The sequence below is a fragment of the Salvia splendens genome, chromosome 2 (genome assembly GCF_004379255.2).
Source record: "Salvia splendens isolate huo1 chromosome 2, SspV2, whole genome shotgun sequence".
NCBI lineage: Eukaryota > Viridiplantae > Streptophyta > Magnoliopsida > Lamiales > Lamiaceae > Salvia > Salvia splendens.
In genome coordinates this window covers 4,735,700-4,800,787 of record NC_056033.1, presented here as the reverse complement: position 1 = coordinate 4,800,787, position 65,088 = coordinate 4,735,700, and the positions used below count along the sequence as shown (strand labels likewise).

The window sequence follows — 65,088 nt, the reverse complement described above, 5'->3', positions numbered from 1 at the left end:
CTTTTCAATTTGATAATTAGGAGTGGTAAGAGTGAACTTTCCCTCTTTCTTGGAATGTTGTGTTGTGGCGGCTGGGGATGCTTATTCAGCAATTTGTACAAGTGATTTGAGTTTTTACTGATTAAGAGACTGACTGTTGTTTCTTTTGTTCTGCAGCTACCATTGGATAAAACGAAAAGGAAAGCCTGCTCCAAGGGAAGTTGCTCCTATTGTTGTGTCTAATCATGTATCATACATTGATCCAATATTCTTTTTCTATGAATTATTTCCCACCATAGTGTCTGCAGATTCACATGATTCCATGCCTTTTGTGGGGACCATCATTAGAGCAATGCAGGTATAATTGGATAAATCTGTTACTAAATTTTAACAATTTTATAATGATGCATGATGCACTGAATATGTTATCTGACCATGATGTCGTTTCTTGCATTAGGTTATTTATGTTGATAGATTTTCAAAGTCATCCAGGAAGCATGCTGTAAATGAAATAAAGGTAGGAAAATCTGGTATGCTCTGTCATTTTTTTCTGTCTTGAACTGAAACAAATATATGAGTATCTCTGGTATAATTGTTTATTGGTTAAAAATGTAATTATTTTCAATTTATCTATATATAAGCTATTTGATACAGAAATGTTCTTTCAAGGATCTTCAAACAGAGAAAAGCTTCTTGCAATCAGTTTCCCCGCGTGCTTTTATTTCCTGAGGGAACAACAAGCAATGGAAAAGTTCTTTTATCGTTTCAAATTGGCGCATTCATTCCTGGTTATCCTGTTCAGCCAGTTGTTGTTCGTTACCCCTATGTTCACTTTGACCAGTCCTGGTAATACTTTATTTGATTTTTGCCATTGGGTATGCATCCCCATTTCTTTTTTCACTCACTTCATGGTTGGGCCATCTCTTTCAGGGGAAATATCACACTTACAGTGTTGATGTTCAGAATGTTTACACAGTTCCACAATTTCATGGAGGTAAGTTGTAGGAGTATTTAATTTCATTCAATAGGCACCATCATGGTCAAGCTGCTGTTACATTTATCATTAATAAGAAACTCTAATTATCGCATGGAATAGAAAGGGAATGCCACAAAATTTTTATATGGTATTTTGTACATTTAACGTTTTTTGCTGTAATATAAGGAGCTTTCGTATCAACTTTGGAGTGATTTGTACAGTATATTTAGTGTCACTACAACATACTGATACTGTCAATTATTCTCTCGTCACTATTCACAGGTGGAATATCTTCCGCTTGTTTATCCTAATGAGTGTCAGAAGGAAAATGCAGTTCATTTTGCTCAGAGGGTGAGCTACATCTTAATTTTTCTATATGGATATGCTACTTCTCATTTATGTTAAGAAGCAGTAACATTGAATGCTTTCTTTTGCTCTAATTTCAATCATAACACACTCCAATGGCATGCAATAAACTATCAATTTGGCTTTTCCAATTCTCTGAAACCTTGTGGATGTTTAATGTATGTCTATTTACTAGAGCACACAGCATGAGCCCTATGTGCTTTTGACACAACGAAGGATAGATTAGTTGTAGTATTTAGTATGTAGCTAATCGATTTCAATTATTTTAGATTTTAGGCAAATTTACTTGTAGCTTCTTTATCTTTATTTTTCTCTAGGTATACAATTGTATAGCATGCATATCTGGTATTAATAGTTTTTTTGAATATGTTATTCTCAAGTGTGCTTGACCTAATGCAGACTGGTCGTGCCATTGCAAGTGCCCTCAATGTGGTACAGACAGCTTACTCATATGGAGACTTTATGATTTTTGCCAAGGCAGCTGAGTTAAAGCAGGTTGCATATAATTTTCAGTCGCTACTAAAATAGTTACAATTGTTATTTGTCTATGGCTTTCTCTATCACTATATTTCCCTTCATTTCTGCCTTATTATCATCTTATTTGTTAGATATGACTAGAAACAGTGTTAATCTGCTCTAGTGCTCATTGATCTAGTATACTATAAAACAAAGAACTTGTACCCATACCATGTATATAAAAGTTAGAAGCTCTTTTCTGGACCTTTTAATATTCCTAAAATATGTTTGCCTTCAATTTAAAAGAGAATATGTTAGAACTTGAATAAGATTGTGTCATGTGTGCCCTTTGTTTCTTGTAATTCAGGATTGCTTGTAGAACTTGTGGTGCCTTAAATAATAAATGTGTTTTAACTTTGAACTATCTTAAGTCTTGTAGAGCTGAGATTGTGAAAGAAAGGAAGTTGGCCTATAGCAGTAATATGTTGACCTGTGGTTTTGTTATATCTGGTTCAGGAGTCCAGGTTTCTGAATTCTTGTTTTGACCATTGATTTTTGGGCATTTGTGTTTATCAAATTTATTCTTCTGCCTTTACATTTATCATGTGTATTTATTAGTCAATACATTTGTTCTTTTTGTTCTCCATCTAATCTAATCGCGATTGATCAAATGGAATGCATTCCCATATGGATGTTTGCTCACTATATTCTATTTTCTTTTATCAGGAAAACCCGTCTCTGTACATGGTAGAACTGGGCTGGGTACAATCGGTAGGTTAAATTTGCTTTTACCAAAGTTTTAAAGAAATTTGAATATCCGTTAATGTCTCTTTTGGCTTGCTATAATTGTTTAGAACATTGAGTCCACTCTCAAAGTCATCCCATTAACACTTCTCACTATTAGTCAAATAGGTAATGATGTTTAGAGCTTATTTGATTTACTTAGAATCAAAGTTTTCATCATTGAATTTCTCTTGCTGTAATGCTGTTGTGTTTAAAGAAAGAATCTGGCATTTCACAATAATGGAGGCAATGTACCATTCCAATTATGCATTTGATGAATGACTACTATTACATAATCATTTCAATGATATTTTATAGAAGTTGCAGTATTTCCAAAACAGATGGAAACATTATCCTTATTCCTTATTAATTAGAAAAGAACAAGAAATGAAAGAGGAATATAATTTATATGCCATTTTAGTAGTTTGTTTTGAACTTTGATCAGCAAAGAATTGTCCGCAATTTGCAGAAATCTCGTAACAATGTGTACTTGCTGTAGTGGTGGTTCTACACACTCATCCTTTTGTTTTGCTAAATGGCTTTGGTAAAGCTTAGTAACCATAAAACAGATATATCTGAGTTACAAAGTAAATTTCTATTTACCTCAATATCTGGATCATGCAGAATCTTGTTAAGTAAATGTAATTCTTTTGATTTATCGTATCACTTAACTGCAGTCGTTGCGTCTGAGTGCTCTGGAAGCAGTTGAGGTTTTGGAGTTATTTCTGTCAATGAATCCAGATCCAAGGTATTCTGAAATTTTGTTCTGTTGCACTAAATATACCATGTTAGAATTGCTTCAGTAAGACAAGTGATTTCTGGGTATACCCTCTAACAAACCTTGTAATACACTAATCATGACTAAGAAACGATAAATCATTTTATTATTGTCCTTAGCTTTCAAATCTGGCATTTGATTTTGGGCTTGGTAAACTAAGTCTTATCTATGCTGTACTCAGAATTCAAATCATAGCTCACTGACTGGATAACTATCGAGTTTATAGCTTCTGTACTCACCTACTAAAGAAGAGGGAATGCTTTCTCATAAAGCTCAGCCATTTGCATGTTCTAGTGAAATTAAGATGACCATGCAACATTTTAAAACATGCTTCAGTTCTGATACAATTTCATTTATTACAGTGGACTTGTCGAATTCCATTATTTTCTCAGAGCTTTGAGACTGAAACCTTGTGGCCTTTCTGAGAAGGTTAGTTCTAATTGTTTCTGTGTTTCAATCTCCTTTATGAACTGTTTACCTCTCTCCATGGTGACTTGGTGTTTCTGAATGCATCCAAAATGATTGTGTCCGATGTCACAATTATGTATGCAATTGCAATTACAGCTTGGGTGATACCCTCTCCCGGAATTTCAGTTTTACCCAGATTCTCATGGATTTTACTGAATATTTTTCTTGTTATTCCGCAGATGTTTGAATTTATTGATGTGCAGAAGATGGGTAAAATAACATTTAAGCAGGTAAGTTTGTTATTCTGTATTAATATATTCGATATAGATATTTGCAACACAACCAGTACTAGAGGTTTTATCCAACCACATGTATCTCAAGACCTACTGGGGATTAATTCTGGATTGGAATATCATATGGTTAAATAATCCAAATATACTCATTTTGTAAAATCTTGTAGTATTATATTTTCCATCTCCTGATTTTCTTTTCCTTCCACTCGTATCTTTTGCGAGCCAATGCCTCCTTACTGACTCGGGCTTTCTAGTTGTACTGCTCAACAAGATGAAGTTAGGCCTTTTAACATTAGAAAGAAATAAGCATAATTCTGCTCTGTAGAACCTCAACCAGATGTGTGCTTTTTAAGGATGTTAATTAATATGATATATCCTGTTCAAGATGTTCCTCACAGTTGCAATGTTACGTCATTTCAGTTCTTGCTTGGTTCAGCCCACATTTTGAAGCAGCCACTATTTCGACGCACATGTGATGCAGCATTTGGTGAATGCGATATAAATGGGAAAGGTCACATTTCGAAGCAAGAGGTTTATAACTATATCTGGCTCTTGATGCTGATTCTGAATATTGGCCGTGACTGTTAGTCTAAGATTCACCCCACCCCCCTTTTTTTCTTTGACAGTTACAAGATGCAGTTTCACTGTCAATTCCAAGTTTAAATTCTGACGAGGTTAGTTCGCTGGTATCAACAGAATCTGCCACTTAATTTCTTACCTTATCTCTTAATCTGCCACTTAATTAACTTATCTTATCTGATAATTGAGTATTTTTAGTATGGACAATTATGCTGCTTAACTAGACACATTTCTTATAGTTTGTGGAATATGTTGGTGCTCGATTAATTATTTGCTCTCGTGGATTAAATTATTAGCTTGCAACGAATTCATGTACACATGTACATATGATATATTTTACATTAGATTTTAAAATTTTTGTGTGTGTACATAGGTATGTTTTCTGACTCGTGCATTCTGTATAGATGGATACGTGAAACGTTGTCATTAATGATCGTAGATGCTAATATCTGCTTCGAACATTCAGTTTCGGTTCCCTGTAATCTGTTAGGACCAAAGAATGCAGATGTATATTCCTTTCAAGCAAAGATCACATGTTTCATTTTCATATTTTCTCAGACTTGTTTCTTGTGGTGTATACAGATTCACGGGCTCTTTAGTTTGTTTGATGTGGATAATGACGGTATGATCTGCCTCGACGATTTCATCTCCTGCTTGAGACGGCACCCTTTGCTCGTAGCACTTTTTGCACCCATATTGCTGCACAGAGGTTCGTCCTTAGATGATCGAAATTTAGTAGAGGAAATCTTGTAATTCACCCCGACAGTAATGCTATTGTTTTATTAGAGTTTACCATCTACATAGAAGATTATTTTGCAGGAATACACACTCTTATAATTTTGTAACGTTTACTTGTGAAAAGCAATTTTGTTATTTAGTGGCATCATTGACAGTGTTTGTTTGTGAATTTGAATTTTGACATGTGCGCTGTGGAATTTTAAGTTGATTTTGGTAAATTTGTAGAAAAAGATGGTAGTACAATTTAGGCCTTGGATCATTCATTGCAACGAAATGCCATCAATTATGTTTTGTCCAAAATGGACCTACTTATTTATATACCAAACCTATTCAATTTTTATACTACTATTATTGGCTGCAAATTACAATAAATTTTACCAAGAGCTAAATATCTTTTAGCTGACTCAATAATGCTAAAGGGATTATTGAGTTATGTTTGTCGAAAATTGAAACGAGGATTGGTAAATTATTATGAAATTATATTTTATATATGACTTAAATAACTGGCTGTACTAAACGATGTCGATTAAGTACAACCGAAGAAGCATTGTCGTTTCATCGTAAAAAAGTTTTTGTTTTATCAATTCTAATTTCATAAATGATGCAAGTGACTTGTGAATTCAGTATAATATTTATAGATAAAAAAATGGCAACAATTGTTATATTTTCACACATACTTTTATTTGAACCTTATCATTTATATATTCTACTGTATTATCATAATCCCACTGAAATTGATTCCACTTAATTTTATCCTATGTGAAACTCATGATTATATTTATGACAAAAAAATTTCTTAGTGCACATCCAATTTAAAAAAGAAAAAGAAAAAAGGGATTGGGCACACTTGACTTATTGGGAATTACACACACTCACAACGTCCACGTAGTATGAAATAATTGCGGCACTTCTAAACAAGGAAATATATCTATGTAAGTTCGGTATGTACAAATCAAGGTTTCTACATTTGTTAATTCATCATCATAAACTTTACCAAAACGGTATGAAAATGATCTCCAATCAAAATCTCCAAATAGAAAATTCACAAAATATTGAATAATGATAGGTCAAGAGTCGATTCAAATTATATCGAAATATTAAAATTCTAGGAGTATTCAAGAAAATATAATACGTTGTTTAAGTGATTTGCTAGATCGACAAAATCCCAGATCTTGTGATGTTGCACAACAAACCCCATATTTAATAAGTATACAGAAAAACTTTTCAAAATATTCGTACATAATAGAGAAAAGAAAACTGTTTATACTAACGATAAAATTACAAGAAGTGTGTCAGAAAATTAACAAAAATATCATGTTGCTAGTTTTTATATGTTGATATTTTGCACTCCTCTATCTACCAAATATTACACAAGTTTTTATTTTTTTCTATCCACCAGGTTACTCTCATTTCTATTTATAAAACTCATTTACTAGTACTATTTTTTTTATCTCCTATTTGATCCATATTTACTCTTTTTCTCAGCTCATAGTTTAGTTTACCATTAAAATTTATGACATTCACAAATGAAACTACTAGTATTATTTTGTAAAAGTGTGGTACATATATGATATTGCAGGTATCTATAGTTGATGGTATTTTTATTAGTATTATTAATAATTTATAATATAAACTGCAATTTCCGACAAAACCTAGATTTGGAAAGTAAATAAGAGACGCATTTGCCACACCCTAAGAAGAGTGGTCCCCTCCCACGTAGAATGGCATACAGTTTCTTAATATTTGTACCCAAAATTCTTAAAAATACCAAAAAGAGTTCGAAGAAACCTATAAACATCACACCAACCCACTTGCCGACATGTGTCGGCACCACAACTTTTGGGTTTAGGGCATTTTAATATCATCTACTTTGATTATTATAACACTTTCTCCTTCCTAATTTTGGATTTTGAACTTAATTCTAGACTAGTTTCGAAGAATTGATTGAATGTGCATTAGTGAAGTAATTATGAGACTGAAAAAAGTTATTTGAATTCCATTTTTGTATTTTAGTTTTATAATGAGTTGTAAATAAAAGGAATTAATAAATTGTGAGGTCTATTTATCAAGAATAGTAAATATAGATTGTGACTAAGTTAAATGAACTAGAATAACAATTTAAGACTTTTAATTTGAGATGAGAGAGTAGTAACTTTTTTGGGGATTCCCATGTAAAATATTGTAATTACAATACTTATTGCAAATATCTCCACGAGAATCAACTCATCCACTTGTTCATGCCTTTGCCTCCACATTTCTTTCTCTCACCGGGACCATTTCCTATTTTGTGAACCCTAAATCAAAATTTCAATCTTTTTAGGTGGTGAGAAAGATTATATCCCATTAGTTAAGGTCCCTAAATCAAAATTATAAAGGTTTTAGTGGGATGCAGATGTCGATTAGTGTTTGATTTTGACTATTTATTAATCATATCGTTCAGGATTGGTGTAATGACACACATAACACTGGCGATATATGCATTTTATAATGTAAAAGTGTGACCACCATCTTGTGCGATCATCATAGCTATCTGCATACATGTCACAGTCAGAGTATTAATATCGGGTATGCCTTAGCATTATTAGTATGCATAAGGTACACATGAAGCATGGAATCCATCCTATCTTTAGTTTGCTCCGATTATAGATGGAATATCAAAGAAAATGTATTAAAGGTAATCATTGATCTTAATTTATTTTAAAGTTAGAAGACATTCTAGATTATTCATGTACTAATTATATATGGGATCTTTATTTACTATAAGTGGGAATAAATTACAAAGTCCACTTTTAGGAGGATGGAAATGTAGACACATCAAGTTAATTTATTTTATTTTATCATCATAGTGTATGTCAAATCATAGGGAAAAACTATTAAAGGGCTTAGGCGAACTTTAGTTGGACTTAAATAGAAAATGGAATGTCTAATATTAGAAAGTGGGAACATAAAAGAGGTAACAACTAACAAACAAAGTTAATTTTTTTTCTTTTATTCATCTTAAATAAAACGAGTGCCAGTGGGAGCATAAAAGGGGTAACAAAAAAAAGTTAATTACTTGTTTCTTTTATTTATCTTCAAAATAAAACGAGTGCGAGCATATCCGTTTGGTTTCTACCGCTACATGATGCAAAAATAATTGTTTTTTTTGTTGTTGTTTTGAATGTTGACTATTTTCCTCATTTTTATAAAATGAATTTTTTTCCCGAAAAGAATAAAGATTTATAACCATCTAGCTAAACAAAACCTTGGACTTTGCAAATTGCACAAATAGAGTTAATATATAGATATATAGGTCCGTCGATCTACTGGCGGATATTAATTAATAGAGACGATATACAACTATAGCTATTAATTGGACGTAGACTTGCCAACATTTTTGTTTAATTAGTTCGATATTTTTTTTTGTAGTGTAGTGATAATATACCATTGATAACTTTATCTTATGATGGAGCAATATATACTAACGGTATCACTAATTTTTCATCTAATTATATTCAATTGTCAATATTAATTAACATAAATATTTGGATAATACCCAAATCGATAGCATAAATTATTTTTGTATCACTACATATTGTTAGGCCATTTGCAACGCTGTCTCTTATCCGTCTCTTAACCGCCTCTTAAATTACTATTCATGGGCCCCACTGTACTTTTTTACTCCATCTCTTAACTAAGGGACAGAACCTGCAACCCTCCATCTCTTATCCGTCCCTTAACCATCTCTTAAATTACTATTCATTCAATTTTATTTTTTATTTTTATTTCCAACAAATTCAATTAATAAAAAACACACTTCATTAAATAAAATAAAAATACAACTTAAAATCCAAAAAAAAATACATAATTAAATTCGTGGCAAAATAAATAAAAAAAGACATAATTTAAAATATTAGATGGATGTAAGTCCGGGAGCGTCTTTGGGGCGGCGCGGCTTCCTCCGCCTCCCGGCGTCGATCTTCTTCAAGTGATTCTTCCATTTTTCTACGCATTTGCTCAAACGGACCCATTAGATGGATTAACTTTGAGAGAAGAATAAAAGAAATGATTTGAGATGAAAATTGGAATGGAAAGAGAGATGATTTGAGAGGATTAGATGTGTGTTTGTGTGTGAAATGAGGATGAAATAGGAGTATTTATAGAGTAAAAAATTAAAAATAAAAAATAAAAAAGGGAAAACGGTCGAAAACGGTAATATTACCGTTTTCAAATTTTATTTTTTTTATTAAATTTGGATTTTTTAAAAAAAAATAATTTATTGCGTCAGCGTGACGAAACCCACTCGTGGGCTGGCGAGTGGGCATCACGCATCGCCCCGGAGCGCGCCACGTCGCGCAAGTGCGTGGCGAGACAGCCCGCGCGCTGTCTCGGCCTGACGAGGGTCTCAGCGGGACGGTGACGGGATGAGACGCTGCAACGCGTCCCGCGCCCGTCTCGTCACGGAGGGACGGGACTCAAGCCACCCGCGTAACGCGTTACGGGTGGCCTTATGTTATTCCACTTAAAATTTGAATCTTTATGTTGAATAAACCATATCAATTAAAAAGTTGTTTAATTAAAGTGATAAGGAATTACTAATAAATTAGTTTAATTCAAACAAATATTTGGTTTGTATGATTCGAACCGTATGAATAATTCGACCCACACTCTAGTAATTCAATTGGACCCCAAAGTTAACTATTATATGTAGACTGTCTGATTTTATTTCTTAATAATATGAAATGCATTAATTTTATTTAAGGGTAACTCTAAGGTTTAGGTTTGTAAAAACAAACCTAACAAAAAGTCTTCTGAAAATGTAACACATGTTAAATGTATGATATTTAAGAAACAATGTTGCCTAATTGATAGATGTGGTTTGAGTAAATAAATCATATTATCAAGAATCCCACTATATTTGACGAAATATGAATCTATGATAGGACTAGGCCATCATCTAAATGAAAATAACCATTTTATGAAATACGTACTTGTTTGAATGATATATACGAAACATACGTGGGAAACTCGCAAATTGACTTATGGTACGTTATTGTCCAAGATACCATTTTAAAAGTAATTTTGTCGATTTATCAAACGAATATCACATTCCCTTTTATGTGTCATTCACTTAAAACTTATATTCTTGATTCATTGTTAATTGGGTAAAGAAACACCTGAAGACGCAATACAACCTAAAATAAAAAAGAATTCAAAGAAATTGGATTGAAACAAAAGAACTAGAAAACTATAAGAATCAAGCAATTCGAGGAAGACCTCTTCTTGAAATTGAGGCACAACTTGGTAATACTCTCGATTTGTGTATTGTCTCAAAAGATGAAACAATTTTTAATCTATGATGTAGCAGGACTGTAGACGGATAATCTCTAATGAACTGAATGAGGCATGGAATGAGTTATGCGGTATGTAAAATAGCTTTCGGCAATAGAAAACGATGCAAAGCTTTGTTATATAATGAGTTATGAATTGTGTGTCAAGAATGGTTTTGTTGTATAATGAGTTATGCAGTATGTAAAATGCATGGAATGACTACCCTAGTTATAGGCATATCCCATTGCAGGAAGAGTTTGCTGGAATCAATGTTGCATGATATTCAAATGCAGAAGGAGCTACACGTTAGAATGGTCAGCTCCTTCGTAGCACCTCATCATGGTTGTTGTAACAACCGGGACTTACAGAGGTGTATTGATCAGGAGACGCACCTGGAAGACCCTATATGCAGACATGAGTCCAATGCACAAATTGACCTGTGTCTAAATTGGTATGTTACTGTCACACGAGGCATGACGCTCGACACGTGTGGGTTGTGTGTGTGGGCACGACGCCCAACACTACAAATTGACTTGTGTCTAAAACCACACGAGGCATGACGAGACGTGTCGGACAATCACCATATCCGACTAACTTTGGCTAAATTCGGGTATTTCCACGAACTTAAAATTGGTCTAACTATCACAAACTTACATTCTGTTTGCTATTTCTCACGGCAGGTCAATCACCATACCCGACCAACATACATGACTTTTTTAATTCTTCTTAGCACTAATAAATCAACGTGGCTTTTATCGTACTTGTCGTGAACTTAAAAAGTTGTCTAAAATATCATGAACGTCTCATGATTGCTCATGAAGAATAACTTTTTGCCAAAAATATCTTATTAGATTGGGTTGGAAAATAACAAATAGTACAATGTAAAGTTTATGATATTTTAAAATCAAATTTAAAGCTCATGGAAATATTATTCAGCCAAAATTCATACTTATAGAGACCAATATCCATGTTTTTTAAGTCAACTATAGACATAGAAATAGAAACAGAAACAGAAACGCTCCAAAGAAAATTGTAGTACTACCAATTTATCATCTCATGTAGTAACGTAAGTTATTAGTAGAAAAAGACACGTGCAAGAAATACATACTCATATATTATACTCATTAGTGAAATGTTGTACATTTTGCTTTTTTTCTTTTTAGGTAAATGAACCTCAGTTTCCACTAACTCATTACCTTCACATTTATATATAAATATGAAACCCGCATTCCGCTAAATTTTTCCACCACTTTTCTTCACATTTTTAAAAACTCATGTCAAATCAAATGTGGACAATATTTCGCGGGCCGAGGGAGTAGTGGATGATAGTATTTGAAAATAAGTTAATGACAAATTAAGAAAGATTAGGCTAGAATAGAAAGGGCCCATTTTGTAGAGAGAGGGTCTCACACTGTCACTTAATTCCATAATAAAAGTTTTTGCGTTTTCAACCTGTGATTGGCTGCTTTGTCTACCCTCACACACAACACACACAACACACACATGTTGACGTTTTTCTTATTGTGTACGGACGCCTCCAATTTCCTCAGCAAATATATACAGAGATGACTCATTTTGCAATCTCTCTCTCTCTCTCTCTTCATTATTGGTTGTGTTTACTTTTGGTGTGGGGTATCCCAAAACTAGCAAGGATGAGGTTTTTGGTGATAAATTAGGATTCCCAGTTTCCTTTTCTTGCCTTGGTTTGAAGTGGAAAAAAGAAGGGACTATTTTCTTTACCGTGTGAAACTATTTTTTGCCATTTTAATTTCCCCAATTTCGATTGATACATTTTCCCATTCCCATAAAAGGGAAAAAAATATAATTAAGAACTGTGATTTCTAAATTTTATTCTAAAGTTATATTTTTGATGTTTTTGATAATTTATAAGGGCTTTTATATAATAATTTATATTAAATTTAAATAAATTTTAAAAATTTAGAAAAGAAAATAGTTTAAAAAATATTTTTATTTAAGGGCTTTAGCCCTACCCTATTTGTACATGGGTCCGCCCATGGCTGTGAATATTACTCCTAGTAGTAGTACTACTACTACTACTATCCTCTCTGTAAAACCATTATTTTCTATTTCTCTCTCTCTCATGAACATAAACACACCATATTTGTTTCTTCCCTTTTTTAGAACCTCAAACCAAAAGTCTCTCTAGGTGTTTGCCATATTTGTAAGCATTTCCTCCAAAAACCCACTTATTTTTGGAATTTTTTTACAAGACCTTTCTTTTTTGCAGAAGCGAGTAATCCAAATACTTTCTACATATTCACTCTCACACAGCAACATTCCTCTCAAAGATTTGATTTTTTTCCACTTGCTCTTCACAAGAATTTCTTTGTTTGACAAGGGCTTGAAGATGGTGAGAGGGAAGACTCAGATGCGGCGTATTGAGAACGCCACAAGCAGGCAAGTGACCTTCTCGAAGAGGAGAAATGGTCTGCTGAAGAAGGCCTTTGAGCTCTCAGTTCTCTGCGATGCTGAGGTGGCACTCATCATCTTCTCCCCTAGAGGCAAGCTCCATGAATTTGCAAGCTCAAGGTAATTCTTGATTTCACACGACTTGGGGTGGTGGGTTTTGTGGGATCATGGATTCTTCTTCTCCAAGTTTAGGTTTTTAGCTAGGCTTGCCCAGATCTTTCCATTTGTGGGAGGAATTGAAGGAGGGGTGATTTTGTCCGTACAGTCTGTTTCATGGACAAAAAAAATTTCTCTTTCATTAACTGCTACTGATTTGATTGCCCTTTAAGCGATGAATCCGTTTTTCAATTCTTTTGTTTATTGTGCATCAAATCTAGCGATTTTGTTCATTGTCCTAATTTTCTGCCTCCTGAAATTGAAATTGAAGCCACTTCTCATGTATGATGAATTGGGGTTTCAAAGATGGGATTTTTATCCTAGTATGTGTGAGTTTCTATGTGTATGTATGTATGTATGTGTACATGTGTCTATCATTTCATTTAATGCTGCCTGTTCTTGGTTGAGGAAGAGATGAACTATGATATCATATGTACGGAAAAAATTGGGAAAATATGTGAAATTTTCAATTGATATTTGGGGTTAATTTGTGTATCACTATATGTAAACGGATTCAATGATTACAATCATAACATTCTTCTTTTTTTCCTCTACGGAAAAGGTGTTTGATTTTTCGGTTGATTTGTGTTAGATAATTTCCTTAACTCTTCATCGAATTATAGTACATCATTTCTTGATTCAAAACAAACTAATGCTAGCAATCTTGTTTTTAGTTTCTTGATCGCATCAAATTTATTTAAAAGCAGTCGACTTTTTAGTTTTCTTGAATAATTACAAAGCCAAGTGTTATCATCTCATACAATTCTGAGCTTTAAATCTAGAGTAGCTAGCTAGAGTAGAGGGCTATAAAATGAGATGCAAATCTTGATATGCAAATGTGATACATCTGCAAGTAAAGCTTAGAGATTGATTTTATAGAAAAATGTGATGATGGAAAAGATAATAGAGTAGTACTAGATAAATTGGTGTTTAGTGGAGCAGGAGTGATGGAGAGTGGGTATATATACATTTAGTTTTTTGAAGGATAAATATGGCAAAGGCCAGTTGTCAAGATTGTAGTACACTTACATTGTTGCAAGAGCATCTATCTTGTCTTTGATGAAGAGGCCATGGTCTTGATATGTTTCCTTTGCATCACACTCATGGAATCCTTTATTGTGCACCAAATGCTTGTACGGACTTCCATATACAATGTTGCTGATACCAATAACACTTTGCACACATTTCTTTATTTGCCTATGCCTCATCTCTTACCTCCTTTTTATTACTTAAATCACATAGGAGTACTCCATATGCTTAAAGATTCTCTCTTTACTTGCTCAGAGCATGTATACATACATGCATATATACATGTGTGTATGTAATTGTGTTTGTGTAGTTTTATGCAGTCAGTCACACTCAAGTATCATCACATGTGTGTGTTGTATGTGTATTACAAGATTTTACAATTGAAGTATAGATAGATTAAACAAACAGATGTTGATATGATAAGATTAATTTTGTAATTGTTCAGAAAGAAGAGAAAACCCCTCTTTGGAGGTGAGTGAAATTGGTGATGAAATTGAAAGACATCTATTTATAAGAAATTAAGTCGAGAGAAAAAATGTGATTCCTTATTCACCTTGGTCATTGTTCCCTTGTGTTATGTCAATTAAACAAGAGTAATTGTACATGAAGAAAATTATTACCACAATCAATGCAGCCTTACATTTTTGAAACTACTCCACTAAAGTCTTTTGGTGAGTACTTGATTTTTAGTGGATAATTTATTGGCTACGAAATTAGATTTATATGATATTCAATTATAAGTTTGCCATGTACTATATGTGTATCAATTTTCATATCACCATATTTAGAGGTGTCATACTTAAAGATTTTGACTAATGCTTAACAGAAGTAAATGCATGGGACCTCATTTCTAATGGACTGTTTTTCACTAATACCTAGCCTTAACAAACTTGAAGATTTTGACATTGAAAATGCTTATGCATGATGATTTGTCATTGTCTCGAATATAAGTAGTTATCCAAAAGTTAGAAATTGCTCCAGTTAATCTTCAAAATATCATGTAACTAAAAATAGAACATTTTGTTGCACTCATGTTATGCAGGCACAAGATCAATTTATATTTATTGAAAATTGATTAATTTTTTTCCAACATCACTTAATTAAAAATAACTTAGTTAAGTCAATTGCAAGCAGGGAATCTCTCTAATCTCAAATTTTATGCTACCTATCTGAATTAACCTAATTTATTTGATTTGATGTGTAATCTTGTTAGCATGCACGAGACAATCGAGCGTTACCAGAAGTATACTAAAGATAGCCAAGCTAACAATCCACCTTCGGAGCATAATATGCAGGTTTTTCATCAAATGTTTCTTGATTGTCAAAAATATTGCAAATTTCATTAGCCTTGTATTTATTGACAAGTTTCTCATCAACCTGCAGCAATTGAAGCACGAAGCTGCAAGCATGATCAAGAAAATCGAGCAGCTGGAATCATCAAAGCGGTTTGAATTTCTTGATTCCAATATATATATATGTTGTTGTCTACAAATTCTTAGAAGAAATTTTGATATATAGTTCAATTTTCCCTATCTAGGAAGCTACTTGGTGAAGGTTTAGGGCCGTGCACCATCGAGGAGCTGCAGCAGCTCGAGCAGCAGCTGGAGCGCAGTGTCACCACCATTCGTGCACGAAAGGTATGATTTATACATCGATAGGGTTGCTTGCACAAGACTGGATTTTTTTTTAATTATTTTTTTTATGTATATAGATGCAAGTGTACAAGCAGCAGATCGAGCATTTGAAGGAAAAGGTAAATCAATTAATCCTTACAAAAAAATCATTTGATGTGCTTTTATTAATAAATTACTTGGTTTGAAAATTGCATAAAGAATTAATATATTTGTATGCATATTTTAAATATAGGAGAAAGCCCTAGCTGCTGAAAATGCAATGCTGTGTGAGAAGGTAATTTCATTTTTATTATTATTATTATTATTATTATTATTATTATTATTATTATTATTATTATTATTATTATTATTATTATTATTATTATTATGTGACACCCTCCAAATTGATATAATATGATCATGGACATAGTCCATTTCATACCCTATTGATGTAAAATATTTCTAGGGAACAATCAATTTCAAATTTGAGATGTTTTTGGAATTCTAAGACAAAATTGCAACTACTAATTATAAGGGGTTGCAGTTTGGACTTCAAGCACGAGGCGGAGGGGGAGGAGGAGGAGGATCGAACGAGGAGAGAGCAGTGGTGCCGTCTGCGGAGATCAGTGAGGTGTCTGATGTGGAGACGGAGTTGTTCATAGGGCTGCCTGAGACGAGGCATAAGCGCCCTTACCAGAAATAGTATGTGAATAAAATTAATTAAAGCTAGCCAACTTCCTAGCTTTAGTAACCTATGTCTGTTTATATGCATATTATTGCTTATTTTATTTTTTATGTTTGCACCTAGAAACTGCAAATAATTTGTGCCTACTGCATCTGTTAAACCACATTTGTTTCGTTTTGGCTGTGATGGAATGTGGTATTTTTCAGATCATGGTTCTGATGAATTATTTATTAATGACAACTTTTTTATGCATGACTCATTTTATATGTATATGTATAGATTTTTCGATTGTCACGTCTACTTGTAACTAAAGGTCATGTCTAAATTTATCTCTTGTTCGGTTTTTTTTTTCCTCACGAGCTCGGCATATATATATATATATATATATATATATATATATCAGTGTATCTTTTTCAGTTACGTACTAGAATGCCAAGTTCAAGGGCAAAGTTAAGTGGGGGAGTAGGTTCTCCACCAATTATAAAGAGTAAATATGGCGTAGTGGGTATGTTAGGGACGAAGTTCCTTAACGGTCGAAGTTCGCGTTGAATGTCGCGGGAGCTTTGCCCGTCGATCAATCCGGAATCGAATTCTAGGGTTTGTGCGTTGCGCACTTTTGGAAAAAGAAGATGAGTGAGAGAAAGTATTTTATTTCTTGATTGATCCAAATGAATAACAATGTCCACTATTTATAATAGTGGATACCCTAAGTTAAGGAACAAGAAAATATCCTAAACATATATGGAAAAGATATGACAAATCGCTAATTAACTAATTAATAAAGATATGGGGATCTTCATATAGATATGCACGTATCAACTCACCCGCGGTTAAAATCTACCTTGTCCTCAAGGTGGGAACGGTGGAAACCACGACACAACGAAGAGCGACGCGAACAGAAGCTTTGGCGACGAAGAGCGACGCGAACAGAAGCTTTGGCGACGAAGAGCGACGCGAACAGAAGCTTTGGCGAGTTCTCCCTCCTGGATCAAACGCACACCGAATGCTTAAGCGTCTCCCTTCACCATCTTCATCAATAACATCCTGGTATGCTTCACCAGCCTTAAGATTCCCGAGTCCTCCTGCAACAACTTCGGCAATCCATTTAATTTCAAACCTTGCCACAACCTTCGCATCCTTAGTATTTATTGCCAAGTTTGCAATAGTCTTTTGATCATCCAAACTCGATGGACTAAGCATCCTATGGTCTTGTTCCCTCAAATCATGCCCATCACCACCCAAAATGCTATCTGGATTGTCGTCAAGTGTTGGTGACTGTCTGTGGGTAAGATAATCTACATAGCGTCCATTCTCATTAGGATTCCTTTCTAAGGCAGTTGCATATCTCCTGGCAGCAAATGGAATAATCCTATGACGAGATCTACCTTCCTCATCAAGACTTGCGGTGCTATTAAACAACTCCACAGCAGCATTGTTCTGCTCGATATGCAGTGCTGAGTTTTGTTGGCTGTGAGGAGTACCAGACTCTCTGCCATCGTTGACACTCACATCTCCATTTTTCAATTCATTGAGCAGCTCTCTCATAGTAAATGCCCGATTCCCTTTCACCTTGGAATCGGTCTCCACGTCTTGGTCTGAGTACACCACGCGTGAATCCGCATCACTTAATTCGCTGGAGATTTCTTCTTTCAATGCAGAATTCGACACCTCGGGGTTCTCCGGCCCCAATTCCCTTGATCTCTCACCTCTCTCAGCATCAGGTGGCTGTCCATTAGTGTCGCTGGGGTTAGGCTTTAGGAGATCTGTCGAAGGTGGCTGATAGTGACCCATGTACGATATCGGGTAACACACAGGGGTGGGCAGTTCGTAGGTCGCAAATCCCGTGTTGATGAACGGCGGATAGCTGTATGTTGATGCCGGTTCCGGATCGGGTTGATATAACAAAGGCGGCTGGTAGTGGAAGTAGGGTTGTGACTGGTTGTCGAAGTAGGGATCAACCGTTGTTTGCCACGGCGTGACGTAGGCCGGCGCCGGATATTGTAGTGGCACATGGGCAGTTGGTGGTGGTGGCCAGCCGGTGTTGCTAACTCCGGAATTGAAGCTCGCATATGGCGGTTGTTCATATGCTGCTGTCAGTGGCTGATGGTGGCTGTAATGTTGATATCCGGGTTGCTCACGTTCGTCCATCGCGTCCAATCTCATGTTTAATCTATTGCAGAAAGCCGTTATCCGGTCACATAGGGAAACGATATCCTCGGTGGTGTAACAAGCCATGCGTACTCTCAATGAAAGCACCAATTGTTAAGGACGGAGTTCCTTAACGGTCGAAGTTCGCGTCGAACATCGCGGGAGCTTTGTCCATCGATCAATCCGGCGTCGAATTCTAGGGTTTGTGCGTTGCGCACTTTTGGAAAAAGAAGACGAGTGAGAGAAAGTATTTTATTTCTTGATTGATCCAAATGAATAACAATATCCACTATTTATAATAGTGGATACTCCAACTTAAGGAACAAGAAAATATCCTAAACATATATGGAAAAGATATGACAAATCGCTAATTAACTAATTAATAAAGATATGGGATCTTCATATAGATATGCACGTATCATGGTACCATGATACCTTATGAAGCCTAGCATGCTCTAGGTCATTACTTTGTCCAACACTCCTATTTTTATTTTCTCTCATTACTTATCTATCTAATGCAAACCCTACTACAATTATTTTCAGCTTCAACGACATAATATCTCATAATTATTAACTATAGTTTGGGCCCTCCAATTTTAAATTCCTGGCTTCACCTCCGGCCAAGATTAAATTGTGTTAGTATGCATTGAATCGGTATAGTTTGCCGCAAGTGGAACGGAGGTCTCGTGTTTCTGTTTTAGACCCTAATTGTTATATTGTGCTTAGCATGTCGTCTGTATGCCTATTTATATAGAAGTAGGCCGCATAGCTCTGTAATCTGAAAACAATCTGAATAGTGAATACAATCTGTTCTCCGTTTTCTGCCCGTGGACGTAGCCAACTCAACGTTGGTGAACCACGTAAATTCTGTGTCTCTTTACGTTTCTGTTTGTCTCGATTACACAATTGTTCTATTCTGTCACAACAAATTGTATCATGATTATTCATCTCATCCTCACTCTATGATTAATTTAGTCTTAGATAATCCTCTTTATAGCTTATCTCGTATTGTATCTCATCATTATCTTGTCTAGCATAAAAAATTATTTTGAGGCGTTGAATCTGAGTGGAACTAGCAGACAAGTAGTACAAGGAATAACTGAACTTGCGCAAGATATAAATGAGATTGACAAAAAAGAAAAGATGATGGTAGTTTGTACTCCAGTAGGCATGAGAGCTGGTATGACAGTGCTCATTCCTCAATATCCTGAGCACGTCGTTGCAGATGAAATAGCTCGCCCATGTGCGTGCATTAATTAGCACAATGACACAATCAACAGAGACAACCCACTCGTAGCATGCCATCCAGATGTTGTGAATTTTGATTTTCTTATTTGCTAGTAATAATTTTATATTTTTATCTATAATACTATTTTAATTTTATTCATCTTCCAAGTTTCTCTCTATATTTCTTTCTCTAAATTTATTGGATTTATTACATTAATAGTTTTTTTGCAACATGTAAATACGTCATAAAAATTCATTAATGTTTGAATTGAATTTTAGTAATCACATTCACATGTACGAATACAAACAAAATCAAGTAGTTTTAGCCAGGTAAGATTGTCAAGTGGGCCGGATCCCCGTTTCAACCCCAGCCGTGTGAGGCCCACACAACTTGAGGAATAGCTAGGTCCAGACTCATAATTAAAGTGGGCAAGGTTGGGCCTTATTTTAAAATCTGAGCCCAACTAGATTCATTTGGTAAATGCTGGATTGTGCACAAAATAATTTTGTTTCCTATATTTTTAAAATTTCTTATGTATATTTTGAAAAATAGTGACAATTTGAGGATTTCGTTTTATATAAATCTTTTATGAACATTAGTTCATACATAAAATTGTTGGATGGTTTCGTAAGCACGTGAAATAGTATAATTGTTTTAAATATGATTATTCAAGTTCACCTTATTGCAATTATTTGTTAGGAAATTAGTTGGAAGAAGAGGAAATTTAAAGTATAAATCGATAGAACTAAATAGAGTGGAAATAATTACTATTATGAGTCATAAACAAAAAGAAAAAGATTATGGCACAAAAGAATACTTTGGGTTACCTAGAAGTTAAATTTTTTTTTTATAAATAAAATGCTTGAACCGAAATGACGATGATACAGAGCAACATGAATGACTACAGTACTAGCCTAAGTGGGCCGAGGTTGCCTCAACTTATCATATTGGACATAGACATAATTTTCAATGGGCCCACGAATCTAATGTAGGCCCATAAATCTCACGATTCAATAAAAAGGTCTATTAATAGGATTTTAAGTTCCCAATTCAATTAAACTTATATAGAAATAAAGCAGACTTAGTTTGACAAATCAAAATTGGTGATATCATTCCTGACTACTTTAATGAAATGGATAAGAAGCATTGATTAGCATAAAAAAGATAATCAATTAGCAATAATTACTCACATAACGAAAAAGGTTATTGAGACAAGTACAAACCCAAACTTAATCACATTATATCTCCCAGTCTCACTTAGATTCATAAACATATCTCTCTCTCTCTCTCTCTAATATTAATTGCATGACAAAAGCACATAAAAATAATGTAACAACTAAACATTATATGGAAATGGAGATAGGAGTAGTGAGGAAGAAAGTCAAAGAGTCCATCCTTGGATGAAATTAGTGTCCACAGCAGCAGATGATCCTTCTCCAACATTATAGTGATTATACCTGCAATATTACCAATTTAATTATCTATATATATTTACTTAGCTAGAGTGTGTGTATGTGTGTGAATTATATATATACCCTATCTGTAAAATAGGTTCTGGTTCAACTTCTGGAGGTGTTGGGAGGAGGGGAAAGCCACCGGTTCCAGCTGACGTTGCGGCGGCACCACCTTCGTTCCATGGCAACGAAAGGGCTCCCGTACGTTGTTGGTCTTCTGCCTCTACCTGCATTATAGCAAAAATGTCGTCACTATTACAATTAAGCAATTTAAGCATTATAGTAACAATATTTATTATTATCATTATTATTATTATTATTATTATTATTATTATTATTATTATTTATAGTTTTTAAGAAATGGAGTAGTACTATATTAATTAATTTTAATTGTTTGGTTGTGCATTTTTGTTTAAATAAAAATAGCTTATTAATTGTTTGGGACAAATATAATAAATATACTTACCGAGGACATTTCAAGTGACACTCTAATCTTGAGCTGCTTGTTCATGTCTCCTATCTGCCTTTCCTGCCACCATATATTTAACCATCAAATTTCATCAACAAAATTAATCAATTTGACTTTTTTTAATTTTCATATCGATCTCATAATATTTTAGTCTTTTCCACCCCAGGGCATAATAATAAGTATGAGATTGGTCTAATTAATCTCCAAATGAATTTTAATGATTTACCTTTCTGCCTAGCTCTTCCATTTCTTCCATCAACATATGTTTCTGAAATAACACGAGGGAAAAAAAGGATTGAAGCATGTATGCAATGTGAAATATCCAGTATATATTTTGCGAAGATTAAGATTAAACTAAAAAAGTCAAGGAATAAACACTTCATTATATATTCCCACGAAACAAGTAAATTAAAAGACGTGGGAAAATTAAATTCTTAAAAGTATAAATTTGAAAAGCAATACCTTCCTTTGCCTGGCTTGGGCAAGAGCTCCTTCAAGTTGTTTTTCAAGATTTTGCAACTCCTTGGAGCTCAATGTTCCCAGATTTTCACCGAGCAGATGCCTTTATTATCAAATTATATACTAAGATCTTTACCAACTATTTATAGTATTATAATGTATAAACAAAAATAAAACATATTGAGACTGAATTGTGTGAATGACCTTTGAGTTCTTTGAAGAGATTCATACTTGGCCTTCAATTTTGAGAACTCCTGGTACCAACTCTATTTTGATATCACAAAAAAAACATATATTGTACACTCCACTAAATATATGTGATTATTGTCATACAAAATGAAAATATTACTAACTAATTAAACCTGTGTTTCTCCTTCCCCACTATTTTCTTGATGATTTAAAGAGCAACGATGGTAACGTTCAAGGGTCTCGGTCGTGCTGCAAAAATAAATACTCCTACTTTAAACTAATTGAATATACTACAATTCTAGTAGTAATAAGTAAAGGGAGGCTAAACCATGTCATCATTAAATAAAAAGGTGTCACGCAGAAGAAGAAAAAATACTATGGTCTCCCAATCAAATCCAAAAAGGTAAGATCTTAAGGGAAAAAGGGGAAATTTCAATAAATATTTACTCCCTTCGTCCCAGTATAAGAGTAAGATTTAGTTATAGCACGGGTTTTAAGAAATTTGTGGAGTGTGTAATAAATGAAATGAGGTAGTGGTTGTTGGAATATGTAATAATTGAAGTGAGGTAGTGAAAAGTGGGACCTTTTTGACTTTTTGTATGTTAAGAATTTTGTTTTGTTTTATTTTTATAAAAGTAATGGCATTTGAGTGTAAATTTGATGAATAATGAGGTTAAATTTTATGTTCAAATATGGTAGATTCTAAATGTGACTCTTAAATTGAGACGGACTTAAATGGCAAAATGTGACTCTTAAACTGAGACGGATGCAGTATTTCACAGTTAGTGCAATTTCACATGTACATAATTTCTAGCAGTAAACAGATCAGTGTGAACTAAAGTAAGGGAAATTAATTTTGTTTCTAATAAAAACAAGTATCATTAATAATTTGCCTCAGCTACCTAAAAATATTAATTATTCACTACTACAATATTTTAAAAACGAAATTGTTGACTGAAAGTGTGAGTGTTTGATCACTCAAGAACAAAAAAGTTTTCCCCAGAATATCCCACTGCCACATAGGCCTACAAAAAATTGGAGAGGCTGCTACTTGTATAGACTGCTATTTCACATAAAATAAATCAAGAGAGGGGGGGGGGGGGGGGTAAAAACCAGTGAAAAAAGAGACCAGAAGATCTAAGAATGTGATGATGATTAAAACAGACAAAAGTTGAAGCTTTTTATTCTCACGGTCTGTGTTGTGCGCAGTTGCGTCAATTTTTTTTTTGGTACCCCACTCAATATTATCAAGCAAATAAGAATATATATGTGCATGTACACTCACAAATATATGTACTACTATTATATACTCCACATAGAGAGAGAGAGAGAGGGTGGAAGAAGAAAAAAAGGAGAGAAAACCCTAGATCTTGCACAGAGGTCCAAGAAGGGTCAACAAACCTAGTCAGTAATTCTTTCTTCTTTGATGATTCTCTTACAAATTATGAAACGTGTCGGCCCCACGTCCGAAGCATCAATTCTTAATCCAAATACAAAAGCACCATTCTTGAACCAATACAAATTTGATAGAAAAATTTATTAATTCCAGCTTTCCAGTTTAGTATAGCTCAGCTAAAGACCAAAAAATAAACTAATTACAACTCAAATCTTAGAAAACACTTGCAGTGTATCCTTTCCTAAAGCATGCCTGTAATAATTGGCTGAATTTTGTAAGAGATTTCAGAATTCAAGGGATAAGAAATTCATAGGGTTTCATTTGTGAAAAGAAAAATTATACTCCATGGATAATTAATTAATTAAATAGTATTAGTACCTAGTAGTAGCAAACTCATAGAGCTTGCCTCTGCTGGAGAAGATGATGAGGGCAACCTCAGCTTCACAAAGCACAGAAAGCTCATAAGCTTTCTTGAGAAGCCCATTTCTTCTCTTTGAGAATGTCACCTGTCTGTTTATCTTGTTCTCAATTCTCTTCAATTCCACTCTCCCTCTCCCCATTCTTTTCTTATCTTATCTCTTGTTTTGAAGGTGTGTGTATGTGGAGTATATATCTATGAAAGAGAGGGAGAGAGAAGGGCGTGGTGCAAATGGATAATTTTGTTGGTGGGGGCGGTGATACTGCAATCATCCTTGCCTTTATGAATGCGTACAAAACTGATTAGTTAACAATGAAAACGGTGGTTTGATTTCTTTGCCTTTATTATTCTTATCTCTCATGTTTAATTTCTTACCATTTTCTTTCTGCTTTATTCGGCAACGTCTATGTGCCCTAATGTGGACTATTGTTTTTTTTTACGATGGAGCGCAACTCAATTCACTTTTCTCTTCATATCAGTTCGGAAGTTACCAAAAGATTCATTTAGGGTATAAAGAAATGTAAAGTATAAATAGAGATCAACTTAAATAAATCACTAATTATATTTGTTTTAAAACCTTATAACTAGGTTTGGTCAGAAAGAGGTGATATAAAAATTTACAACTATATATAGAATAGCTTTGTTAAGGCTATAAGCGAATCAGATTTCACATATGGACCATCGGTCCATTTGTATATAATTTTCTCTCTCCTCCTTTAAACAAATTGGTCCAATTCAATTATCAGTTAACTGCTAATCGACAAGCCGAATTATCATCCATGTTTTTGCAAAAGAATTGACGCATATTATTGTTCAGTTGTTTGAAATAAAACAAGGTTACTAGCTAATTAATTTCCAATAATTATGTAGAAACAGTTGTAGATCCATCAAATTAATGGATCGATGTCCCAACTCCAATTAATATCTTGCAAGTAAATGCAATAACCGGATAAAACATTTTTTTTTTCAAATAGAAGAACTTCTGTTAGCTACTGATAGAAACACAGGACAGTAAACGTTTACTATTCAACTGATTACATATACTTTATTTACTGAAAAATAGTTATAATACTATTATAAAGTCAACATTTGAATACATTTCAAGAACGTAATTACATAGAAAACCCTGGTGCGAAAGAAAACAAAATAAGTATGACTTCACGTCCTTGTAATTATAAATTATTGTCCTTAATCTTTTTATCCTTGAAATTGGGATTAATAATAATGGAAATAGCACTGTTAGGATTTTGGGGCATATTTGCACAACTAATAGAATAGAAGGATCTATTTGTAATATTCTGTTTGCACTTTCTATTCCCTCTCTTTGCCATTTGAATTGAGCTGAAGTATAAATACAGCAATAGGGTTTTGAGATCGAGTGATTTTCTGGTGATTTGCACTCTTTCAATTCATTGAATAAAATCCTAGTTCGATACACATCAAAGTGTGTGTGCAAGCATTACTCATTCTCATCTTTTCATATGATCTAGAATTGATAGCCGATTTGGCAAAAGTTGATTGAATCCAAGATTCGATCGTGTTGTTCTAAGCTTCTCAAATTGGCGCCGTCTGTGGGAATCGAAAGAAGACGACGCGATCGACGATGTCTACGGCGAAGTTTGATGTAGAGCGATTCACCGGCGAGAACGACTTCGGTCTTTGGCGATTGAAGATGAGAGCTGTGTTGATGCAGCAAGGAGTCTGGGATTATGTGAAATCCAAGACCGATCAGAAGGAGCCTCAAGAAAAGGATCCAGTAAAGCTACAAGAAATGGAGTACAAAGCGTATAGCTCAATCTTGTTGTGTTTGAGCGATAGGGTGTTGAGGGAGGTACAGAAGGAGGATGAAGCTGCGGGAGTTTGGGGGAAATTGGAAAGGATCTACATGGAGAAATCAATTTCCAACCGGCTCCACTTGAAGCAAAGATTATTCAACTTCAAAATATCCGATTCAAGAAATCTCGCAGATCAGTTGGAGGAGTTCAGAAAGTGTATTGATGACCTCGAAAGCGTAGATGACGCCATCAAGGACGAGGATAAAGCCTTGATGCTTTTGAATGCTCTGCCCCAAAGTTTCGAGCAATTCAAGGACTCCATACTTCTAGGAAGGGATTCAAAGGTGACATTGGAGGAGGTATATTCTGCCTTGAAGTTGAAGATTGCTCAAAAATCCTCTGTGAAGGTAGTTGATCAAGCTGCCGAAAGCCTCAACATCAAGGCTACTGGAAAAAGGCAACAAAAGTTCAAGAAACCTGGTGTTGATAAGTGGAAGCCAAAGCCTCAGAGGGACTCAGATCAAAAGGAGTCAAGAAACTGTTATTGGTGCAAGAAACCGGGACACATCAAAAGAAACTGCCATATTTGGAAAAGGAAGATGGCAGAGGGAGAAAAGGAAGAGGTTACTGCAGCTGTGACAGAAGAAATTGAGGAAGCAAGGGCTCTAAATGTGGTAAGAAACAGCCCCATATCAAAATTGTGGATAATGGATTCGGGTTGTAGCTTCCACATGTCATCTTGTCTTGAATGGTTTTCTGATATGAAGGAGTCGGATGGGTCGGTTTTATTAGGTGATGATCATGTATGTGAGGTGAAAGGTGTAGGAAATATATGCCTAAAGATGGATGATGGATGTTTAAGAAAGCTTACAGAAGTAAGATACATTCCATCTATCAAAAGAAATCTTATCTCACTTGGCTTGCTTGAGAAGAATGGATATAGGGTGACTTTGTTTGGTGGAGAAATGGTGGTGACAAAAGATGGCCAAGAAGTGATGAAAGCCATCAGGAATAATGTGTTGTACTATCTCCAAGCAGAAGTCATCAATGGAGCTACAAATTCAACACAACAGTCCATTAATTGGCATGCAAGGCTGGGTCATGTAGGTGATGCTGGAATCAAGCAGCTTGCAAAGATGGGATTGATTGAAGTCCCTGATGATAGTATCAGCAAGGATAATGGCTCCTGTGAAGAATGCATCCTAGGCAAAAGCAAGAAAATGCCATATGGAGTGGGTAAGCATACATCAACCGAGCCACTTCAATATGTGCATAGTGACATATGGGGGCCATCTCCTGTCAATAGCATTGGAGGAGGCAGGTATTTTCTGTCCTTTGTTGATGACTTTTCAAGGAAATTATGGATTGTTGTGATGAAAGAGAAGTCAGAGACCTTTGGAAAATTTAAAGAATGGTGTGTGGAGGTTGAGTTAGAAACTGGAAAGTCATTAAAGTGTCTTAGAACTGACAACGGTTTGGAGTTTCTATCCTCTGAATTTGATGTTTTCTGTAAAGATAGAGGGATCAAAAGGCATAGGACAGTCCCCCACAACCCACAACAAAATGGGGTGGCTGAGAGAGCAAATAGAACAATCCTAGAAAGAGTGAGATGCATGTTGATATCCTCTGGAATGTCTAAACCATTTTGGGCTGAGGCAGCCTCTACAGCAGCTGTCCTGATAAACAAGTGTCCTTCTTCTGCTATTAATAATGATACACCTGACAAAAGATGGTATGGATCTGATGGAGATTACTCTAAACTTAGACCCTTTGGATGTAGAGCTTATGCTCATATAAGGCAAGGAAAGTTGGAGCCTAGAGCTCTGAGATGTGTGATGCTCGGTTATCAAAAGGGGGTCAAGGGTTACAGGCTGTGGTGTTGTGAGGAAGGAAACAAGAAGGTGGTTATCAGTAGGGATGTGATCTTTAAAGAATCAGAAATGCCCTTTGCCAATAAGGAAGTCCAGAAAGTCAGTTTTGAGATGGAGAATCAGAGAGGATCTGTGAATGAAGGACAAAATAGTTCTGAGGGAAGCACTAATCTGGAACCTGCTGATGATTTGAACAACACCAACTCACCTCGAAGAGTGATAGCAAGAGACAGATCCAGGAGAAACATTAAACTGCCATCTAGATTTAATGATTTTGACATGATGCATTATGCTCTTGCTGTGGCAGAAGGAATGGATTTTCATGAGCCATCAAGCTATAAAGAGGCTATAAGGAGTCCAGAGAAGGATAGGTGGTTGCTAGCTATGCAAGAAGAGATAGACAGCTTGTACAAAAATTAGACTTGGGTGCTGGTGCTGAGGCCTAATGATCAACAAACAGTGGGATGCAAGTGGATTTTCAAGAAGAAAATCGAGGCATTCAACAATGATCAGATCAGATTTAAAGCTAGGTTAGTAGCAAAAGGATATACTCAGAAGGAGGGAGTGGATTACAATGAAATATTCTCCCCGGTTGTGAAGCACAGTTCTATTAGACTCTTGCTTGCTATTGTTGCACACAGAGGTTGGGAGTTGCAACAATTGGATGTCAAAACAGCCTTTCTTCATGGAGAGCTAGAAGAAAGGATCTATATGGAGCAACCACCTGGATTTGTGAAACCAGGAGATGAAGGCAAAGTGTGTTTGCTGAAAAGGAGTCTTTATGGCCTTAAACAAAGCTCAAGGCAGTGGTATCTGAGGTTCAATGAGTTCATACAAAAGATAGGTTTTGAGAAGTCACTATATGATCATTGTGTCTTCATCAAAAGGAAGAATGGAATTGCAATAGCATATCTACTTTTGTATGTAGATGATATGCTGATTTCAGCAGAACACAAGGAAGAGGTGGAGAGTGTGAAATCTGACTTGAGGAGTGAGTTTGACATGAAGGATCTAGGAAATGCAAAGAAGATCCTTGGAATGGAAATTATAAGAGATAGGGATAAGAAAAGGATTTGGCTGACTCAGAAAAGTTACATAAAGAATGTGCTAGAGAAGTTTCAGATCAGCTCTAGCAGACCAGTTTCAGTCCCACTCAGTCAACAATTCAAGCTAAGCACCAGTCAGAGCCCTCAAGATGATGATCAAAGAAGAGAAATGGACAAAATCCCTTATGCCAATATGGTGGGAAGCATTATGTACACCATGGTATGTACAAGACCTGATATTAGTCATGCAGTGAGTGTTGCAAGTAGGTATATGGCAGACCCGGGCTTGGAGCATTGGCATGCTTTGAAATGGGTAATGAGGTATCTAAATGGTACTAAAAATTATGGGATTATGTTTGGTGGAAATAAGGAAGAGGTGGAGCAGCCTCTGATGGGATTTTGTGACTCAGATTTTGCTACCAATGTTGATACAAGGAAGTCACAATCTGGATATGTATTTTGTCTATATGGCTCTGCTGTCAGCTGGAAGTCCAGCCTCCAATCAGTAGTGGCACTCTCAACGACTGAAGCTGAATACATATCACTATCTGAGGCAGTGAAGGAGAGTCTATGGCTGAAGGGTATGTGCTCTGATTTTGGGGTTGATCAGAATGCAGTGACTGTATTGTGTGACTCCAACAGTGCCATATGTTTGTCAAAACACCAAACCTTCCATGAGAGAAGCAAGCATGTGGATGTCAAGCTACACTTCATAAGAGATGAAGTAGAAAGGGGATCTGTGAAGGTTGTGAAAGTTGCAACAGAGGAGAATGCCTCTGATATGCTTACAAAGGTTCTACCTGCTTCTAAAGTCAAGTACTGCATGAAGTTGATAAACATGGTTCAGCTCTAATGAAGGAATGAAAGTGAAGATCCAGTGCTTGTCAAGATATGTCCCAAAGGTGGAGATTTGTTAGGATTTTGGGGCATATTTGCACAACTAATAGAATAGAAGGATCTATTTGTAATATTCTGTTTGCACTTTCTATTCCCTCTCTTTGCCATTTGAATTGAGCTGAAGTATAAATACAGCAATAGGGTTTTGAGATCGAGTGATTTTCTGGTGATTTGCACTCTTTCAATTCATTGAATAAAATCCTAGTTCGATACACATCAAAGTGTGTGTGCAAGCATTACTCATTCTCATCTTTTCATATGATCTAGAATTGATAGCCGATTTGGCAAAAGTTGATTGAATCCAAGATTCGATCGTGTTGTTCTAAGCTTCTCAAGCACTGAAGCCCAATTTTCATTAGATGGTGTATGTAAGTGACATTTATAAAAGGCAAATACTACCGGAAAAAATACGAAGTTCGATTAAATTATGATTAATTTTGCAAATTAAAAAATAGATAATTACATTGTAACTTTCACATTTTTTTCATTTGTCCCATTTATTTGCATTTGGAAGAAATTGTGTGTACCGTGGAAGCTGAAATCCATGATTTTTTTTGAAATACTACAAAAACCATTAATATTAGTAAGAAAATTATTAAATACTTATAAGATTAGGCTTAAGTAATTTTGGCTTTCAAATCATACGTATATAATTTCTTCTCAAATCTAAATCAATGGTAAAATTGTGAAAATGCAAATTTATGATATAGTAATTCGCTATTTTTGAAAGTTGCATGATTGACCACAATTTAACAAAACTTCATGATTTTTGTGGCAATTTTCTTCACAATAATACAACTATATATGTGCAATTATTTCTTCAAATAATACAGCTAACAATAACAACAACCTCCTTATCATGAGAGAAATAAATACACTTAACTGCAATTTATATGTAATTGAGGGACACACTTGAGTAATTATGCTAAATCGGGATTCTTGATGTGAATTCATGAGTAATACTAGATAGGCATCAACATCAATCAATTATCAACCTCTAATTGTTTCTTGTTAATTACTCCCGACATATTAAGTCGGAACTCGGAATGACCAAAATTCATTTATAAATAAAATCTAGCGAGCTCAAACATGAACATGTGCAATCAATATTGCAATTTACACCACTTATTAAGTAGTTGGATTTATAAACCCATCAAAAAATCATGGTTACCATGTAGAGTAATTACTTAGTAACCATGCTTCATTGACATTAAAAATTGGGACTATTTATAAGCACATTATACTAAGAATAAAAGGAAATTTTACGTCTAATTGTAAACCCTAATATATTACCAACTGGGCTAGAATTGGCTCATTGGGTCCATTCTCATTTGACTTATGTCAACTATTTATCTTACATCAACTTCTTCATTATTACCATTAAATACTTATTTGAATTTACAAACAAAAATTAACTAACTTTTTATTTTTTTGGAAAGAAAATGTCAAGATACCTTTTCAAAATTGAAAAAGATATAATACCTTCTCGAATACCCTTTCCATTGAAGAATAAATTTTTATAAAAAAAGATACTTTACCATTCCATTTACTTCTTCCCTTGAGATACTCAAACGGGAGAAACAAGATTAATGGATTTGAAATATTGCACACTACCTAGCTTGTTAAAGATGTCCACATCGTAATAAATCATTACAAAAAATAATTCCTATGTCAGGCCTCAAACTTTATGTGGCGGATCTAGGTGAGGTCGGATGGTTCCAGTGGCGGCTCCAGGGGGCAGGTGGGGGCGGTCGCCCCCACCGTGCGACTAATTTTCCCTTATCTCGGATGTATATTTTCCATATCCGCCCCCTCCGTTGTCTCCGACGTCGCCCCGTTGACCGAAAAAAAATAACCATTATCTCCCAAGCTCGATGGGGATCTCATTATGTCATCGTGATTCGTCTTGCAAATATGTGGCAGTCAGTAACCGAAGTACTTGAAAACGTACTTGTTGATGGAGAAGAATATGAAACAAGGGGAAAAGCTGTAGGTCTCGTACAGAAAATGGAGACTTTTGAATTTGTATTCATCCTTATGTTGATGAAACATTTGTTGGGGGTTATTCAATCATTGTCTTGTGCCTTGCAACAAAGAGATCAAGATATTTTAAATGCGATTTTCTTGATAGAGAATGTGAAAGAAAGCTTGAGATCATTTCGAGAATTTGGATAGGATACTTTCTTGCAAGAAGTGAATGATTTTTGTGGGGCAAATGACATTTCAATAACAAACATGGATGATGATGCTCCAAAGCGGATTAGTAAGAGGAATGGTTCAAACATCAAGAACTACCATCATTATCGCGTTGAAATATTTTGTCAGGTAATTTGAAATTTAATATCTTATTCATTTACTAAATTAGAATCATCTTGATATTTAATCTTTCTTGTGTGTCAATTAGGTCGTCGACTTACTTACACAAGAGATGGAAAATCGTTTCTCTGAGGCATCCACGGACTTGCTAAGTTGTATGGCATGCCTCGATCCAAAAAATGATTTCGCTGCTTTTAATGTTCATAAGCTTGTTCTTTTTTTATATATAAAAGGAGGATCGACGGTGGTTCCCCACCTACTCCCCGAAGTGACTCGGACCCCCGGTCTAACGGTCGGAGGTGAAGCGTCTTACCAAGCTGCGCTTCGTTGTCAAGGTGGGACCCAATGGGTCCACCAACCCCGCAGGAACGGGTCCAGGATTTTTCACCTCCCCCAGCTTCTGGGTCCAGGCACGGGTACAGGCTTAATCACCTCCCGAAGCTCTGGAGTCAGGCCAGTGAATCCACTAGGCCACAGGGAAATTAATCCCCAAGATGCGCCTCCCAGGGATCGAACACGCGGCCTCTAGGATGACGCGGTATCCTTGCCTCCCTTCTCAACCAGTTGAGCTAGGAGGCTTGGATAAGCTTGTTCATCTTGCTACTCTTTACCCAAAAGACTTCACATCGACTCAACATACTGAATTGTTTAAACAACTTGAAACTTTTGTTGTTGTTGTGAGAAGAGATGCACGATTGAATGGTATTGAAGATTTGGCTAGCCTATCTCAGAAGATTGTTGAAACCAAGAAAGATAAAGTTTTTCCGTTGGTTTATCGTCTGATTGAGTTGGTATTGATCTTACCTGTAGCGACTGCATCTGTTGAAAGAGTATTTTCAGCAATGAAATTTGTCAAGACTAACTTGCAGAATAGGATGGGAGATGAGTGGTTGAATGACAGTTTGGTAGTATACAATGAAAGATCCATCTTTGCTAGTGTTTCTAATGAAAGAATCTTGAAACGTTTTCAAGATATGGATACCCGTAGAAATCAGTTGTCTCAGTTAACAGATGCTAGAGCTACTTGAATTGTAATAGACTTTCATTTTGCTAAAAAACATATTGAAGTATTATATTTAATATTTTATTATTTTATTATTTTATTCTGCTCCCTCCGTTTTTTTAATCCTGGATCCGCCACTGGATGGTTCGACCGACTCCACCTTTGGCCCATAGGGGTTGGAAATGCTACTGAGTTCAACATTTGGAGTTGTCGTCGAGCTCACAGTGTGACAAGTCCGGCCAATCCTTCGGGGATCGTGGATCACTTCCATTTTCATTGGTTAGCAAACGCCCCCACACCGCCTCTGCTTTCTGACAATGGTGACATATTTCTTTATTGTGTCTGACTCTATAAGTTTCGTTTTCTGTACACGCCATTAGTCTACCGTACGATTAAATGCAGCTAGCGGTGCCTGTTCAGGAGAATAAATAATGAGATTGGTAAGAAGTCTTTATCTTTGATCTAATAAAAGCCCCCAATAAAATAAATAGCCTAATAGCAATTAATAAAAACCTGCCCATAAGAAGAAGCTTGGAAGTGGAAAGAAACAACAATTTAAATACAGTAATAAGTATAGAAACTGACCCACAAAAATATTTGGTGTGGTGGCATTTAATTATAGAGTGGTGAGGTAGTTGGCACGACAATTGGGCCCCTTTATCTCTCGTGTAAAAATTTGCAAGTTTTGGAATTTTTTGGTACATATTTAGAAATTTAAATCATACTCGTTTTTACTAAAAAAATTTGTCCCATTAATTGCCCTATCCGAATTTGAATTTGTTTCACCTTTTAAGCCTCCAAGTATGAATTTTGAGGCCATATATATACGTGCTTTTCTTTTCTTTTCTTCTCTTTATTTATTTAAAAAAAATTATACATGTAGCATAGGATTACGAGATATTTATAGTGAGATAGTCTAAGGCAAATGTGGTAGTTAAAGCATACCATAAATGGAAATAACGTGGCGGTCCAAATTTGAAGGTTAGATTGGCCTTTTTGCAATTTTAAGTAACCCTTCTTTAAATTGCTTTTACGTTTTCAACAAACAAGATGCCCTAAATATTTTGTACTGCCCTATTACAATTAGGATAGGGGACCAGAATCATCATCATCTAGTTGAAATAATAAAAAAAAACTGCGTCCTTTTTCCTTTGTCATGACTACATACACACTTATCATTTTATTTGCCATGTTACAAAATTGGAAAATTGGTTGGATCGGAAAACTGAATAAATCTCCACTTATTTTGGAAGTCGGAGACATTGCGTCGGCCATTGTTGGCAAAGGATGACGGAGTTGTTGCACCGTGGTGCCAACAACAATTCCGCAAGCCAAAGAAGTTTCCAGGATCTTATGAGATGACAGTAGGGCTGGTCAATCCCACTCGGATCCACATATTTTATATACTATGTATAATAAACGTTTAAGAATTCTGTTTTTAAACTCATTCTTAAAACTAGTTTAAAAATCAAGGTTTATGGTACTAAGTCGCAATTGATTCAGAAGTTTCGATTTATATAGAAATGTGATGCATGATTTTAGCGACTTGAAATTTCAAAATTCGAAGTCACTGGAAAAAAGGAGTCAACAGCTAATGTTCTAACTTTCTTTCTTCTTTTTATAATTATATGTTCTCTCAATTAGCATATCTCTATTTGTTTTCAAGTTTTCCTATTGATGAGATATTTGAGCTTCACTTAATATGTCAAAAGCTTAAATGACAAGATAAATTTTTATTTTAAATAGAGTTACTATAACAAAATTATTATTTTTTTATTAGTTTAAGGATATATTATTAGATGTATAATAAGTTTAAAAAGTATTGTGAGAACACAGTAATACAATAGTCAATAAATTTAAAGTTTCATTAGCTTTTAGTATATCAAGGAAGTAATTATACTACTATTTGAGAATGTGCTGTTATTGTAATAACTCGTATGAATTGAAGTCATAAGACAAGAGATTTAATATGTTGTAACAATAGGTTGAGTAGCCTAAAGCAGGCAAGGGCACATGTAAAATTGAAGACGCATGCTTTGACAGACATGGAGATTTTGGTCTATTGCATAAATAGGAATATTGTACAGCTTTTAAAAGATTTTCAGGAAAGGAATAAAATTTACAAGCAAGTGAACATGGTTGCACATTGCATTCAATAACCTAATATTAAATGCTATGAGGGGGTAAAAGTAAGTAAATAATATGGTGGGAGTGATATACTACACATTATATATTCATCAAATAATGCCAATTGAAACAGAATAATCATATAAACAAAAATTCTTGGACAAAAAAAATTACAATGGGCTGACAAAAAATGCATGATATACATACAGGAGGAAAGCATACATTTCTACATTTCTAAGGTCCACTGACAAAAGGAATAAATAAGCTTAGATACTGCACCTCATAAATATGAGAATCTCTGAAGATAAGGAATTTACAACTTAACTGAACCATAAACTAAAGCACATTCTACAAAATAATAGTACACTAGTTAGGAATATAAGGCTCAAACAAACTTACACAAGGATTAGGATCGTATTGCATGATTTCTGCAGCACGTTCGAACTCCTCGCGCAGGACCCTAATACTGTGTTTGTCCACCACCCTGCCGAGATCATGAGACACCTCAAATGGATCCTCAATGCATATCAAGTGACGGTCGTTCCCAACCCTCCTAGTCCAGTCCTTGCCTCTCTTGCTGTAATGCACAAAGTTATTTTCTTAGTTATTTTACTAACGACACGTTTACGTTGCACAGCCCAACCCCTCAAACAGTTTCCCTTCCAACAAGCATAGGAAAGCAACACCGCTCTAGCATAAATCTAGTGATAGATGGATGTAAAAGGTTACTTTACTCGACCGTGACAAGAAGAATAAATGATGCAACATATGTCGAGAGTGAATGTTTCCCACCTGATCATGCTTCCTGTGCGAACTGATATAACATCATTTGCATAATCATGACAATAAGCCCAGTAATGGAAAAAGCCCCAAACCAGCTGAGCAACACTTTCTCGATTCTGTGCCCCGAAATTTTGAAGCTTCTCCACTTGGTCAAAATATGCACATTCCACATCCTCCACAGTTATATAATATGTAACCTGCATTCTCTGTGTAAGACGAAAAAGCAGAAGAAAATGAATTTGCAATTTCATTTATCCTCAAACGCAAAAGAAAATTAAGAGCAGATGCAATATCCAGAATAGACAAGTCATAGGTGTAAGCTGAGGCATGTTATCAAAGAGGGGGCCATTCAACAAAACAATAGACAGCCCATCCACAGTTGATTGCGAATTTGAGATTAAGAAAAAGTTGATGTGTACCGTGTTAGTGTTTAGTGGGCTTATAGCCTCGAAATAATTATCTACAGACTACACAACATGCTAATGTCTGACACTGTCACATGCATGGGACAATGGTTTTAATTTCCTAAATATATAACACAATAAATCAAAAGATGCAGGGAGCAAAAGTGACGGTGAATAGAAGCTTATTACTAAGTTACCTGCAAGCATGGAAGAATGGAAGGTCTGCGCTGTTGTAAGAAATGAATGCACATCAACACATACCTGTAAAACAAAGTTCGGATATTTAACAAGTAGAACTGAATTATATAAACCTGGAAATAAGAGGGTTGTTTAAGATGACTTACGCATAACTCGAGAGTGTTCCTTGGTAAGTCACATTGACTCCTCGTGATTTAGCCCAGTGTTTCACAATGAATGCCAACTGACGAAGTCTTACATCTATCCGCGCATAATCATGAAGCAGCTTAGTATTTACAACAGCCAGCACGTTGTTTATACAAATGTCACAGGATATACCCGTGACTGGATCCATGAGCTTCACTATAGGAACTCTGGCACGTGTAAGTGCCTGAAAAAATCATTAAAAATGGAAAGAACTTAATTAATATTCCAGCAGGGACACCCAAAAAGCAAGAACAAAGCGGTAAATTATGTAGGAGTAATTCATTAAGGCTCCCAAATGTGTTTCTTATGCCAACATGTATACTTAACTTACAACAGATGAACAAAACTGAAATCAGTAAAATAAATAGCATAACCAGAGACATCACTAACCTGTACATTCTGCAGATTGTCCGACTCGAATATTTTTGCCAGCTTTAGCAAGACCTCAGACTTTTCAATATCCCCAAGATCCATTTGAAGGCAAACATCAACATCACTTTTTGGAAAACCAAATGAGTTGGCACATGATCCATAAAGGAACAAGCGGGCATTAGGCCACTCTTTGCGAACAAGGTTCTCCAATAGAGTTAACAATTGCTTTTGCTTCAGCTTTTCTTCATCAGATGGGATCAAAGATTCAAACAATGCCAAAAGTGGAGCATTAAGCATGGTTATGTCATTTCGACAGGTTGTATGCCTTTTATGATTCCTCATCCTCTGTGCCATTATCCACTTTCCTCTGTCATCAGATCGATAATCCTGATCATACGAGAAAATTGTGAATCTTAAAATCCTCATATTTGTAGAAACATTTTCGACATAATATATGAATCTTAAAATCCTCAAACAAGAATCACAATCCAATACTTACTAGATTGAATATCAAATGATATTTTTCTATACTAATATTACGAAAAAAAATACTACTAATTCTTAGAAAGGAAGCAATAAAACTTCTGATATCAAATACTCCCTTCGCCCCACTGAAGATGACCCCCTTTCCCTTTTGTTTTGTCCCAACCAAAATGACTCATTACTAAAAATGGAAACACCTTTATTTCTACTTTATTCTATTTTTCTTACTTTACTCTCTCCATTTAACACACAAAATAAAACTGCATAAAATCCCGTACCACCCAAGGAAGGGCTCATCTTCCTTGGGACGGAGGGGGTACTCAGAAGCCAATACTTACTTGATTGGATATCAAATGATATTTAACTCATGAAAAAATTACTAAATCCTAGAAAGGAAGCAATACGACTTCTGATATCAAATAAATAAGAATATCAACCAAAGTTCACGTGAATGAGTACTAGAATGCCATCAAGGATTAATAAAGAGACTAAGCAGCCACACACAGCCACCAAAAGGTAGACATGCAACCAAAGGCACCTAACTGTACTTGAAGTTAGGTAATCCTAAACGTTCTGCTTTTGATGACATATTTTCAGATGACATGGGATTCCGTCCTCATTTCTAATTCCACCTAATAGCAATCCTAAATGCAAAGAGTATAACACTCCAATAGATGCTGCATCAAATATTAGAGCATAAAGTACAGTGCAACAGAAAAGGATGATGAAATTGTTCAGTAATCACATATGTTATGCAACAGAATTTTACTCTTTGTAGTCATTTATCCACGTGCCCAAACCCAAAATAACAAGTTTTATCAGTTCTCAAATGCTACACGGATCCTCTGAAGAATTTGGGATATGATGTTTACACATAAACGATCTCTATCAGAGTCTTAGGAGCAGAATGTTGTAAAGTGGGGATTACTTATTCCAGATGGTCGGGCATAAAGAATAGATACCAAGAACAGAGTTAAATTTCTCCAATGAAACTAATAGGTCGCATATAATATGCCATCGGTGGTGATTTGTTCTGTTTTAAATCAGAAACAAATATAACGAGATTTAGAAAAGTGCAGAGCATATGAAACTTTACTTTTACGTTCAATAGCCAATATCAAACGACACAAATGGACAGAAAAAGATGTTACCTTGTCGCGGATATGCTTCTTTTTACCATTCTTCTCACCGGATTGATCTTCAATTCCTAAAGAATCCACCAGATCCTCCAAAACATCTATCTCGGAACCATCGTTGTTAGCCTTATCCTCCCCACTGCGTCTGGACTCTTCACCATCCCCAGCACTGCGTTGCTTCATAGACTCCTCAATATCGAAATTAGAGGCAGGGTGGAGGCTGCTGCCCGCTGGCAAACCAGGCGAATCGAGCTGATTGATTAACCTATCACTCTTATAGGAATGAGCAGCATTACCCTTACCCTTACCCTTGTCCCCATTCAGATCAGGAGTCCTCCCATAACCATGCTCCACCGGCCTCACATTCTTGAAATTACTCGAAAAACCGGGAGGAGGAACTGCCACCCTTCCAGAATCTCCCTGCTGCAGCCTGCTCCTTTCTAGCGTCTGAGCTCTCAACACATTACTATTTGCCTCAACTGAACTCTGCAGAAACCTATTCTCAGTCGCTCTATAAAAGGACGGCTCTAAATCATTGACGGCACCATTTTTCAGAACATCCTGATTCAGAGACCCAAATATCAGATTCTGCCCCGGCTGATTCGGTGCGCTTGGATTCGATTTATCCCCGTAGAGCCCTAAATTCCTCGCTCCATCACCAGGCGAGACGCGCCTCAGGTGAAGATCGAATTGAGGAGGGCGAGACGGCGTGGAGAAATTAGGGTTCGGATTAGGGTTTTGGTGGAAGTAATTCTGCTGAGTGAAAGGCAGGGGAGGGAGGTGGCTCCAGGGAGGGAAGGCGAAATCGGCGCCGTTGGACGGAGGGAAGGCGGCGTGCGGAGGCGGAAAGGTGGGGATTGTGGGGCCGACCGCCGCGACGGCAGGGTCCTGTGAGAAAGTCTGCTGCTGTTGCTGAGGTGGTGGCGGGAAAATAGGATGTACGGAATCGGATTGCTTATTACGCAGTAGTTGGAGGAGGAACTCCCCGCCATTCGGCAGTGGCGCGTCGCCTCCTCGACCGCTCATGGTGGAAGTTGTTGGACGCCGACACACACAAACTACCTTAATCTTTTACTCCTTTATTTTATACAACTCATCTATTATTAAATCCTATTCATCGGATAAGAGCATCTACAACGGTGGACGGACGACGTCCGTCCGTCCGTGCCGCTGGCAAGGACAAGCTCTACCGTCTCTGCGCTCGTGCCAGCGAGCAGCTGACGTGGCGGCACTCGATTGGGCAACGACTTTGATTTTTTTAATTAAAAATCGGTTTTTAATTTAAAAAAGCCGATTAAAAAAATTTCCACTTCCCAAAAAAAAATCCTTTTTTTACCATTTTCCATCATTTTTAATTTTTTTCCCCCTAAAAATACACATTTTCATCTATAAATACTCCACTTTCACACCCAAAAATTCACCCCACATTACACAATTCTCATCTACAGTACACTCTCTAATTTCCATTCTCATTCTCATTCTCATTCTCATTCTCATCTTCATTCTCTCATATCCATTCTCAATCTTTCTTCCACTCCTACAACATAACAATGTCCGGCCAAGGCGATGACCCCCCGCCCCCCACGGTTGGAACCCCGAATGGTTCGGTTCACAACCGTTTCCTAGTCCGGAAACGAAATATTCGGCCCCTCCTCAAACCCAAAGTTCGGGTGTTCGGGGTGGCTACCGGCCATACCCAATCGACGACCAAGGTGCCCCTGAAGGTCGATACGGGTGGACACCGGAGCCTAGGCCGACCGCCCCCTCCCAAACTCCGACTCCTCCTACTCGCGGTGTCCGCACACCGTACACTCCGGCAGAGATGGATAAATTGTTCACAACAAACTTGGAAATCTCCGAAGATCCGGTGGTTGGCACGAACCAATCCGGCGATCACTTTTGGTGGCGCATCGCTCCCCGATACGATGAAAACCGGCCGCTGGGAACAATCAAGCTCAACGAGAGTATGGTGCGCAACGCCATCTACCGAGCCAACGATGAAATTGGCAAGTTCAATGGCTATTTCCTCCGGGAAGAGCGGAATGCGGGGAGCGTCCGGAGCGAGGTCGACATCATCACTGCCGCGTTGAGCACCTACCAATCCATGAACTACAAGTCGTTCAAGTACCTCAACGTTTGGCAGGAGACGTGGACGCACCCGAAATATATGGGAGGCGTAACATCCTCCTCTAGCGGCTCCTCCAAACGGTCAAGGTCGGTATCCCTATCTGACGCGGCTCTGAAGAAGTGGCTAGCCAACTCGCCAGAGCTAACTTGGGTAGCCCCGACGCCGGCCCGAGCGGTTCCCAACGCCGACCGCAAGGAAGGAAGAAGGCGGCGGCCAACCGCCGTCGAGCCGCGGCTGCAACCGCCGATGCTCCAGTTCCCGCTCCCGTTCCCGTTCCATATGCGCCACCTCCACCACCCACAAACTCGTTGTGGCAGCTTTTGGCCCAACTCAATATGGCCGATAGGTCTACTATGACCCACTCGCAACTTCAATCGCACGAGGCCATGATATTGGGCCTCCAAAGACAATTGGGGGTAGTGCCGTCGGATGAGTAGTTGTCCACAAGGTATTTTTAGCTTTTAATTATGTAATTTTTAATTTTTAGGAGTTTAATTGTGTAATTTTTTTATTTATAGGTATTTTTAGTATTTTAATTATGTAATTTTTAATTTTTAGGATTTTAATTATGTCTTTTTAATTTTATTTGTAATTTGTAATATTTATTGTGGTTTTTTAATGAATTTTAATTTTATTGAAATGTTTTTGTTTAATTGAATTTTAAATTGAATTGTGCTCGTCTTTGCGGAAGAGCACAGCTGTAGGTGTTGTGCTCTTGCCAGAGAGCAGACAGAAAAAGTGGGGTCGGGCCCACAACCGTGCTCGCTGGCAAGAGCACGATTGTGGGTGCTCTAATGGTATTTAGTGGAGTAATAATTGATTCCTTTTATAGTACCGAAAATAATTATTGAACTGATATACAAATATTTTATCCAAAGTTTATGCATGTGTTTAATTTATGATTTAATTCGATTGTATTAATTCATCGGATTTTGTGATTTACTTGAATCCCTTTTATTTGGATTAGCTATATTAAATTTTCAGAAAATAATCAGTCACAAATAAAAACATACTCTTGTGTCAAACACAGTTTTATCGGATAAACACTATCGTAATATGCATGTTAATTTGGTCATAAAATCTCTTAATTATGCACACTGCCTCTTTATTTTTTTCAGATAATATTTTATATCAAGTCAATATATTAATATTACCCAAATCTTTCAATTTATCGTTTATATCCAAAATATTTTGAACCTGTATCAATTTTTTCATTTAAACGTTAACTTAGTGCACTAGCAATAGACAATAGTGCCCTAGCCGAATCGCATGAGGCTAGCCGAGAAGAGGAGAGAGAAAATCCCGAGAGCTCGGGTTTGGGCGAGAGCGGCTGGGTGGTGGCTAGGGTGCCTATGTGTGCCTGACCGCTCAACCGAGTCAATTTTTCATTTTTAAAATTTTGTATTTATTCATACTTTATATATACCACTCATTGCGCTTCATTGTTTAAATATTTGATAAAACCAATTAATTTCATAATTTGTTAGTATTAATTTGATAAAATAAATTAAATGCGAGCGCTGGGCTGGGCTGTGGCTAGGCTTTTGTAAGAAGACCAGAGCATTGGCTAGGCTATGGGAAGAACATGATAATGTAGCAAGAGGAATTTTAGGCTGGGCTGTTTCTATCGCTATAAAATCATGCTATCACACTATGCAGTTGGAAGAAAAAATATAGTAGTAATATTTTTCTTTAAACGTAAGTTAAATACTCCCTCCATAAGTAGAGAGAAAAATGTTATTGAATATTTTAATAAGGAGATGAGAGAGATGAATTTATTTCCAAATATTAAAAGTGGACACCTTGAATAACACAAATTAAAAAGATAGATGGACATCTTGAATGAGACGGACGGAGTATAAGAATATTGATATTCCAATTAAAATTTTATTTTATGGAAACAATTACACTAATAATAAAATTTATAAATTCGATAGTTAATCCTAAGTTTAGTAGTAGCATAACTATCAGCTTTGACCATATACTGCACAAAACTACGCAGTATATACCATCATCAAACAAACTATTCGTTAATTGAAAAGTATGGGTTTATTTAATACTCCCTTCGTTTTACGGTAGTGGAGGCTTTTCTTTTCAGCACGCGATTTAAAAAATATATATTGTGTTAAGTGAGTTAATTAAATGCAAAATAAAGTAGGAAATAAAAAAAAATAGAGTGATAAAGAGATAATAAAGTAAGAGAGTAAAGTAGATGAAAAAAAAATAATTGCGTTATTTTATTAAAAAGGAAAATGACTCCACTATTATGAAAAATAAAAAAATGGAGGAGGGTGTATTTCCTATAAGTGCAAAGTAATTTTGATCGTCCTGTCCATAAATATTACTACTAGTTAGTGGGTTATATAGTGCATGCACTCAACTACTCGCTCAAATGCACTCAACTACCCTCTCTCTCCATCACATCCTATCATCCCAATTTTCATATTCCAATTCTCACAAAGTAGGATATTGCTACACAAAGAACAATAGTTTGAGGTATAAACCGGTAGAGATTATAGTAGAGTAAGGCGCATCAAACAAAAGTTTTGATGTAATTGAGAATGGTGGTCGCCCTCTTAGAGTCGACCATATCTACGCCATGGAAGCCGCCGTCGTGGAAACGCGCCTCGACCGCCACCCCCTCCTCCACCAGCATCTTAACCAAGTCTTGCTGGCGGTCAATCAACGGGTCCCCGCCAAAACCAATAACCAAACACCTCCCAATATTCTTCACCTTCTCCTTGGCCACGAAGGGATTACTGAAGCGGTGATCCATGTCCGTCCCAACCGGCAGCGCTAGCTCCCACAGCAAGTCTTGCACTGACAGCGGCAAATTATCATCCCACGCCCGCTCTAGCTCGCTCTTAGTCCTCTGTTTCGCCCCAAAAAATGGCTGGTTCAGAATGGTTCCCGCCATTTTCACCGGATGCAACTCTATGTCCTGCTTCCCCTAACTTTATTACTATTTCATACTCCACTCCATAACAGTATAAATACACTATAAATTTGAACATCACCAATCTATTTTATATTCGACTCAGTAACATACTATCCTAAATAAGTTGTGTATGTATGTATTTCACTTCTATACTGAAGAACAAATGATCTTCACAAGATAAATGATTTATAGACTAAAATGAGCCTATTCTCTTAATAAACATCCCCAAAGAGTACCCAAGTATAGGCAAATTGCATGTCATCAAAAATGTAAAATAGTACTCCCTCCGTCCGCCCTATACTTTGACTTTTCTATAAAGATAATATAATAAATAAGTAAGAGAGAATAATGTAGAGAATAATAAGGGCAGAAAAGTCAATGTGAGGCATAGAGAGTAGTCGATAATGAAAACTAATAGTAGAGGCCTCTTAAAAAAAAGTAGAAACCTGCAGGCGCAGGGCGGTGTTGTATGCTACGTTAGCGCCACAGCGGACGCCGTAGAGGTAGCAGCGCGATAAATCGGCGTAGTCTGTGATCCACTGATCGCCGCCATCCGTGGCCTGGTCCCTGACCCACGCAACAGCATCCACCGCGTCCTCGTACTGCGCGGGGAGGCGGTTCTCAGGCGCGAGGCGGAGCTCGACGGCGACGAGGACGGCGGGGACCTCGGCGGAGATGCGGTTGCAGCTGTCGTGGGAGACGGCGGCGCGGATCCATCCGGCGCCGTGGAAGAAGAAGATGACGGGGAGGCGGGCGACGGTGTTGTCGTTCGAAGGGAGGCGGGCGGGGAGGTAGATCCGCAGCCACGTTTTCTTGCCGGCGTCGAGGGTTACGTCTTTGCTGAGGACGCCGTGGCCGGGGGTTTCTCCGGTTTCGGCGGAGGTGGGGTGGCGGGTCAGTGAGCCGTCGGGGTTGAGGGAGATTTTTAGGTGTGTGTAGGGATCCACTTTGGACATGGTTTTGCTCTGTATTTTTGTATGTGTAGAGGATATTAGAGTGTTCATTTTTTATTGGTTTATAAATGGCTAGCCTTGAATTTCGCACTTAATAACAAAGTTGAGTATAATTTGTTTTTAAATCAAGAAATCAAGAGTAATGCCTAAAAATGGTCCTGAATATATACTCGTTTTACGATTTTGGTCATATACTTTATCTTTTGAATTTTTGCATCCTGAACATTTCAACACTTTAATTTTTGCATCCTGAACAAATCAGACGTTTTTTTGAATAACCAATTTATTTCATTTTCTTTTTTGATATTATTTGTTTTATATTTTAAATGATAATTTATTAAAATAATTAAGGATATAATTAGGGATTAAAAATCTTAATTAAAGGTTTAATTTGGTCAAAATTGGGATTAAACCCGTTGACCGTTAAAAACTAACGGAGCTGTTAGTGTAGGACCAATTGTGATCCGAGTTGAAATGTTCAGGATGCAAAAATTCAAAAGATAAAATAGATCAAAATTGTAAAATAGACATATGTTCAGGACCAATTTTGACCTTTATTCTTAAGTCAATTTTGGTCCATATAAATTTTATTAAGAAACGGAAGATATATTCATTAATTAAAGCTACCATAGATATGGTTTCAATCGAATCATTTAGTATGGCTATATAAGTTATGAATTAGCCAATTAGGATTCAAATATTAGTATAGTAACAAACAATGATTTGGATTTAAATGAAAGTATATGGCATATATATTTTGATTCATATCTTAATATTACCATATGAATTATGATCATACAAATTTTGATCATTTAAAATGACGTTTTTTTTATATATAAATTTTTGTATTTTTATATCGATACGCATGGCATGCGCCACGTGGCACTCAGCACCTTGGAACTCATTAAACATGTACTCCATTTTCCGATAAATATTGAATACTTGGTATTGCCCCCCATTTGTATCCGAAATCTTTTAGGAGTAGTATTTTACTACTATAAAACAATAACTTCTTCACTTTTCTTAAATTTGAGTTTTGAATTTTGTAGTACTATGAAATTAAATTAAACATGACATAATTTGGGCCTCTCTCTTTTAGGGTATCATATATGCAGCCCAAATATAGAAGGCTCTGAACGTGACATAATTTAGGCCAGTTTTACGACCCAATATTATTATTGTCGGACGATAAATTATAATGTTCAAAAATTTGTAAAAAGATTGTGTCAATATGGACGATTACTAACCCTTCATATTACTATTAAGCACTAGGGGTAATGTTAAAATGCAAACTCATATATTGTATAAACTCAAACTTTTCAACACAGTATCAACATAACGTCAACACAGTGTAAAATTTCAAGATTTTTATATCAACACAATGTCAACACAGTTTCAACACAGCATCAACCGTTGACATTGTGTTGATATTTTTTATTGCTATCATTTTATCATCTGTTGATATTTTCTAACGGTTCAGATCATGGTTTGAAGTTTGTACAATATTTAGAGTTTGCATTTGATCACATTCCTAAGGATTAATAGCTTATGAGTTATTTTCAATTATCGATGCTCCATCTATTTAAACAACGAGTCACTACAACAAAAAAATAGATAATTAAGGATAATTTTTAATGCTTTTAGGACGCTAAGTTGTGTCTAGTTATACTATCACTGCTTTATAAAGTGTCTTTATTGTTAGTGTCTTAATTACTAAAATTAGGAGACACAAATAGAAGCTCTCTGAAAAGCAAAAGATTAACATAATTTGCTCTTAATTTAAGAATGATTTCTTTCACATCCTAAATTATAGTTATTTTTAAAAAAATTCAAACGCTATTAATTACATTTCAATATTTATGTCCCTTAAAGATAAGTTTTTTGCAGTGACTTTTTTATGTAATAGGAGTAGTTGTAATTAACATCTCATTCCCGGGGCCATCCCCTCGTGGCTAAATCAATCTTTTTCATTCTCCCTACATAATAAATGCTTCCCATAAATAGCACTACTATGCAGTTGTGTTCTAGATAGGGTCATGTATCTCTTAGCTTCCCCTGTTTATTTCTTAGTATTTCTAATTTGTCACAAAAGATCGACACAAACTTTAAATACTCAAACAATCGCTCAACAACAAAATTTGTATACGTCTCTTCTTCAACACTACTATATATACTCTTTCATTGACGAGTCAAGCTCTAATATCCTAATATTTCTTTAATTAATTTGGCAGGGGAAAAAAGTGCTCGAATTGAACAAACATTTTGAGGTCTCGCTCGACACAGTCTATCTGAAACTTACATATGCCTACAAATTTAAGATTTCATGTCATTTGTTACATGGAAGTTGGATAAAACTCAGTAATTCATTCGTATTACACTGTCAAAATTTAAGTAAATGATATACGTACTCCCTCCATGCAGTCATTCACGCATCGCGCGGGGGCTGAAACGATCCTGCACAATATCGGCAGGCTGGATTCGACAAAACATACATTTTTCTTTCTTTTTAGAGCATCCGCAATGGCGCCCGTCCCGGCGGACGTCCGATTTGCGTGCCGGACGTCCGTCATTGTGCAAAGGTGACGCGGATACGGACGTCCGCTGCGGACACCGGAGTTCCGCGGCGTTCCCGGGACGTCCGCCATTGCGTTGACCTCACGGACGTCCGCGCAGACGTCCTGATTATTTTATAATTTTTTTACAAAAAAATTATATAAATACGACCCCACTTGTATTAACGAGTATCTCTCTCTCTAAATACTTTTCTTTCGAAGATAAATGGAGCACCACGATAGTGATTCCCCCGCCACGAGCGAGTCACATGGACCGATCTTTCCCGTTGGCGGAAGTACCCCAATGTCCGCCACGATGTCCGGAATGGCGGGGATGATGCCCTAACCCCAAATGATGGCGGGGATGATGCCCGGGTACTACAACATGTACCCGCCTTGGTATGGGATGATGCCCCAAATGCACGGGGTGAATGTCGGAATGACCCCAATACCGGGGATGATGCACGGAATGTCGGGGATGATGCCGCCCCAGATGCCCGGGATGATGATGCCGGGGATGATGCAGGGCTCGCCTGTCACTGCGGGGGGAGTATGCATGGGGTCCCCCAATCACCGGTGGACAATGTCTATCGCCTCTATATGGATTTACTGTCGACGGACAACCCCCCGAGTACTCCTCTCGAGACTCAGTTCACTGGCATCAAGACGTTTTCGATGGAGGAGTTGGGGCTATCTCCGATCTGGGATTCTCCCACAGACGCACCAACGACGACATGGAGGAGGGGATGTGACAAGGAGATGAAGGGGCATGGGACGGGGCACTACCTCGCCTGCGGCGGGGTACGATGGTGAGACGGGTGCCGCTGAGGAGGGAGATCCAGCGGGAAAAAGAGGACCGCCCGGAGCACAGAGGAGTGCATCGCGCTTGCGAATGCGTGGATCAGTATAGTGGAGGATCCATATATCGGGGCTAACCAGCATATCGACAGGATGTGGTGGCGAATTAGCCAAAGCTACCTCCAATTCAAACCGCCAGGGAAGAAGCCTCACAACGGAGAGCAATGCCGGAAATAGTGGGAGCTGCTGAAGAGGCAACTCAGCCGATTCATTGGCATTTACACAAACAACCTCCGCTCGGCAACCAGCGGCATGTCTGCCGAGGATGTGAAGCTTCTGTCTCACCATTAGTTCAAAGTCGCTGCGGCGGGCTTCGGGGAATTCAAATATTGGGATGTGTATCTTGTGGTGCAGACTTCGGCCAAGTTTACTGCGGGTGTTGAACCTGGCTGGCCGAAGCGGAGGAAGATCAGCGCATCCGGGGAGTACAGTAGCAGTGCTGGTTCCCACGAATCCCCCTCCCCCGCACCGAGGCAGAGTTCCCGACACCTTCATCGTCCGCCGCCGTCGCTCGGTGGGGAAAAAGTCTGCGGCGCGAATGGCGAGTGGAAGCGTCAGCGGGTCCGCCGAGGCCCAATCGGCAGCTCCTACCCAAAACGATCCCGAGCTCCCCTCACTTGCCCGCGTCACGCAATATGAAACCCTGTTACGTGTAATGGTTGAATGGCGGACATCGACCGATCGTCATTACAGGTCGTCGCTGAAGGATATCATCAATTGTATGCTGCGCGATTTGGGGTTGGGAGACATGGCGGAGAGTGGCGACGAGGGAACTACCAGCGTGGACGACGAGGGTACTGACGGTGGGGAATCCGAGGAGTGAGACGGTGGTTTTTTTTTAACTATGTGATTTTTTAAAATAATTATGTATGTTTTTTGTACTATATATGTTTTTTTAAAATAAAGTGGTTGCAACTTCTACGTATTTGTGTCGAAATTTTAGTTCCGTAAATTGTTTAATTTGGTGAATTTGTGAATTTTTATTATTGTGGGAAGTCCGTCGGGATGTCCTTGGGGATGTCCGCCACTGTGCAGTGGGATGTCCTTATGACGTGGCTGTGCAGTGGGAAGTTCTTATGACGTGGCATTAGGTGTTTTTGGGAAGTCCGCGGGGATGTCTGCCGGGACATCCGTACCACTGCGGATGCCCTTAGAATCACGAGGATTTAAATATTTGCTTATTCTGTTTAGGTGCCTCAGGATTGGATGTGGAAGAATTATCATTCAGATTTCTATGCTTCTATATATTTTTTTATATTTCGAGCTTTTAGTTTGGTTTGTGATGATAATGATGATGATGTTTGTGTGATTCTACATTTAATATTGTGTTGTTTTAACATAATATGCATATTTTAAAAATACCGATATGCAAATAGCTGTGCATCTGGTGTAAAACTAGTTTTATTTAACATTAATACGACTATATAGAACGAAGACTTTTTAGTTTCCATCCAATTTTTGTAACATTTCTTAAAATCTATGTTATAAAAGAAATAAGAATACTAATAGTAGAAAAAAAGATTAGTCATAGGACATTTTTTGAAAATTTTATTGGCGGTTTAATACAAACAAAAGCTAAAGAAATTTCAATAGATAATCAATCCACCATAACATTATCACGATCAATCATTTGCATGTGCCAACGAAATCTCTGATGGCATCATACAAATCATCGGCGAACTTGGGATCGAAAAGCTCGACGGCATGGTGGCCTCCGTCGACGAACTGCGCCACCACGCGCCTCCCACGCGCCGCCAGCATCTCCGCGAACTCCTTCTGCTTGTCCACGAGGGGATCCCCGGAGTAGCCCCGCACCATGCTCACCGGCAGCCGCCGGATCCTCTCCTCGCCGGGCCCTCCGCCGGATAACGGGTCGCAGTACTCGTGGGCCCGGTCCGCACCGTGCGGCAGCGCCAGCGACCAAAGCAGGTCCGCACCGTGCAGCGGTGTGATGCGGTCGTTGTAGTACTTGAGCTCCGATCCCGTCCTTCGCACCCCACCGAAAAACGGCTGGTTCATTATGAGCCCCACGATCTTCATCGGACGGACGTCCTCATCGAGGAGGCTTAATCCGGTGCGGTACACTATGTTCCCGCCCGCGCTGCTCCCCATCAGAAAAACCCTAGAGAAATCGGCCAACTCTTCCAGCCATGGATCGACGGCAGCGGCGGAATCGGCAGCCGCTTGATCTCTGGCCCACGAGATCGCGTCCATGGCGTCGTGGTAGGCGGCGGGGAGGCGGTGCTCCGGCGCGAGGCGGTACTCGACGGAGGCGATCAGCGCGGGGAGGTGAGCCGACATGCGGCTGCAGGAGGCGTGGAAGGGAGCGCTGGCGGCGCTGGCGAAGACGAAGCCGCCGCCGTGGAAGTAGATGAGGAGCGGGAGCTTGGCGTTGGGAGGGGGGATTTGGGGGCGGAAGAGGCGGATGAAGGAGTTGGCGGCGGCGTTGAGGGGAATGTCTTTGGAGAGGGGGGAGTTTGGGTTGTTCGGGTCGGGTTCGGGAGATGCGGGTAGGGTCGGCAGTTCGGTGCGCCGTGTGAGGGAGCCGTCCGGATTTAGCTCGATGTTGAAGAATTTGTAAGCATCTTCAACCGGTGGAATTTGTGGTATGTTTTGTGTATTTGACATTTTTGGTTTTCTTGATGAAATTATGCAATGTATGACATGAGTTTATAGAGTTTTCAAGTGAAAGGAAAGGGGTATTGAATGTAGTGCACCGGTTATTGGTTCATTTCTCATCTTATTTTTTTATGATTTCGTACAATCATATAAATTTTCAACAACTATATTTAATGGTGTGTAATATGGGTAGTTAGTCTATTTATAGAATAAAGTTTGAAAAATAATCAGACTAAAAGAAGTCATTTAACAAATTGTGTAGAAACGCTAATATGAATGTTAATAAGGGTAATAGGTAGCAATGTCGGATCCATGAAACAATGAGATCGAACACAATGAAAAGGATGTTGCTCAAATGAAGATGAATTTCAAACACGAACTATTAGAGTGGAGTTAAGAGCAGTCCTGCCACAAACTCTTCCTGCCACATCTCCAATAGAAATAGTCCAGCCACTTGGATTCTTCATTAAGAGCATCTCCAATAGAAATAGTCCAGCCATAGCTCAGTCATAGCCTAACCACAAACTCTTCCTGCCACATCAGCACTAAAAACTTCTCCTGCCACATCATCAGGACAAACAACTGGACAAACCATAGCCTAGCCACAATAAACAAAATTATAAAAACAAATAATTAACAATCACACAAAATACGGAATTAAATTTACGACACAGATACGGGAAAACTCAATAATAATATTGAAATTTTAAAAAGTACATTAATTAAAAAAATTACATTAATTCAAAAAAATCTAACGACGTGCAGTCCTCTGCGCCAACAACTCTTCAATTAAAACAAGTGATGCGAATGAAAATGACGTGCAATTGTTGGATATTTTAGTGTAATTGGATTAACTTGATTGATCAATATGATCATAATGAGACATCAAATAAGTAGGAAGTGCGGAGTGTACACTTATTTGAATTCGTTATGATTAGACGAGGGTTCGGGGGCAGCGCCCCCGAGTAGCGGGGTCCAAGGGTCAGGTTGGAATTTTTTTATTTCCATTAAAGTTACTGTACAGAAAATTCATCCGGAAACGTAATTTCCGAAAGTTGAAGGACTAATTTGCAATAATTTGAAAACTAAGAGACGCGACTCTTCGTTTTCAGCCTCTTCTTATGATCGATTTCTGGTTCAAAGTTGAGATCGAAATATAGACATACAGATCGCGTATATATAGTGTTTCGAAAAAAAAAATTTGAGCAGACCGATCGGGAGCCTGCAATGGCGGCCGTGCGCTCGCCGATTTTCTCGCCGATTTGCCGCTCGCCGCCTGCAATGGTTCGGCGAGCGGACCGACCAGCGCTGGGAATCGGCTAGCTGGTCCGCTAGCCGCCATTGTGGATGCTCTAATAGATGGAGATTTTGTTTCTTGAAGTCACTGCAAGGTGCAGATTTATTTCACTAAACTTCTATTGTTTTTCTTAAAAAAATTTATACTACTCCACTATTGTTTGGCGGCATACTTGAAAATGTTCTTTTTATTTATCTTCCACCATCCACGAATAGGAGTCCATGCTCACTTTTATCATAAATGATAATAGATCCTACATTCTTATTCATATTTCATTTAAAACTATATATAAGTGATTCTACTAACTTTTTCCATCCACTTTTCTTAAAATCCGTATAGCCAAAAAATGAGACTTCTAATGATGGACGGAAGGAGTATTTATTAAATCATGTGCCTAAAAAAAAACCCTTACTTTATTCCAAGAAAACGCCCCTACTTCAAAATTTAAGAAAAAAAAATTATGGTTGCTAGAAAACACACATAAAAAAAGAAAATAACACATTTTTTTACACATAATGATTTATTCCAACATTATCACTTTTTAGTTATATATATATATATAGAGGGGAGCATTATTCTCCTATTCATCCCTTAGATCCTTTATTCTTCTAAATATGGGTCGTTGGATCTGATTCATCAACGATCCAGATGGATGTTTGTTTTTATAACCCGCGCTGCATTATAAGGCTGATTTTGTGCATTATAAGGGTAATTTAGTCAAAACACAAAAATTGGAACCGCCAGACTATGGAAGGCACGGAATTTAAGCATTCTGATGAATTCCACCCTTCCATCGACGTATTCTCTCTCGTTCAACAGTCTCTAACTTCCTCTCCACTCTTCCGCCTTTCCCACTCCCCTTCTTCCGCCTTTCTCTCTCATTCAATTGCGGCATTGGGCTCGGTTTATTATGTAGTATATTTTAGTTTCATAATATATTTTGACACAATTGGCCCAAATCAAAAGTTTTGGGCCCAAACATAGTTTATCTAAGGCTAAGCCCACGTAACCATTATAAACACTGAACACACATGGAGGTATAGGCGCATAGTGAAATACCATATGATACTAAATTACTAACTAATTAAAAATACAAATAATAATATTATTTTGGGTTGAAATATTGAACGATATTATGTCAATGTGGCTCTATATGTTTGAAATGCCATTTTCTAAAGGAAGGTAACGACATGAAGTCGATATGGCTATTATATGTCTGAAATTGCCATTTTCTAAAAGTCACAACACAAGACGTAGTCTACAGTGGTTACAAACCTTCGACAAAATTGAAACGATACATAGAAGATTAGCCTACAACAAGGATGACACACATAAATTAAGAAAATGATTTTTGATGGAATAAACATCACCCTCATTCTCCAAAAAAAAACATAAAAAGCCACATGACATTGTTTAACGAACACGACATGAACACGATAGAGGTCCCATGTAGTTAGTAGATGATCTAATATCAATCAATCAGCAGGAAACACATAATGCTAGATTATGTGGAAGGTCAAAATGACAATCAATCTCAAAAGCAAAGCATGTCATGTGTGAGTGAGTGAGTGAGTGAGCTACCAATCATATCTTCACTTTTTTTTCTTTCTTTCTTTCTTTATGGAGTGACATCAATTTGGATCTTTACTTTGTGGCATCACATGAGATATGTCAAAGCCCAAAGGGGCCATGAAAAAAAAGCACTAAAAAAGATAGTAGTTGAATATACATGCCAATCACTTTTTTCAGATGATATTGCACATTGGGACCTAGTTGTGCTTCTCCCTCTACGCTGAAATCAATGACTCTTTGCTAGAAAACAATGCCTCTTTTCACTCCCATCAAAAGAGCTTTAAAAGCAAAGCTCAACTAAGCTAGTGGCACTAAATTCTTGGTGCAAATATCCCATCTTTTATCAATGAAATAAGTCAGCTAAAGTGGTCAAAAGATAGTTCAATTTTCAGACCAGTACCAAAGTCATGCTCATGTAAGACCAAAGGGATATAAAAGTCTCAACCCATTTTTTTCCTATTAATCAAGTAAGAAGAAACTGCACACGAACAAGTAAAAGTGTAGATATCAAAAGAGTGATGCTAAATGGTCATATTATGGCTGACCATAATTAGATTTTTCAACCAAATTTAATGCACTTGGAAAGTACAATTTTTTCAAGACTAATCTACCCCTTCCCTAATTCTCCATCTATATTTTCCTCAACTTTCGATAACGCTTTATACTTATTTCTCTTATGTTCTCATATTTTTATTTATAATAAAAATTAACAATATTAGGTAAATGTAGTATAATATAATATTATAATTAAATATTTAAATTCTTTTTATTGTATAGGTCTAAAGTGTATGTCACGTTTTGCACCAATAATTAAATAATAGGAGTACTCCGTAATACTAATAGTATATGATAAATTAATATAAATTTAGTGATATAAAGTATAATACAAAGTTTAACATTTGAAATGGATGATAATTTAAAAAATAATGTTACTATAATAAAGTCAACGACAATAGTAAATACATTAACAAATATTAATAATAATAGTAACAATAATAATTACTATACCACGTTTAATTGTTTAAAGTTATTGTAATATTTTACAAATTTCATATGACTAGTATACTGTCATGTTTTGATGTCATCACTTTTAAGGATCCGATAATAATTATTTTTGGGAAATGGAGTTGTAATTAGTATAGAGAGAGCTTGTTTTCAAATTTAAATTTGAAATTAAATGCGTATTCTCTTGAATTGGAAGGATAAGGGTGATTATGTCAAAATACTTGAGCACTATCTAGAACTATTATTTTATAATATTATTTGTTTCAACTATTTACAAAACTGCCATCGGGTGGTGAGCCACGTTCTGGCCGCATAGCATTACCGATATCAAAAAGCTTGAAACTTTACTCTGCTGAGAAATGAGATCTAATGCATAAACCTTAAACGACCTCAATTTCATCGGGCCTTTTTCCTCGACCTGAAAGGGAAACTTGAAGGTGGCGATGGAGAGAACTCGAATGGCAAGTGGGGTGGCTCCGACTTGCCAGAGAGCATCTCCACGATCTCCTTCATAGACGGGCGCTTATTAGGCGTCCGTTGCAAGCAGAGAAGGGCAATGGTGATGCACAGCGTCGCCTTTTCTCTGTCCAACGACTGTATACTCGAATCCACGAGATCCAAGAGCTTCCCGTTCAAGGCTAACTGCCTCGCCCATGATATCAAATTAGCCCTCTCAAACTCTGACATGGGCGAGGCCGTGACCTGCAACGGCCTCCTCCCCGACACCACCACCAACACCAGCACCCCGAAGCTGTAGACGTCGCACTTATCCGAGACCTGCGCTCCACCCCCATACTCGGGAGCAATGTAGCACACAGTACCCCTCATACTAGGTGTGCTACTAATCCCACCACTCTTTGGGATGTCACCATTAGTCCAATCTTGACTGTTCCTTCTCCCTGCACGAAACTCGCCGCTGAAGCCGTCGAGCCACCGGTCAATGCTGGTACGGCTGCCACGACTCCGCCGCCTCTTCTTCTCTGGCACTCCATCGTCATCCCTCTGCCACCACATTTCGCCCTCGTTGTTATCCGATTTTAGCCCCCTTTTCTTCTTCTTTTTCTTCTTGGATAGCTCGTCGCAAAACTCCTCCTTCCACCATTCCCGTGGCTTCCTATTATTTCTCTCCTTCCTCACTGCATCCCTATCTAATGAAGCCCACCATTCGAGCCTCTTCCCCTGCTTCTTTGTCTCTGCTTTCGATTCTTCGTTGATGGAGCTTTTCGACCTGATCCACTCCTTCTTAGGCCTCTCCTTACTGATCTCGCTCCCAATCCACTCCATTACGTAGTCCTTTACCCTGCCGGAATCCGATAAACCGCCCACATTTTCCTGCTTCCACCACCAATCCCCGGCGGCGTCGCTCTTGCCTGCTCCAATTGCTCCTTTTCTGTTCCCACTCTCAACACTAATCCGATCTAAAATCCCTTCCGAAACACTGCCCTCCTTCTCCACACGCTCAGATGGGGACGCCGCCGCCGCTTCCTCCGCATCAATTATCCTCACACAATAGGAATCCGGCGATTGCTCCACATTCACAACCACGGCATCCTCCGTCACGAAACTCTCGTTTTCCTCGATTATCGAGCAGTAATCATCGCCTTTTTTATGAATCTTCTTCTCCTCGTCCTCATCCTCCTCGACGAACATCTCCTCCGATTTGCTCAGCACCTGCGCCAATCCGAAATCGGCGATCTTCGCGTCGAAATTGGAGTCGAGCAGTATGTTGGAAGGCTTGATATCGCCGTGAATGATAGGCGGATCGCAGGAGAAATGCAGATAATCGAGGCCTTTTGCGACGGAAATTATAATCGAAAACCGTTTCCCCCAATTCATGAGCTCCGCGCATTTCCGATCCAGCAGCGCATCCTGCAAGCTTCCGTTCTGCATGTACTCGTACACGAGGATTAGCTTCTTCTCTCTCCTCTTTTTCCGGCGGACGAATTGAAGAAAACCGCAGGGTGCGGCGGCGGCGTCGGAGGTGGAGAATCCGAGCGCGCAGACGACATTAGGGCAGCAGGCGGCATCAATTCGCGAGGCGAGGGAGAGCTCGTTCTGGAACTCGCGGTCGCCCTGGATGGAGGCCTCGCTCATGAGCTTGACCGCGATTTCCTGGCCGGAGGGGAGGACGCCTTTGAAGACGGAGCCGAAGCCGCCCTGGCCGAGGCGGTTGGCGGCGGAGAACGAGTTGGTGGAGGTGCGGAGGAGCGAGTAGGAGAAGCGCTGCGGCGGAAACGGAGGCTTCATCAGATCTGCCGGAACGGTCCTCTTTCGGGTGATCTTCCGGTAGAGGACGACGGATGCGAAGATGAGCGCCAACGCGGAGGCGGCGGCGAGCAGCAGCGTGAGGAGGCGGTGGTGCGGCGGCATTGTCGTGAATTTGGATACAATCGGATAGAAGCAAAAGAGTATATAGAGGTTGTAGAAAATGACTAGTGAGAGCAGGAAGAAGGCAGTGTGTTTTTCGGAGGCGGATCCTCTGCAGTGGAGGAAATACACCGCACCATGTTGTGCTAGGAAACGACGCCGTATTGCATTCTATTTCCTTATTGTGATTCTGATTACTAACCACTTACTTTAGGTATTAGGAGTAGTAATTAATTATTCATTTTACAACATTTTTTTACAGAGAAATGGAAATAAAATAATAGTAATAAATTATTATGAAGAAACTCAAATTTATTATAAATTATGATAATCATAATCATTTTTGTTAAACATTTAATTTAATTTTTCTATTAATACTTTAGCCAATAATCAAGTTTGTCAAATAATCCCCCCTTTCTTAAAATAGACTATTTGCTATTTTGGAATATCTCTTATTAAATTTCATTTAAAGAAACTTTTTCCTTTATAATAAAATGGGTCAATACTCTAATCATTTTTTTATTTTTTATATTTCTCTCATTTTATCAACTGTGTATTAAAACTCGTTCAGTTTCAAATGTTATCTAGTACTCTTTTTTAAGGACGAGGAAGTAATAAATTTTAATAGGTTACAATAGTGAATTTAAAACATAGTTTTTCTTATATTGTTCTTTTAATTTATTAATTTTTAATTCAACATCTACATTGTTAAATCTTTTCAAATAAAAAATCTTTGTGAGATTTAATGGCATATATATCTTTATCGGGATATGATCCGTTGCTAACTTTTTTTGAGTTGATAACTTGTTAACTCATCAATGTAATATATTAAAAATGCCAACATAAACTTAAGTTGATGTTTTAATACGTTATGTTGACATTGACATTTAAAATGTCAACACGGTTTATTAACATGTCAACACAAATATGCGTTGACATTTTAATGTGATCGTATTGATATTTTTAATACATTACATTAATGAGTTAGCAAGTTAGCAATTTAAGAAAAATAAGCAACGTATCATACCCTCTATCTCTCTATATAGTACTTCCTACACCCCTCTGTAGCTGAGTCGTATTCTTTTTTGGGTTGTCACACTGTAGCTGAGTCTTTTCTCTTTTTTGGCAACACAAACTTGATTGTGCGCTAAAGTATTAATAGAAAAATTAAATTAAATGTTTAACAAAAATGATTATGATTATCATAATTTATAATAAATTCAAGTTTCTTCATAATAATTCATTACTATTATTTTATTTTGTATACATTATTCGCTTGCATTTCTATGTAAACAAAATGTTGTAAAATGAATAATTAATTACTACTCCAAATACCTAAAGTAAGTGGTTAGTAATCAGAATCACAAATCAGATAAGGAAATAGAATGCAATACGGCGTCGTTTCCTAGCACAGCATGGTGCTGTGTATTTCCTCCACTGCAGAGGATCCGCCTCCGTGTTTTTCACAGAGAAAGAGAGAGAAGGTGACGATCGTTATGGAGCTTGGTCGTCGTCTTCTTCGTTTCTTTCTCAGCTGTGTTTTGTCACAGTGCTAAAGCTACAGTCTTGTGACGGAACAACTGTGACAAATCTGAGTTTTTATTTTATTCCAATATTTAACTACTGCTACTAGTATTCAATTTAACTAATTATGAAACTATAACAATTTAAATTAATTAGACTTTGTTTAGGGTATGTTTTACAACTATACATTTTCATTATCTGCAGAAATTTACTAATCAAGCCACTAAAATAATCGCATACTCTTTTAGTATTTCATATTATTATGCCATATCAAGGTCAACTTATGCCCCACTTTTCATAGCATCTCATATTCAGTATTTCATATTATTATTATTATTATTATTATTATTATTATTATTATTATTATTATTATTATTATTATTATTATTATTATTATTATTATTATTATTATTATTATTATTATTGTTATTATTATTGTTGTTGTTGTTGTTGTTATACATAAATTGGCTATTTGTCATTAAAGTTATTAATTTTAATCAAAGTTTGATGCTATTAGTATTTTCTATGAATTTAAATTTAATGACAAAATTCTTTAATTTATGTAGTGGAGTACATAGCATTTCTTACGATTTAAAAATTCTGGAGACGTATACAGTATTAGCAACCAAGTTTAAATTTTGTAGAAAATCAACTAAAATTTGTGATTTTATAAATATACAGAGAAATTAGAATCAACTAATACAACTCATTCTTTAATTTATTTTGTTTATAGATATATGAGATAATAAGTCATGATGGATAATGCATACGAGTATTTTTTTAAGCCAAGCTAGCTATTGAAATTTTCGCATTTTGATATATGTGTATAGTGTGTGAAAAGAATAAATGAGGCAATTATTATTCTTGATTGCAAAATATCGAAGAAAAAAAGAACAAGAAACATTAAATAGGAGGAATAGAAATTATTGTATATGTTGTAGAGGAGTTATGTGGGGTCTATGGTTTGTGTACATGAATATGTAAACTGCAAGATAGGCCTATTTCATATTGACTATCCTCAAACTGTAACCATCAATCAATTCTTATTCCCATACAGTTTGCATTTATTTAATTTAACAAATTATTTTTAAAGATGAATAATGCATTAAATAGGAGTAGATCGTAGTAAGAATAAAAAATTTCAGAATAAAGTAATCATGAAAATAAAATAAGAGCATCCACGAAAACAAGGACTTCTTTACGGACTAGCACTTGGACTTCCCAAAAACACCTTCTGCCACATTATAAGAACTTCTCACCCCACTGTCACATCACAAGGACTTCCCACTGCACAATAGTGGACTAGCACTAGGACAAGCACAAAGACATCCCAACAACACAATTTCACATTTTATATACAAAATTTAAATACAGAATTAAAATTTCGACACGAATACAGAGAAAAATGCGAACATTTTATATAAATAAAAAAACATACATAATTAAAAAAAATACATAATGAAATAAAAAAAATTAATGTTCAAAGAGAAAATAAAAAAATCATCCCCAAGCTTTGACACACGCGCCCCCCTTTCACTCCTCATCGTCCCATAGGCCAGTCGCGGCGGCGGCGGAGTCCCCAGATGCTCCCCCACCACTGATTGGTAGGAGCCCAGCATCACGCCTCATCAAGTCGATGACCCCCTGCAACATCTCCTTGTGTATGGGGTCATCGGTCGCTCTCCAGTCCTTGATGGTTTCTATCATATTCATATGATGTTGGATATGGGCAATACGGGAGAACTCGGGGGTCGACTGGAATCTGCAAGGGCTGCCGATTGGATCTCCTGGGACCCACTGCTGGCGCCTCCCCTCGACGCCCGCATCGCCGTCTTTTGCCCAATCGGGCGGCAACGACGGCGATTAAACGAGGGAGGACTCGGGATATCTTCGGCATCGTCGGGGGGGGGGGGGGGGGTCGGTGGAGCCGGTGCTGCTGCTGTAGTCGCCGCTGGAGTTGATCTTCTGCCACTTCGGCCAGCCAGCGGCGACACCCGCCCAAAACTTTGCCGACTCCATCAGCACCACATAGCAGTAAAAAAAAATTGCTCTTGTCCGTGCGGTCGTCCATCGGGCGCCCACAATAGCGGACGAGACGACGAACACCGCGACGGACGAGTGCAAAAACCGACGGACGAGGGGTCGTTCGTCTGGCTCGTCCGTGAGCGGGACGCCGATTTCAATAGTGGACGAGCGCGACAGACGAGCTATTTGACGGTCGCCTGTCCCTCGGCTCGTTCACTATTGTGGATGCTTTAAGAATAAGAATAAATATTATCTTTTGTTAAAAGGAAAAATGCCTCAAGCCCTCAACTATCATGCAATATTTCAAAATGAAAAATAACTCAACGCCATGGAATGAGGAAGGGAGTGTTTTAGACACTGGAATTCTAATCAATGTGGGCATTCAGTTTTTACTGTTTACTGCAATAGTAGGACATGACACTATTTAGTTACTAAATTCAAATTTTTAATCATAAAGTTTTCGGATTTTATGTCAGTCAGGCTAGAATGGTTCAGAACATCCGCAATAGGCGGCCTTCCCCAATAATCCCGCCCCTTTTTTGTCCACTGCCCTAATTTTTTATCCATAGCCTCAATTTTTTCTTCCACTGCCCTACTATAGGCGAACACTTCCAATAGCCCGAAATTTAATAACTAATTTTCATTTTAATTTTTTCGTTTCGTTTTTAAATCGGCTGAATTTAAATAATTATAAAACGAGGTAATTGAGACCGAATATCCTGACGGCTGGGAAGGATTGCCGCCATATCCCGATTCGTGCGAGCCGGGGATTCGTCGTCTCCACCGTGCATTTTTTTATAGTGAAAGTGTAGATAGTGAATGAAGGGAAAGTGTGTGAAAATGAAGGGTGTGAAAGTGTGTAAAAATAGATGGTGGAGGAGTAGTATTTATAGGGTGATTTTCGAAATATATAAAAAAAAATTCAAATGGGGCGGACGCCCATCGCCCGTCGCCCCACTATAGGATCGCCCGCCATCGCCCCCTAGTCCCCCCGCCGCCGCCACCATCGCCCCGTCCTCGCCCCCTAGTCGCCGAAGCCTCTACCGCCCCAGCCCCGCCCCCTTTTTTCTGTCCACCCCGGGGCGGACGTCCGGTCCACTATAGACCGCCCCCTCCTCGCCCCGATTTTCCGTCCACCCCCTTTGAGCCTATAGTGGATGCTCTTAGAAAGAATCCCTTCCCCATCAAAATATGTGTAATTAAAATAATACAAAAATTTATACTCCCTCCGTCCCGCACTACTCGCACTTATTTCCTTTTTGAGCGTCCCAAGTTACTTGCACTATTTCCATTTTTAGTAAAAAATTTCACCTACAGCCGTCATTTTTTACTTTCCTATACTTTCATTCCTTAATCTCCGAGCCGAAAAGGAAATGAGCGAGTAGCCCGGGACGGAGGGAGTACATAATAATTATTAGAGTAAAAGAAAGAATAATAATTAAAGTATTGTTAGTTGATAGTAAGACCTATATTATTAGTATTAGTGTTTAATAAATAGTAATGATGGGTCATGGACTCATGGTGGTGTAGGTAAATTGATGTATACGGGTAATAAGTTGAGGATAACTTTCCACAAATAAAAATGCCAATATTTTTATGAGATAGACGAAAATATAAAGTTCACATGTTTTTATGGGACGGATATTGTACTATATATTAATTTGGAGAATAATAAATCTGATTTGATTCTAATAAGAGTACTTGGAAAGTTTATTATTACTATTATTAATTTGACAAATTATATAAAAATCATGCTCATTTTATTATTTTATTTATTTAATCAAAACTATAGAATAAATGGATTGATCAAATTTTTTAAAGAGACTTAAATGAAAAAGTAATTTTAGTGTGACGTGCGTTTCTCACGCTCATTAGGACATCCGCAACGCGTCTCGTTGCCATCTCTATCTCGTCTCGGCGAGACGAGACGGCATCGAGACGGCGTTGCAGCCCCGCGTCTCGTCCCGGTCTAGGAGAGCGTCTCGTCCCAGAGAGACGGTTGGCGCACGCTGGCGCTTGGCGTGACGCCCACTCGCCGTCACGCTGACGCAACAAATCATATTTTTTTAAAAAAAAATCGATTTTAATATAAAAAAATTTAATTTAAAAATGGTCATATGACCGTTCAACAGCTATTTTTTATTATTTTTCTTTTTTTATTCTATAAATACTCATCTTTCATCCTCATTATACACACAAACACACATCTATTCTTCTCAAATCAGCTCCATTTCCTCTCCAATTTTCATTACAAAATGTCCGGCGACAGAAACTCTGGCGACTCCGTCGGCTTTGACATAAACGCGTTTGGCGACTGGGGGGCATGTACAATGTCTTGGGTGGTTCCGGTTCCGGTTCGTCGACGCCGGGCACCCAAGGCTCGTCGACGCCGGCGGCGTACCAACCGCCCCATTTTGATGTGGATGCATACGCTCGTCCCTCCGCCCCGAGGTATTCGCAGGGATTATCCCAAATTAGGGAGGATTATCTGGATTAACCAAATCCGGAAGGAGGACGAGGCGGTGGAAGCTCCAGGGCTCGCGCATTCGACGCCGTGGAGAAAGAGGAGGATGCGGCCAAGGAGGAGGAGGATGTAGGCTGTCATCCATACAGCCGCAAGGACACGATGGCTCTGTACAACGCCTGGGTCAGCATCTCGTACGATCCCATCGTCGGGGATCAACAAACCCGGAAGTGTTTTTGGGAAAAGGTCACCGACGCCTACAACGAGATTAAGCCAAAGGGGTCCCCCGCCGCCGCACATTGAAGATGCTCCGCAGTCATTTTGACTGAGTCGACAGATAAGTCAAAAAATATTGTGGGATCTACAAGAATGAAGCGGCGAATTACCAAAGCGGAGCCAGTGGAGCCGACATTCTGAGAGCGGCTTTGCGAGTCTTTTTTTACGACAACGGCAAAGAATTCAAACATGTCGATGTTTGGGAGGTGGTCAGAGACGAGGAAAGATGGGTTGGCGGTGTCCAGTCCAGCACAGGCTCGACCTCGAAACGCATGAAGCACACGGCGGGTGGCCAATACTCGGCTAGTGAGGGTGGTTTAGGCTGCGCCGCACAAGAGTTTGCCTCACATGAGGTTGAGGGCACAACAACCGATGCAGGGGGTCCTCCCGTGCGCCGTCTGCCGCAAGGGACCAAGGCGGCGAAGGCGGCTAGAGGGAAGAGGGGTCGAAGCGAATCAAGCCAGGCGGGCTCGGGCTCGGTCTCGGGCTCGAACACCCTATTGTCCATGTACTTGACCGCCACGATGACTGACACTTCCCGCATGACGCCTCCACAATATCAAGCTCATCTTGCCGGAATTGAGTATATGGCAAGACAAATTGGTATTCCACCTCCAGGTAGCTTGAGTGCACCGCCACCGCCTTCGGGGGATGATTCGCCGGTGGAGTAGTTTTTTTAATTTCTATAAAATTATATTTTAAATTATGTAATTTTTTTTAGGATTTTAATTATGTGTTTTTTTTTAATTTTAAGTTGTATTTTTATTTTATTTAATGAAGAGTGTTTTTTATTAATTGAATTTGTTGGAAATAAAAATATAAAATGAAATTGAATGAATAGTTAAGGGATGAGATGGTTAAGAAACGGATAAAAGATGGAGGGTTGCAGGTGTTGTCTCTTAGTTAAGAGATGAAGTAAAAAGTGCAGTGGGGCCCATGAATAATTAAGAGATGAGACGGTTAAGAGATAGATAAAAGACAGCGTTGCAGATACTGGGTGGCTAAGGCCATCCACAACGCTGTCTCTATACCGTCTCTTAAACCGTCTCTTAACTACTATTTGAGCACTATTTGAGGGCCCCACTGTCCTTTTTTCCTCCATCTCTTAACTAAGAGACGGAACCTGCAACGCTCCGTCTCTTAACCGTCTCTATACCGTCTCTTAATTACTATTCATTCAATTTAATTTATAATTTTTTTTAAAACCCAATTCAATTTAAACAAACACACTGTATTAAAATTAAAACAATATTACAACTTAACATTAAAAAAAACGAAGACATAATTAAAATTCTAAAAAAATAAAAATGACATAATTTAATCTTCTCCGCCAAAGTTTTCCCAAATGTGCTCAATTAGATCCTCTTGGAGTTGGGTGTGGGCGCTAGAGTCGCGTGTCCTTGCCCGAATAGCCAACCGTTCTTGTATAGATGGATGTGCTCCACTTCGCGGCGGACTACTTGCGGTTGAGCTTCCGGGGGATTCGGGGTCGAACCAATTTCCGGCATCGGGTCCTTCGTCTCGGACAATCATGTTGTGCAAGATTATGCACGTATACATGATGTCGACCATG

The 65,088-nt window shown here is 37.7% G+C and overlaps 8 protein-coding genes and 1 pseudogene across 11 annotated transcripts in view; 4 read left to right on the top strand and 5 right to left on the bottom strand.

Moving 5' to 3' along the window:
- The window catches only part of LOC121784831 (lysophospholipid acyltransferase LPEAT2-like), a 6,780-nt gene extending 1,255 nt beyond the window's left edge, over positions 1–5,525 (top strand). For both annotated transcript variants that reach the window (XM_042183081.1, XM_042183074.1), the window contains 13 exons: positions 157–337; positions 437–496; positions 662–825; positions 910–973; positions 1,238–1,306; positions 1,721–1,816; positions 2,504–2,548; positions 3,238–3,308; positions 3,701–3,767; positions 3,986–4,036; positions 4,460–4,570; positions 4,666–4,713; positions 5,201–5,525. In XM_042183081.1, the coding sequence (XP_042039015.1) occupies positions 157–337; positions 437–496; positions 662–825; positions 910–973; positions 1,238–1,306; positions 1,721–1,816; positions 2,504–2,548; positions 3,238–3,308; positions 3,701–3,767; positions 3,986–4,036; positions 4,460–4,570; positions 4,666–4,713; positions 5,201–5,371 (1,198 nt within the window). In that variant the 3' untranslated portion in view covers positions 5,372–5,525. The remainder of the gene's footprint in view (positions 1–156; positions 338–436; positions 497–661; positions 826–909; positions 974–1,237; positions 1,307–1,720; positions 1,817–2,503; positions 2,549–3,237; positions 3,309–3,700; positions 3,768–3,985; positions 4,037–4,459; positions 4,571–4,665; positions 4,714–5,200) is intronic.
- A 7,170-nt stretch (positions 5,526–12,695) lies between these two features.
- On the top strand, positions 12,696–16,831 carry LOC121784827 (MADS-box protein SOC1-like). 2 transcript variants are annotated; one of them, XM_042183067.1, is made up of 8 exons: positions 12,696–12,848; positions 13,026–13,216; positions 15,495–15,576; positions 15,665–15,726; positions 15,819–15,918; positions 15,993–16,034; positions 16,148–16,189; positions 16,439–16,831. In XM_042183067.1, the coding sequence occupies exons 2-8, from the start codon at positions 13,035–13,037 to the stop codon at positions 16,595–16,597; spliced, it is 669 nt and encodes a 222-aa protein (XP_042039001.1). In that variant the 5' UTR covers positions 12,696–12,848; positions 13,026–13,034; the 3' UTR covers positions 16,598–16,831. The 2 variants fall into 2 exon arrangements, with proteins under 2 accessions (XP_042039001.1, XP_042039000.1); XM_042183066.1 differs by having other exon boundaries at positions 16,430–16,831.
- A 4,296-nt stretch (positions 16,832–21,127) lies between these two features.
- On the bottom strand, positions 21,128–24,626 carry LOC121763583 (agamous-like MADS-box protein MADS3). 2 transcript variants are annotated; one of them, XM_042159643.1, is made up of 8 exons: positions 24,301–24,626; positions 22,700–22,775; positions 22,542–22,591; positions 22,341–22,440; positions 22,105–22,146; positions 21,876–21,938; positions 21,491–21,636; positions 21,128–21,412 (listed from the first exon to the last, which is right to left on the bottom strand). In XM_042159643.1, exons 1-8 carry the CDS (start codon positions 24,480–24,482, stop codon positions 21,337–21,339), a joined length of 735 nt encoding a protein of 244 aa, XP_042015577.1. In that variant the 5' UTR covers positions 24,483–24,626; the 3' UTR covers positions 21,128–21,336. The 2 variants fall into 2 exon arrangements, with proteins under 2 accessions (XP_042015577.1, XP_042015571.1); XM_042159637.1 differs by having other exon boundaries at positions 22,542–22,603; positions 24,301–24,621.
- Positions 24,627–32,164: 7,538 nt separating this feature from the next.
- LOC121760887 lies at positions 32,165–33,273 on the top strand. The gene is made up of 3 exons (XM_042156484.1): positions 32,165–32,254; positions 32,334–32,400; positions 32,810–33,273. Exons 1-3 carry the CDS (start codon positions 32,165–32,167, stop codon positions 33,271–33,273), a joined length of 621 nt encoding a protein of 206 aa, XP_042012418.1.
- A 2,217-nt stretch (positions 33,274–35,490) lies between these two features.
- LOC121784820 (UTP:RNA uridylyltransferase 1-like) lies at positions 35,491–40,004 on the bottom strand. Its single transcript, XM_042183063.1, has 6 exons — positions 38,953–40,004; positions 37,337–37,705; positions 36,907–37,130; positions 36,760–36,823; positions 36,168–36,364; positions 35,491–35,952 (listed from the first exon to the last, which is right to left on the bottom strand). The coding sequence occupies exons 1-6, from the start codon at positions 39,961–39,963 to the stop codon at positions 35,742–35,744; spliced, it is 2,076 nt and encodes a 691-aa protein (XP_042038997.1). The 5' UTR covers positions 39,964–40,004; the 3' UTR covers positions 35,491–35,741.
- Positions 40,005–43,598: 3,594 nt separating this feature from the next.
- Positions 43,599–44,960, bottom strand: LOC121780540 (probable carboxylesterase 9). The gene is made up of 2 exons (XM_042178122.1): positions 44,450–44,960; positions 43,599–44,006 (listed from the first exon to the last, which is right to left on the bottom strand). The coding sequence occupies exons 1-2, from the start codon at positions 44,957–44,959 to the stop codon at positions 43,599–43,601; spliced, it is 918 nt and encodes a 305-aa protein (XP_042034056.1). The 5' UTR covers position 44,960.
- Positions 44,961–49,872: 4,912 nt separating this feature from the next.
- On the bottom strand, positions 49,873–51,091 carry LOC121768921 (probable carboxylesterase 8). The gene has a single exon (XM_042165532.1). The coding sequence runs from the start codon at positions 50,992–50,994 to the stop codon at positions 49,993–49,995; it is 1,002 nt and encodes a 333-aa protein (XP_042021466.1). The 5' UTR covers positions 50,995–51,091; the 3' UTR covers positions 49,873–49,992.
- Positions 51,092–53,538: 2,447 nt separating this feature from the next.
- Positions 53,539–53,635, top strand: LOC121793181 (annotated as a pseudogene).
- Positions 53,636–55,088: 1,453 nt separating this feature from the next.
- LOC121759738 (receptor-like serine/threonine-protein kinase At2g45590) lies at positions 55,089–58,765 on the bottom strand. The gene is made up of 2 exons (XM_042155423.1): positions 58,692–58,765; positions 55,089–57,325 (listed from the first exon to the last, which is right to left on the bottom strand). The coding sequence occupies exon 2, from the start codon at positions 57,227–57,229 to the stop codon at positions 55,256–55,258; it is 1,974 nt and encodes a 657-aa protein (XP_042011357.1). The 5' UTR covers positions 57,230–57,325; positions 58,692–58,765; the 3' UTR covers positions 55,089–55,255.
- Positions 58,766–65,088: the final 6,323 nt, after the last annotated feature.

Excerpts from the sequence above, each read along its gene's own strand:
- LOC121784827 (XM_042183066.1), top strand. The coding sequence starts at position 13,035 with ATGGTGAGAGGGAAGACTCAGATGCGGCGTATTGAGAACGCCACAAGC. Across the intron at positions 13,217-15,494 it reads CATGAATTTGCAAGCTCAAG|CATGCACGAGACAATCGAGC; the intron begins GTAATTCTTGAT and ends TAATCTTGTTAG. Across the intron at positions 16,035-16,147 it reads TCGAGCATTTGAAGGAAAAG|GAGAAAGCCCTAGCTGCTGA; the intron begins GTAAATCAATTA and ends TTTTAAATATAG.
- LOC121763583 (XM_042159637.1), bottom strand. The coding sequence starts at position 24,482 with ATGGGGAGAGGGAGAGTGGAATTGAAGAGAATTGAGAACAAGATAAAC. Across the intron at positions 22,604-22,699 it reads GTGGGGAAGGAGAAACACAG|AGTTGGTACCAGGAGTTCTC; the intron begins GTTTAATTAGTT and ends ATATCAAAATAG. Across the intron at positions 21,637-21,875 it reads TGTCACTTGAAATGTCCTCG|GTAGAGGCAGAAGACCAACA; the intron begins GTAAGTATATTT and ends GCTATAATGCAG.
- LOC121760887 (XM_042156484.1), top strand. The coding sequence starts at position 32,165 with ATGGATGATGATGCTCCAAAGCGGATTAGTAAGAGGAATGGTTCAAAC. Across the intron at positions 32,255-32,333 it reads GCGTTGAAATATTTTGTCAG|GTCGTCGACTTACTTACACA; the intron begins GTAATTTGAAAT and ends TGTGTCAATTAG. Across the intron at positions 32,401-32,809 it reads ATCCACGGACTTGCTAAGTT|TTGAGCTAGGAGGCTTGGAT; the intron begins GTATGGCATGCC and ends CTTCTCAACCAG.
- LOC121784820 (XM_042183063.1), bottom strand. The coding sequence starts at position 39,963 with ATGAGCGGTCGAGGAGGCGACGCGCCACTGCCGAATGGCGGGGAGTTC. Across the intron at positions 36,824-36,906 it reads GGAACACTCTCGAGTTATGC|GTATGTGTTGATGTGCATTC; the intron begins GTAAGTCATCTT and ends TTTGTTTTACAG. Across the intron at positions 36,365-36,759 it reads CCATTCTTCCATGCTTGCAG|AGAATGCAGGTTACATATTA; the intron begins GTAACTTAGTAA and ends CGTCTTACACAG.
- LOC121780540 (XM_042178122.1), bottom strand. The coding sequence starts at position 44,959 with ATGTCCAAAGTGGATCCCTACACACACCTAAAAATCTCCCTCAACCCC. Across the intron at positions 44,007-44,449 it reads ACACCGCCCTGCGCCTGCAG|GACATAGAGTTGCATCCGGT; the intron begins GTTTCTACTTTT and ends TAGGGGAAGCAG.
- LOC121768921 (XM_042165532.1), bottom strand. The coding sequence starts at position 50,994 with ATGTCAAATACACAAAACATACCACAAATTCCACCGGTTGAAGATGCT.
- LOC121759738 (XM_042155423.1), bottom strand. The coding sequence starts at position 57,229 with ATGCCGCCGCACCACCGCCTCCTCACGCTGCTGCTCGCCGCCGCCTCC.